We start from the raw sequence: 72,089 nt of genomic DNA, 5'->3' as shown, positions 1-72,089 counted from the left end.
TATCCGGAGGTAGAATTCCTGATCTCCTAGATTTAAGGGTTCAATTTGAGGCTTCGGCTGTGGAATTAAGTCGGCTCGTGATGATGCGCCGGTAATACCAGTAGCCACTGCGCTTGCGCCACGACTCCAGTGTTGCCAGATCACGAAAACTCCAGCGAATTGTGTAGAAATTATATTAAAATGTAAGCACATTCAAATAAAAAGTCTTGCTCATCTTATATTAATTCACTTTTCTATAAGAAATTCAATCGATTAACGTGAATACGATATTTTGGGTCTACCTACATTTGATTATGTAATCGGACAACACAATTTTAAAATCATAGCTCAAAAGCAACCCTTGCATAAAGAAAGGATAAACCAAAGTTGACACTGTTGAATCAAAACTCTATTATCCTGGAAATTCCTATCACTGCGCTTGCAACACAAATTGCAAAAAGGATTCAGCAGAATTACAAAGTTTGCACCCGCTTATTACTGCGCTATATTATTGAGCAGGAGCCGTGACGGAGCGTATGTATATGTGTGTTTTAGAATTATATCCATCGAGACACAACCGACACGAGCCTTGTTACATACCATGACTTTGCTTTATGTTTCTTGCATTTCTTGACGCATTAGGAAGAAACGCATTGAGGATAGTATTTATAGTGATAATCATGTCTAGGAGGAAATGCAGAAAATTATGATTGCTGTAGAATATTTACGTATATAATTCAGTATTTCAGTCTTTCTATCATGTAAGTTACCTTTAGATTTGGGCAGAGAGGACTCCGTCTAAACAGCAGAAATATAACAAACAAAAGAATCTCACATTGTTATCTTCATATCTTTTGAATTTCATCACTGGCGAATAATTGGCAAAGTTACACAAGTTAGCAATACAGGGGGCGTGATCGTAAGCTTAGCGAAGTACGAAGGAAGTCAGTCAATCATAGTAGTTGTCAGGAATGTCAGGCACTTTCGATAAACACAGACAACACTGGAACACTGGTAGCGGCGTGAGGAAATTCTACATCTAACAGACTGTTATTATCTGCAGATATTTCATCGTCAAGTGAACCGCATTAACATAAAAGTTCCATAAAATTAGAAAAAGTAGGCAGTAGCAGTATTTTTGCAATTATGTAATCTATATAAAAACATCGGTGAAGGTAAATAAAAGCTTGTACCTTGATCAATATGCCTAGAATTCTGATGTCAAATGTCATACCTGCAGAGATGATATTGATATTACATGCATTTTAAACTCAAGAAATTGTTAATAATTTAAATTATATGAAACATCGATGGCATGTATCGACAGGTGCATCGGTAGCACTATTCGGCATTTCATCGCATACAAATACGTCTTACATACAGTCAACTACCCACCGTCCGTAGAGGTGGTCCAATTTGCAACCCAGAATGGAAAGACGATTATTGTACTACGAATAAATAAATGAAAATATCCGCGAGTGCAACAAAGAGTCACCGGCTAGACCACCCACGTACAACTGCCAGTAAATGCCAACTGCCAATTAATTTCAATCCAATATCACTTACAAATGTTACAAAACATCATTTTGAAATACTAAGATTGCACACCCTATCTTAACATTTTAACGGATCCAGTAATATTCTTACTTACGATGCCACATAAAATGCTCAAGTGAGAGGGCACTCGGAATTATCAAGGATGCCAGATATTAATTTTAAGATACTATTCAAGGCATAAAATGTGAACTGTTTTACGTCCTTCTTGGCACAAACGCCATTATAATTTATCGATTTTAAAATTATTGGTTGTGTCTTTAACGTGGTCAATTAATTTGTCCAAGAGAAGTTTCGTTGATTTTATTATACCTACCTGAAACGCTTAAGTGATCGTATGCACGTGTTAGTACTTTGATAATCTTAACGTATCCACCCTAGCATCATAGCACCTACAAAGTCTTTGAAAGAAATAAGAAAGTAAAATCTGTTATTTTGTCCAAATAACAACGGTATGCTTATTTTAAATAGGTGAAAACGAGTTGAAAATATTCACGATAACTTCAGGTAACAATTATTGGGAGGCTTTCTCCGGTTTCTCCATTACATGCGCGGGTCATAAACTGCGCTTAATGGCGGTAGGTACCTATGTAGGTATGTGTATGTATGTACTTATATCAAGACGTGTCAGTGATGATGTCCGCGAAAAATGAAAGTGTAACCCAGTCGATTTAGTCCAAATATTTCTAGCTCTATTACATGTGGTTCGAAGCTTTACGCTCACGTAAATAGAATTCTACTAGTATTTACTCTGATCAAATCTTTTGAATTATCATTTTACCCTTTTTTTACTCCCAATTCCTCGATGTCGGATAGAGACTATTAACATTTAAGAAGAAGTTAAAAATAATACAGGGTGTCGTACTTTCACGTCGGGGTATAGCTTCAGTATTCACCTATTAAGATATTGCTACACTTAAAGGAAGCTAGTCTTTCAAAATTTTTGTGAACCACCAAACAAAACCAAAACAATTATATTTCCTCACACAACAAAACAACCCAAAAGATTTATAACAGTACTTATAACAACAGGTTATTGGTGCTTAAAGCGTTTCCCTGGACGATGGTTATCAGTTGTCTGATGTCTCAATTACTCCGTCTGCGAGGACAGACTACCCGCACTTTATGAACGAACGAGTTCCGCGTGTCATTCGTAAGTAATAGCTGTAAGGGATATCTTTGACGATGAATAACACAGAAAAAACCTTGAAGGTAAAGGTTTTTGCGCTTTTTTGTGAAATTATTTTGTCTGTGATCAAAGCTGGCGTATTTGAGATTTCCCCACTGTGTTTTGCTTAGAATGATTTGAGCCGTGTGCTCTCTCACAGACCTTGGAATTTCCGTTATAAGTACCTAATATACCTATTAAAAATTTGGTGATATGGTTAGGTGGTATTTTGAGATAGCAACAAAGAATAACAAAACATAAATTACAATCAAAATTACCTACAAGACGAAGTCTAGGTAGGTATTTCGCCTGTACCAAAACAAGAAACAAAACTTTAGCCTAGTGAAACGACAGCTGAAGAATGGAGGACTATTAAAAACATTGTACTTATTACTTACAAGTAAGAAACATGGTAAAAAATAACGCCATTACACGTAGTACCGAGCACGAACAATACATGATATATGTAACTTCCCTTGGGGTAACACAGTATCGATGAAAAAACGCTTACAAAAACATCGCGGTTCGTTTCTTGGACCTGTTATTCTATAATTCGTGTGGCCCTCGGGCCCGTAATAACAGTAATAAGACATGCCACGGCCACCATAAGTCACATCGACTCCGAGTAAAACGGAGCCCTCATTACTAAAAGAACTTAGTAACTGCACGTGAAATATTTTTTAATTCTCTCGTGAGATGTCAAACGTGGGTTTCAAAGTCGTTCCGTCCGTAAAAGATAACAAATTGTAGCCTATTAAGAGAAAATTGTGTAGAGCGGTTAACAGGTATTCATTAACGGAAAAAGTTGAACGCGCTTCAGCAAAATGCAGCCTTGTATGGTGAGCTTCTTAGATAAGATTGTATTATGAAAACGACATTAATAAAATATGAATCTTATTAATTTAGTACCCTTAATCCTTGCAAATGAAAGACCGCTATTGTGAAAAGACATACTTATATTACAGCAAGAGTTTTTGCGATGTTCTCATTAAATACCTGTCAAAATATCATAGGCTTAAGAGCTGAAAGCGACGTACATAATGAAGAAAGTAACAGCTTCATTATGTGGAAATAACGAGTGTGGTGTATTTAATAGGTTACCAGTGGCCCTCGGAGCGGCCAGCCGCATTGTGTGGGTAAAATAAAACACACTTATGACACAGTGCTGCAGTGAGAGCCGTCACGTTTCTCGTCGTCTTCCTTCGCCTCTCCCACAGTACTAGTCACGAACTTATACTTCACTTAATTAACGTAAATAAGACAGTTTTGCGAATGAAAAAACAAACGGGGCCGAGAGGTCGACGTTTCTGAAACCGGATTCGCGGATTTACCGAAGCACGGGCGGCGACGTCTTAGCCCACACTTTATGTCAGTTTTTATTTTTAATGAAAGTTTTTATCGTGACACTAATAATCGTCAGGGAAATTAATTTAACTATGCCGTAATTATTAGACAGCCGGCTAAGTGGCCGCAAGTGCTCCAGTACTCGGGGAAAATATTTTTGAAACATTAATTAAAGATTTACTTTGCGATACGATTTTATTCCTAAAGATTTCTTAAAACAGTGCAGGGGTCGCATACGGATATTTAATGGTTTATTTTCTATTGCTATATTAAAAGGAACCGTGCGAAAATGTTGTCTATTACAGCTGTATTGCTTATACTCCGTTTACGGTTTAAGAGTACACGACATAAAAATATTAATATCTACAAAATACCCCGGTACTATAAACGCCTTTGACATTGCTAATGATCACCTTATAATGCCGTAATAATAAAATCTGTCGGTAACACCGTTATAACCCTTCACTACTGCATCAAGGTACGAAGATGCAAGTCACTGGTCGAAAGCACCCCAAATTATGAACGCTCTCTACCGTGAAAGGATTTGCGAGACGGCGTTGAAAGACAACCCGACTGGTATATTTAAAATGCTTGTGCTGCAATTTATTATGTGAGTGCAGCTACATAATTGTGGCGAATATGTGGCGTGTATTTTAATGTGAACTACTTTTGTAATTTATGAGAAAAGAAATCTATTTTGTATTTGTACTTCGGAAAATCTTTGAAGTAGTTCCTCATTAGAGGTGGTGTGATTTAAATGAATGTGGTTAGAAAAGAGTAGGCAGATTTTTTTTTGTTTATATGATGTGACCTCATACGATAACATCATAAAAAAATACAATCTAGCTTTAATGCTAATAAGTAATTCAATTTTGTCTTAATTTGCTAGAAAATCCTAGCTAGGCAGATGATGAAATTAACACTGACTTCGATCATGTATTTACATATATCATGTATGTTTAAAAAAATATTGCTTGCTCACATTAAAAAGCAAACTTTATTTAAAAAAAAATACATATTTATTGCGCGAATTATTCTCACTTCGAGTAGTTAAATGCTGAAATATGTAAAATAATCAATTTTATATTTTTAAATGTTTTTGACATTTTATAAGACATATAATTTATATGTATATTAAATTAATAAAGATATACAATATGCTTAAGTGCAAATCAGTTTTTAACTTATCTCAAAACATTGGTTTCAGGTTTGAACTCGTCTATGAATTGAAAATTGTTTGTACAAAAAAAATATAAAAATATTCAGATACTTCATGTTTTATTAAAAATAAAAATTAAAAAAATTATTACGCATGCCAACACGTGCTACCTACACAAGATTAAAAAAAACACATTTTCACAAAAAAAAACTTTGTTTTGCGCAGTCGAGGATATAGCTTGTGATTCGATCGAACAAATCATCGCCGTACCATCAGCTAAATTCGTGTCAAACGCATGCCTGTCACAAAGATATAGTTATTGAATGTTTGAAAAATATTCAATAACTTCACTATTCGCCAGCCTGTAGTTAGTAAGTCTATAGTTCCGTATTCTGGTATTAGGTAATGGAGAGTTTTATGACAAGTTTTCAAGTTACCCCAAATATGTAAGTACCAACTCAAAAATGTCTATGAAACAATCAGGGTAAAAACATTACCCTCCTTCTTTGGCAGTCGGGTAAAAATAAAATGCAACTAGAAATTAACGAAAGTAAATACAGTAATAACTATAGGTATTACCTAATTAATATTGTAATTATTGTGGTAATTAGGATTATTAGGTAATCAATTGAATATTTTAAGGAGTAGTGTATTTGTTAAATACGTATTTGTCTAAAAAGTTCTATAGGTAAAGATTGTTTACCTACCCAAATGGAGTACATCTAACTCTTTCAAATACAATACCCAAATACGTGAAAAGCAGCGTTCGTCACAATGTTGAATGTGGCAAGTAACGCTAGCAGTAAGTGCGGTGTGCGGTATTGCGCAGAGTGGACCGGTCGGCGCACGCACCTGCCCCGGGCACACGCCACTAAACCAAGGCGCACACTGATGGGAGTATTGAGTCATTATCATTTGATAAATAGTGTACTAGCTTTGTAAATTATCCTTAGGTTTCAAAAATGTCTACTATCTCTCAGGCTCCTTTAAATACTAGAGGTATTTCTAAAAAGCAGCGTCCGTCACAATGTGTAATGTAGCACGTAACGCTAGCAGTAAGTGCGGCGTGCGGTATTGCGCAGAGTGGACCGGTCGACGCACGCACCTGCCCCGGGCACACGCCACTAAACCATGGCGCACACTGATGGGAGTATTGAGTCATTATCATTTGATAAACTATGTAAAATAATAGTTTTGTAAATTATCCTTAGGTTTCAAAAATGTCTACAATATCTCAGGCTACTTTAAATACAATACTGAAAAGCAGCGTTCGTCACAATGTGTAATGTGGCACGTAACGCTAGCAGTAAGTGCGGCGTGCGGTATTGCGCAGAGTGGACCGGTCGGCGCACGCACCTGCCCCGGGCACACGCCACTAAACCATGGCGCACACTGATGGGAGTATTGAGTAATTATCATTTGATACATTATGGTAGTATAATAGTTTTGTAAATTATAGTTAGGTTTCAAAAATGTCTACCATCTCTCAGGCTATACTAGAGGTATTTCTGAAAAGCAGCGTTCGTCACAATGTGTAATGTGGCACGTAACGCTAGCAGTAAGTGCGGCGTGCGGTATTGCGCAGAGTGGACCGGTCGGCGCACGCACCTGCCCCGGGCACACGCCACTAAACCAAGGCGCACACTGATGGGAGTATTGAGTCATTATCATTTTGCTTTTTGTTTGCATTTGGGAGTTAGGAGAAAATTTTGTTTTTTGAAAATATATGCAAATCTGGGAAACTCTTTGTGTCTAAACACACTATGCCGAGAATACGCGACGGAAGTTCGGCATGATTACGCCTGCAATGCTATTTGAATTACTGGCGACACTAATGTGTCGGCATAATTGCCGAAATTACGTTGCGTTATAGCGTACAGCCGAACTTCAGTCGGGCGTAAGTTCAGCGGAAATTCGGAGGCAACGTATTCTAAAGAACACACATTATACGCGACTGAAGTTCATACACACAAAATTGCGCAACTGAACTTCTGCCGCGTAAGTTCGGCACTTATGGTGTGTATCAGGTGATTACGTTGTAACGTAAAATCAGCCGCGGAACTTCGGTCGCGTACGTCCGGCATAGTGTGTTTAGACACTTACAGTTTCCCATGGGAATCATTCATACACTGTTTTAAAATATCATGCCTTTATGTAGAATTTATTAACATTTTCAATATTCGTTGCACATTCGTATACAGAATTGCTAACCTCTGCACTGTATATGGTTTTCCAGAATGAATGATGATAATTTTATAGAACTTTGGTCACAGTCAGGTGAAATGGATTGCGGACTATCATAAGAGACTCGTGCGGTCTGGCATTTGGTACTAAAAGTATCGATAGGCATCCTTACGATATTTTCCTTGACCATTACCGTAGTGGTAATGAAACAAATTGCCCATAATGAAGTACGCGCGATTTTCACCTCTACATGTCGCACTCGTATATCACATCGCACATTATCATTACGTACTACACGCATATAATTTCAGTTTTTAAACTCCTTTACGGGGGTACAATTACGGTGCACCTTCATTACAGATTCCGCTATGCTCAGTGCGCGCACTGCCTTGCCTGTCCTCGAGCTCGCTCAGATAAGCCGGGACGTGCGCATTTTATTTATTTTAACATTTTTAAGTCGGCGTGGGCGTTTATTTCTTATTGGCAGCGCACGCGGCGGGTAAGTCACGACCAGGCCGCCACCTTGAGGGCTAAATAGCACCTACGCGCGCAACCGAGACCTACACACCGCTTATTTAATGCACACTTAAATAGATCCCCGCTGGTACTAAAGATACCTATATCTGTGTCATCGGCTCGGTTTTGTGGCTGTGGACGCAGAAATGGGTGAAGGCTTATCTGCTCAAAAGATCAAGAGGATTTCCACCTTTAGTCGTTTTGTTTAATGGATTGGGAGATAGCCCAGAAAGAATGAATGTGGAGGGTTTCGGAAAATATGTTTAGGTACCTGTTATGAATATCAGTTAATACCTAAACAAATACATAGGCCCAATCATGAGTATTTTGCAAAGAAACAATTATTTTTTTATTTCAATCCAATTCACAAAATTATCCTACTATATTTCGCTCGGGTGCTAAATTTCTAAGTACACAATTAACTTCTTCTTGGCTTGAATAGAATATTTCTGGGCTAGGCGACCTTTTTCTTATCGAGTTAGCTGCAGGTTTAACTACCTAACAGGCCCTATTGTCAGAGTTTTCTCTAATCCGCTTGACGTGCTCTGATATGGAATTGTAACAACGACTGCTGTTGAGTAGCATTCGGGGTCACCGGATTTTCGAGATGAGGAAGTAGTTTCTTTCTTTTCGCTTTGAGTTTCTATACCTACTGCTACCTAATGATTAAAATGATAGACAAATGCCGAAAGAATACATTAGCTTACTAAACCAACGTTACATATCAACAAACGTTCCCACACTCCAACACATTATATATTTAAATATACAGTATACAGTACATACAGCGCACGACACTTCTCACGTACAGTCGCGTATAATTATAGGAGCCGCAGCTTCCACGACTCGTGACAAGACCGTCCTCCGGACAGTCGCGCACAACGCGAATTATTAAGGTCAATATTGCACATTGAGGTACAATGGTTATTGGCTGTGTGCTTATGATACCCTTGGTTATAAGGCGAAAAAATAGTAAGGTGTTTTTAAATTCAAGATTGAAGGTCCTCCATCCTTGAAAAAATTATGACTTTTGTTACTCTTTAAAAGACTTACTACACAATTTTTCTCAATGTTATACTTTACAATAGATAGATAGATATACTTTATTAGGTACACCAATTTTTCAATTTTTGATCTTAATCTAGTTACAAGTAGGTGACATAATGGGCGGTCTTATCGCTAAGAGCGATCTCTTCCAGACAACCTTAGGATACCTTAGGAACCTTAGGAATAGTTTTATCGAGTAGAGATTTATTTATCAAGTTCGACAAACATTAGTTCATTCGTAAAAAAGGCAAACTTCTGGCCATTCCGAAGTGAAATTCGTCACGCTACATAAACTTTCAGCATCTTACTTATGCTTACTAAATTACAATATTTTTTAATTTAATAATAATCTACGTAAAATAATGAAAGTAATTTCCAAGTAGGTTACGTTCAACAGTCGCTACACGTATTCTACGCTACGCCCACAGAAATGGGAACTTTGGCTACGCCCTCGTAGCAGCTACAATATCGTAGTTAAAATTCGGAGATTTTTTCGTAGCTAATGAAATAATATGTTATTGCTTTAGTTCTAGTCACATTTATGGATGCCCAACTTTGTTTAGAAAAATGTTTGTAAGTCCTCCACACACAATTTGTCATTTTATATTAATAATGTGAAAGTTGTCGTTTTGAATATTTGTTCCTCGGTTGAACGAAACGATCTGAAAGACACGTGTATGAATTGGAGTCTACTTAACTTAAAACATAAATGGGCATGGGAGGTAGGTACCGCGGGTCGTGGGTGAAACGTTATGTTAACGTATGTTCCCTACAAGCTACTTTATCTATAGCATAAATACATGATCTCACAGATATATGGTTTAGAAGCTTATTACCTTGCTGCAGCCAGATTACTCACGCCGACCGATTCTCCGAACAATACTTATCACCACAATATATTTAAATGTTTATGAAGCAATAAACTTTGCTATAAAAAACTATAATCCTTATTCTCCAGTCAAAGACCTTGATGATTCGACGTTTAATATATCGTCACTATTTTTATAACAATTATAGTTTTTACGATCACATATTCGCTCATTACTTTATAGTTACAAAGTATTTAAGTGCTTGCACAAAGCGTTTAATTGTCGATTATAATCGCGGTTGCTTTGCTAGTAAAAAATCTCACGTGATGCACACTGGGTTGGTTGAACGACTAGTAATGGTATAAAGAATCTGGTAGAGAATAGCTTCTTTATAAAGATAGGTGTGTTTTGTGATTAGTAAAATAAGTACTTATTACTAATTAGAAAATCGCAATAAAAAAATCTAAAATTACATTGGTTTGTATCTAAGCATTTGCTGCTTTGATGAAGTCAGCTCCAAACAACTCGCAAAACCCCATAATGTATCGTAAAAAGCATTTCGATTTTCTTAACTTAAAAAACCTGGAATAACTTAAAGATAAGTATCGGTTCCGCTTAAAACGGCCGCGTGTAAGACAATTAAAATGCGACAAAATTACTTTGAAGCACCAAGCAAACAGGGAGAGTGTAGTCTTTTGTTTTTCAAGAACCCATGAAGGCTGTTGTCGCCGGCTCGATAAAATTCCCGTCTCGTTTATTTTAAGTCTCGCATTAACAACGAAGGTAATTAAGCATCGAAATGTCCCCGTGGTTGAGGCGTCGTTCTAAATAATCGTCGCTCAGCAATTTGCCTCATTATCTTCACGGGTTAAATCATAAAATACCGCACTGACTTGTTACAGAGATGATTTAAGTAACTAGATCCTAGAGGATATAAAATGCGTGGCAGTTAATTGGACTAAGTATTAGGATAACTGCTGAAAACCTTAATTCCTCAATCCCAAAAAAAAAATAAGGAGTGACTTAGCTTTCAGTATTTGTGCTAGTTCATTTAGATTCCCAGTTCTTGTGAGACTAATTACGAACTAATGCCAGGACACGCTTCACATTCCCATACCATTGAAGAAAGACCACAAGCAACTAATTGCAGGCCACAAAAAAATTAAGTCAACCATGTAGAAATTACCAAACAATGCAAGTGTATCTAATTAAAGCACGATGTCAGTGTTCGACTAGAGCAATCCTTGGTATTCTACGGTTTGTAAACTCCTGTACGCGCGCACGACGCGCTCCGAACAAAAACTGAATTGCGCTTAATTCAATTGGTTAATCAATTCAATTAATTTGAAGGGATAGCTACCGAGCGATCGACGCAGCAGTAATTGGAACGATTAATGTTCGGTTCGAATGAGCCATTCTTTCGTTATATCGAGATCGGACATATTGAAGGCATGTTCGGAATGAATCCGCCTGAAAACTGACTACCTACGCTTTGTTGAGCTCAGATAACATCTACAGACCTCTAGGTTTTATTTAATTAGCTAGACTTATATTGTGTTATTTATTTTGCGCATGTAGGTATTTATGTATGCCTGATTAGCAATCTAATTTATCCAATTGTATTTTTAGCTGATTGTCGAGAAGGGATGTACATTTAATTTACTATGAATGTAATATGAGATATGTATAGGTATTCTTATTTTCATAGTATGTTCTAAAATCATCAATTTGTTAACGTCAAAACTACGGCTCTTCTTGATACTTCTCACGCCTTGGTGTAAATTGGGATATTTAAGACCTTAATTATAGATACAAACAATATTCATTGTTGTCCTTATTCATGAGACCCTATTAGAATTTTCCCGGAATATCAGCATAAAAATTCCTATGCAAAAATGATCAAAAAAACCTAATTCCGTAAATCTCAATCTTCTAATCAAACGCACTACACTTAAATTCATACCTTTTCTCTCATACAAAGTCCAGCCCATAAAAACCCCACACAAATCAGCATTAACTAAAAGAATGACAGCTTAATACATGACATGACGGTCGCTAGCCCGCGCTGTCAAAGTGACGTGACCACGTGTGCTCGCCGCGCCTCCGTGGGTGGTGGGACCCCGGCCTTGTTTTTTCGCATTTTTTATCTAATGACACGTGATGACCATATAGACAGCCTTAGGCAGACCACCGACATGTATGGTTTGGGTAGGAGACAATTTTTGGGTGGCATTAAAATTAAAAACAAACAAATTACTGTCCGAGCCAATTAAGTATGACAACTTAAGTATTTCTGAGATCCTACTTAGTTTATTTATTACTTATATGAAAAAATATCGAGAATTTTAATGTATTTACTGCTTATATATTTTCACCACAAAATAAAAGTCTTTTCTGAATACAAACTATAATTAGCTATTACTAACCATCGCTAATTTTTAAGCCATTATGTCCAAAATTACAAAAGAAGTAGTCGGTAACTGCCGACGAAAATTACTGACTTCCTAACTCTCTACACATTACATTATGCAAATATGATGAATAAATCAGAACTTATTAGCATGCTACCTTGTGGAGCACTTCTTAGTGTTTGCACAAATTCAGCGTCATACGAGGCTCTTTCCAATATTTACAGAAATTACAACTGTGCAGTCCGTACCCCGACCGGAGGTGCTCAATTTGGGCTCTCTTCAAATTGCCATTATTAAAAGAATAAAAGCCCACCAATCGGCCCACCCAGATAGCTCAAAACTGTATTTAAGGCAATTGCTTTATTAAAAAGAGTAAAAGTACAAAAAGTATTTATTAAAACAAAGCTGTCTAAACTCGTCATTATGTTCACAATTGAGATGCACCTGCGTTGCTACCAATATCTAATTACACGTAAAATTGCTTTCGAAGCGACTTTCATAATTTGGTAACCTTTTTACGAAAATATTGAAGCAAACGCAAATAACTTTATTGTCTTTTGCTATCAACATACACAACATACAACATACATGTACTATTCTGGGTACTTACACTAGTTCGTCATAAATAGAGGAGAATAAGTAGGTACTTAAATACCTACATACATACTTATTTTGAATTCAGGTAAGTATAATGAGACATGCGTGCCATACTAGAACAGAAACCATTTGCTAAATATCTTGAGCATGCCATTAAATTCAAATTAGTATAAAATAAAAAACAAACGACACCGAAATTGTTTTATTTATTCCATCAAACGCGCCTTTCGAATCTAAATGTCTTCAAAATTAAATCAAATTACTTTAGAATGACTTCAACATAATCTTAAGCCTGATCTGACATGGATTTCGCATATCCTTTTATAATCTTGCTTGTAAAAACCTTAACCGACTTCGACAAATACCTACGTAAATGCTACAGATATTTTTAACCCGGTGGGCCTAAGTTTGATCAAAATTCGATCAGGCTCCGACCACCTAGATTTCGTACTACAAAGGTTTATAAAAACCAAATTAACTGGACCACCGCTGCCTTAGTGTGGTAAAAAGTGAAATAAAGTGTATACAGACGTTATTGAAGATTAAGCTTTATTGTAATTATAACGTGTACCTATATGTGAAAGTTTCAAAATGTTAGACTCATTGAGACGTTTATTTTCAGCGATGTTTTTAAATATTGCGCAAAGTATGGTTATAGGTATGCGATTTTTATTCTGTACTTCATGTATTCATAAATCATTGTTAGAAAATTCCCTTTTTAGTAAAATAATGTCATACATAAATTAAAGTTACCAAGTATTTTACCCTAGTGCCTAGTGCCTAGTGAATAGATACAATAAACATTTCACTGAATGTCGTGTATGTTCTATTTCAATTTCAATCAGCACCATAGGAAACATAGTAATTATTGGTAATACGGCAATTTGCATGCGGCCGCCATCCTCCCTGCTCATTAGGTCGTGTCACGCGTCATAACACTGATTAATTGGCCTCCGACGCTCGATGCGAATACAAAGAGATGTAAAAAAACAATGACAAGCAAGCAACGACCTTTCGGTAACGAGGAGCCGTCACTCAGGCGGGCGCGCCAGCATACACTTGACAAGTTCAATTTATATGCAACTCGATGCCTACACTCGTTCCCACTTGAATGATAGGCAATAAAGTCACGGCATCGATACCTATCGAAATTATCGCCGAATATTTTTCCAAACATTATCATAAAATATCGTGTGTATCAACGAAGTTTCTTTTCGATGCGAATCTTAATGCGAATTTATATCTCGTGCTCATTAAACGGGTAATCGATGAGGCAGTTCAAATAATATATTCGAAATCGAACTTATTGGGAGAAAATTACACGGGTACGGCATTATGATAAGCAAGACAGTAGTTAGTAACAGCCCGGGGACCGCACCACTTGGGTGGCTCGGCAGATGTTGCTCCGATTGATAAAAAAATCACATTTCAATTACTTTCATCGTTAGTTCATATTACGGACATTACACGTAAACACATCATCTTATGAATTTTAATGAGCTGTGTAATGAACGTGGTCAGATGAGCCGGCTCTCGAGATGTGCACGGAAAATATTTACTGAGTGGGTATCGTGTTACCACTTTCTAAATTAATAATTACGTGCTCGGCGACAACGACTGCTTCCAGTATATTTATATTTACGTAATAAGACGACGTTTAATTAAATGATGATACTCGTTCTTGCCAGTTTTAATGGAAATTAATCATGTAGGTGTTACCTACGGCGGATTGGACACCTTTCGTGTTCGGCTTAAGATTGATACGCAAACATCGCGTGACATAGCTTAGCAAACTTTAACGTTTGTCATCTCATACTCTTATGCCCGTTTTCACCAACAACCTCTTACCGTTTCCCTATCTAAATGCTACTTTTAATAAGGACCCCTCCCAATTTGACACCTACCTAAATTCATTTTCACCACACTTGTACATGGATCCCTTAAGTAAGTGACAGATTACTAGTTCTACAAACGATAATGCAAAGTCGATATTTTATCGATAAAATGATTTTTCTGTACTTCTTAAGAAATAAACGTCTATCGAGTATATATTACTAAAGCCTGTGAGTTTTTTTTCTTGTGATGTTATTTTAATTTAACTTAAACTCCATTACGCTATGTTTTATGCAATAAAACAGTAAAGAGGTTTTCTATAGGTGAATTTTTACCTATGTCATTCGCGCGTTTGTCAAATTGACTGATGTGTATGTGTACATAGAGTGAGGTTAATTTTGGGTTTATTATTGTTGAATAGATAAGTTTATTTTGGCAGAGAAGAGAAAACGAGGATAAACCTTTCTTACAGAAGAAAAAGACAAGCTAGTGAAATTGCTGACGTCTCATAGAGACACAATATTAAACAAAAAACGGATGGGACCACGAACGAAGCCAAAAACAAAGCTTGGATCCAGTCACAAATAGTTTTAATGCGACAGGAACCCTTTACAGGTAAATGTGAATAATAATATAGTGTATTAAGATATTGCCGTACAACTGTGTTCCTTGTTTTACTGTCGGCTTCATTGTATTTTTGTTCTCCATAAGTTGATGGATTTAAGTATGGGGTTAAAATTATATATTTATTTAGTTTCAGGTGGTGCGAGAAATTGGAAAGACGTGTAAAAACATGCTGCGCCCAGCCCACCTCAAATTGAATTGGTGCAGGAGGATGATGATAATGTTTGGTACATCATATGAGGACTAATATTAAAATATTTGTTTACTATCTTTGTTTTAATTTACATAATTTATTATGTTCAATGTTAGCCTACTTCTTACCTCCAGAGGGTATCCCCTATCACCTAGGAGATAGGCTCCTCCATATTCACTATTTTCGATCATTGGTATCTACTGCAGTTTTGGTATTTAAGGCCTATTCAAACCTGAGCGATATTCGCTGCCGCTGTGGGTAGAGGTAGATACCGCGCCGGTTTCGCTCAGGTATTTAGTATCAAGTATAGTTACCGGCACGGATATTGAGCTCTCGGCGGAAGAGTGGGGATCGCTTTGCGCACTGTACACAAGGCAATAAACCAATAAATGGCTTCTGCGCAGGTGAAGGTCAGGGCTCAATATCCGTGCCGATAACTATACCGCGGCTAGAGCGACCTGAGCGATATCCACTGCTGCTGTGGGTAGAAGTACATACCGCGCGGCAGCAGCGGCATGCATCCCGAACATCAACAGTAATATTAACGCATACCCACTGGGTTTTCTCTGCCGTAGACGGTAGCGAATACCGCTTAGGTCTGAATAGGCCTATAGTTGTCCCGGCCACCGCGAAACTACATCAGTGATTACCAGATTTGCATCTGTTATGGTCTGTATATTTATGGACATGCAGGACTTCCTATTTTTGAATAATTCAGCGACATCACGACCTAGCAAGTGCATTCATAGCAAGTGATAATCTTATAAAAAAGTCATGATCATCGTACTTATTTCTCAGACATCTGCTCTTTCACGTAAGATAGGTACGTGGTCTTCTAATGATTATTATTTTACATATCCACAACCTCCACAGCTTCTAAACTTTCTAAAAGTTTACGTTTCATTTTTTTTTTGCTTTTTAAACATGGTATTTTTGGTGTTACATAACATATAAAGGTACATTTCACTATCCATCGCCAGAAACGGTTCAAAATATGTTTGTATTCTGTAATGATAATGATAGGAGTTGTTTAAGCAGGCATCATTCGGGCCCCCAAGTTTAAGTGAAATTTTTAGGTTAAAATTGACACCTAGGCTTTGGTGAAAATGAAATTCTTATTAAGTGTTCCGTAAATGCTCCCTAAATTTAGGTATTCGTTGGTGAAAACGGGCATTAGCATTCTAATTAAGACTGTCCAAGTGAATTAAATCATCGAAATTTAATGTACTTAAACCTAAAGGTTGATAGACACGTAAATGGTGGCCCGAAACATAAAAGATTTATTTTCTTCGTTTGCCAAAAATAAATTGAGTTCTTAGACATGAAAATTGTGTAAATAATTAGTGGACGCAGCGATTATGGCAAATTGCAGCCGCAGGTGCAATAATTCTTCAATACCCGTCATTAGTGTCGGGACAGCGCAAACAAACGGTTATAATTGAATGTTTGACGAATTAGTGCGACCACCAGAGACGACCACGCGGTGGTTCCATATGAATGGATATGTATTTGATTTGTTTGCATTTATGTGGGAGGAGTTACAGTTAAAACAAAAGCAACGCTGGGTCGTATAACCATGCTTTAAAATGCCATTTTATTCTACCATACTCTCATTGGTTGTGAAGCGAGACGTAAAAAGCCTAGGTAACCGATTTCTGTGAACTAGTAGAGGAATAGAACTATGTAATTTGTCAGCGAGATTACCTGAAACTGCTATTTCTATGCAAATTGATATTTCATGACACGCTCGGTTTAAGAAAGCTGTTGTAATTCTCAACCTGTTATTAGAAGAGGCTGATAATATCATTTCACAGTAGGAAAGCGTGACAACACAATGAGTTACTAGTGAGACAAGTAAGTAATCATGACGTACCTATGGGACGGATCAAATTATTTATTGACGATGTTGAATATATTCATGGCTTGTAATAGCTACCAGCTTTGTAATATCTTAAACATTTGTCTTTTGCGAATTATTTATTTACAGTTAATTATATTTTTTTTTTTGGAACCTTTGAATACTTGAGTAGCGATCACCGCAACTGGGGAAGCTTTTCCCAGGCCTGAAATGGATGCAGTTCTGTAGTTGAATGAGTGATATTTTGAAGATGTCACTGCTCTTATGGGTTTGGTTTCATGACATGGGATTTTTGTAATAAAACTTCTCATTATTATATTCATACTTTTATTTCTAGATTAATGGCATATTTCTTTTAGGTACATTTATTACTCATATTCTTAAATAATATCACGTTATTCTCTTAATAATTTACATTGAGACGGCAAATTGTTATAATTGTTTACAATTAAAATAAACTACAAAATTGTTCATACAACATTCGATTAATTACAATAATAAGATGCAAACATAAATACACATCATTTGACATTACTTAGGTATGTAGTACTACGAAAGGCTTAATATTTCTTCACTCATACAATTAAATTAACTACAAACTAAATGTATGTTAAAAATAAACTGTCCTCGATCGGTAACTGGTAAAGGAAGACCATAATGACTACTGGTTTATTCCGGTAACGTAACTAAATGAATATTGAGCGTAAATCAATCAACAATTATTTATCATTGCGATCAAGTAGGTATATATTACATGTTAAACATTAACATACGCCTATGTAATGGAAGACTATACGATTTTGCTGTATAAGGCACACAGAATTCTATCATATCAATTACATTCAAACATTGACCGTCAAGCGCTCAACATTTGCATAAACTCGTATTTACAAAAGCTTTAAGCAAACTAATTGTACAATGAAGAAAAATAATTAATGGCACTAGTTATGACCTAATCTACTTTAATGAATACAACGTAGTAATGCTACGTGACGCTACGTAAATGATACATGAAATACTGCCTCAGATGTCATCTGCGAATATACACGATAATATTCTATAAGTTACAACTAAAATAAACCTCTCGTTAAACAAAGGAATTATACACTCTCATCAAAATTATATCTATAAATTCTATCACACATTCTAAACTGTCCGATCAAGTAACTCAAGTAAAAGTCGCTCTCGTTGCCGAAAGCATTTAATCTGTACTATCTATCACTAGGAACTATATTCTGTCGTATTTGACATACTAATATATACAGCTAAAATATATCACAGAGTTATGCAAGGAATGGAGGGAGCGTCACCATGGTCTCCAAGGCTTTTCTTCTGGGGGTTGTTTCCTTGTGACGAGGGCAAGAGGGGCTGAGTCTTCGTTTGGTGGAGGAGTCCCCCAACCTGAGCTGGCGGGGGAATAGCATCGGGTTTCCGAAGACGTGGAGGACGCAGCATCACGCGGGGATAGAGGTACCAGCGTGGGGAGGGCACCCAAAGTGCTGGCATTCACCCCTGCTGGTAAAACGAGCGCGATGTCGCCATTCGATAACCTCGTCGGTACCAGTCGCACGCCCGAACCAGGACCCGCTGAAATAATAGAAAATAGTTAGCACACTGACAAATACAAATCAACTTATTTATTTAGTCTTTATTTATGTCGCAATTTGAATCCCCAAAATGTGTACACCTATGACTCAGTAATGACTAATGATATAAGGATGTAATATTGAGGACGCTTGATACTTACCAGATATAAAAATAGTTGAGTGTTGCGTTGGAGGCGCGTCTTCAACGTCGGACGGCGGCGTGGGTGCCCCGGCAGGCCTGGCTCCCGGCGCATTGACACACCCTTCCAAATGCCTGACAAGCCTCCTCCTTAGCGCAGGCTCTATGCCCTGGAACTTTGACACTTCGGTGACGCAGTGCCGGTACCCCGCACGGAACCGGTCCGGGGAACCCGCGCCTTCAGACCGAAGCCCTTCTAAATGCTTCACAGTCATTTCTAAGATGTCAGCCTTTTCTAGTTTGGAGTGTCTCGCCGGCTGTAACAAGGACGAAATAATTGTTAGGAACCTTGACGTTCTACATGATTTGCTCGTCTTTGGAGCAAGAGTAAATAAGTATTCAAACGTTTAAAGAGATATTAAACGTCTAGCCGTCAATGCAAATGTTTAAAGCCTATAAATACTCGCGCAAAGACCTAATATTTGATTTGAACTTACGTCTTTTTTCATAGCATCTAAAATTAGAGCCTTGAGTTCGTTTAGGCAGTTGTTGATGCGCGCCCGTCGCCTCTTCTCCATAATCGGCTTGTTGCTCTGTAACAACGCAAACGTTTCGTTAATAAACAGTCACAGTTAAAACATACACTTGATAATAGGCAGGTATCCTTGCGACTTGCGTCAACACGCCGCATTTGCATCCATTAGCAACACGTGTACGAGCTAAATGTTACACGCAAGGTTAAGGCTCACTCTAGCACAAAGAGGTACATAGGATAATACGTGAATTTTACATTTGTATTACACGGTCACGCGACGCATTGGTTACCAAGCGGACAGTTTTGACACCATGCTAAATATTTATTATCAGTCATACGAGTTCGTGGTAAGTTCGTGTATTGTAGTATTATTTATGCTGTGTATAAACAACATTGTTATCGCTTTATCGCCGGGTGACACCAAGTAAGGCGCGTGACAAAAAGAGCCATTAATCTCTGGTTACACGGCAGTGACGGCGCGTGCGACTGCCTCAAGGTGAAGGTCGTCCGTGTCGTGATTGGCTGCGCGCGCGCCGTGACGCTGAATCACGCGTGGCGGGACCACGTGATGATCAAACGACCGATATACCAACTAATGTGTAACACGGCGACGCCATCCCTTTGTTACATCCTGATAACTGCTTGCTTTTCAAACCTTATCAATGATCAGCGATGCCTGTCTCTCTGTTCTGGCGCGAATCCAAAGCAAGAAGATCAAATAATTTTTATATAAAATTTCTCGGAATTGGCACTATGTCCGATAAATAGTGGCCGTCTCGTCTATCACATTTGAACTTCTACGAATTCGTTTCGTTAGCACAGTGGTTCGAAGTACACAGACGTCACGGTTACGCGTTCAAAATTAGCTCTCGCTAACGTGTGACCGATACGCCAAAGTCAGACGGTGAGGCAGTTTATATTTTCGCACGAAATATAGAACGTGGTGGAGGGCAGAGGCGCGTACGATGGCGGGAAATGCCCGACGCCTTCCGCACGAGACTGCTTCCGCAGTCGAGGATAAAGAACCCCCATGTTTTATACGCTCGAGCTTGCAGGCGAAAATAATTAGCGTCCCGATAACGATACCTACTTACGTATTTGTACATTCAATATTTTCGACGTCTCTAAAAATAAGATCGCAAATTGAAAATCACGAGCGACTGTATTTATTTTTTAAATTCGTAGATAAGTACATAGTACCACGCCTACCATTTATCACATTTATAGCACCTACGTAACAAGCGGCGAGCCTTTATCCAACGTCTAAAGTCTAAACACAAAACCTCTGATGAAAAAAACCATATGGAAAAACTCTGTAACATTGAATGTATTTCATTTATGTTATGAAACAAATGCTTTAAACGAGTTAACAATAGATAAATGCATTACATCATGTAGATGTAGAAAGAAAATCCCGCCATAGATTTTCTAGTTTATATTTTCTGCGCGTGCGTTCGAAGCGTGGCTCACGTAGAGCACATTAACGTAATTACACTGGAGTGCAAATTGCCGGGGCCAGCGCGACATAACTCGCGCCTTCAGTTAGTGTTTATTGAGAGATGACACACAGATTGACATGCGCGTTATTTATTATCATCAGTGTTTATGATGATTTATGTAACTGCGTGTTCGAGTTTTATGGCGTGGAGTGTACGATTGGAAAAAAAATCAATAGTTGGAGATTAATTTTTATATTAAATACACACGTGCCAAGATGATAAATATCATGACAATGAAATATATTATTAATAATAAAAAAAACAAATAAAAAACATGAAAGGGAAAATTCACAGAGAAACTCGCGTGCCTAGTTTTCCGCAGATCGTAAAGACGCCGTGCCGCCGACGGCGCCCCAGCCGCGCGGAGGCGGCGGCACGTGGGACCGGGCGCCCTGCGGCGTCGCGGCGCCCCGATATAGCCAACTCACACATACACACCCACAGTCTACAGTCACCCACTATAGCCAACTCACACATACACACACCTCTACGAGTCTACAGTCCACAGCCACCCACTTTACACCCGCGGCAAGTGCAAACGCGCCATTTCAATTATCGCGTATATTTCTGTATGTATAAGCTGCTAACAAAATACCTGTCATGCGGCTCAAAGGAAACATGACGTTAGTTACACGCTTACATATTACAATTGCCTTTACAAAATGTCAATAATAGCCGCCTGTTTGAAGCCGCTGTTCTTCAAGCATCTTCTAAATATCAGCTAACGTGTGACGTTTATTTTGATAGCGAGCGAGAGGAGTCAATGTCCCATTGACCCAAAACAAAAAATGTTATCTGTCGCGACACGCTATCTGTCATGCATTCACGACCGCGGCTCGTTCCATGTGAGTGTCGGTGATAACGTCAGCTGATAGTCTCGGATAACAGGTGGGCGATAAGGGCAGCACGCAGCCTTTAATCGATAAGTACGTGAACCCACGAAGATATCATGTGGAAGACCACCTGTGACCCTTACAAACAAATTGCAAAAATATGATAAATTCTTGCCTAGCCTTCTTGTAAATTGAATTCAGTCTTCTTCGTTAAGTTACATTTTTGAAGTAGGTTGGGTTCCTGGGGCCCGATTCTCCTAAGTTAACAATGTCAAAATCTAATAGACATCGAATCGCAATATGATCGTAATAGCAGTTTTAACCATATCGGGCATTCTGCTACTAATAAAAGACCAATCGTATTCGATTGACATTTGATTGGTTTGCGATTGGTCTGCTATTTTGGTGATTTTGGCCTATACGGTAGTTTGCTCTACAATCATATTGCAATAGTTAATCATTTGCAGACAAAATGATTCATTATTGAATGACAGAAAAGGATAAAAACGTTTATTTCAAAGAAAAAATAGCGGAATGCCACTTACGTTTCAATCGTAATCGAGTCGGGATTGGATCGCAGTCGAACGTAAATCGAATGTTTTTAAGTAAAATTAGGAGAATCGTGCCCCTGGATTGACGATTTCTGTAGAAATTTCGCTATGATCCTCAGTTTCTCAAACTTTATGTGCCAGTCTATGCGTGCTTATTACAATTAACCTCTAATTACATCATTATCACGCATTGTCCAACGTCCAGTGGGACTTCTGTGCGGTTCGCACAACGGTTCGTTTACGTAACGCTTGGCCCGACATGCGGAATGGATTTAGTCTCGGGCGCCGCACACACGTGCCGTCAGGGTTATCAACTGTCTGCAGAGACGTAGTGGCTGTGGGTTATCACGCTAACGATTACTTTTCTATTGTTGTCCAAGCTCATAAGTCACCCGAAAGTGTGAAAATTCTAACATGAATTGTACCACGAACTTGTTCAGAGATACGCTGAAATGCTATTCCATTCTTAACTCTCCTATTAATAAGTCGATCGCTATTCGCTTCCCGCTCTATTCCCCATAAGTCTATCAAGTGCCACTTCATCACACTCTGTACAAAATTCCCAGTGACATTCCTAATAGATATTAACGTGGATCGAATGGGACGGGAGACATGATCAAGTCGTCAATTTCTGTTGGCTAGGAGCTGAGTCACGCGATGCACCGTGGTTACACAGAGTGCCGTGTCATGGGCGATGGCGCTCTTGAATACAGGGGAACACAACATTTGTAGTTGTTTTGCTGTAGCTTAAGGTTAACTAATTTTGAAAGTTTATTGTGTCCACATTGTAAAAGAAAAATAGTGTTTTTGTTTAATATATGCCTCTGGACAAAACATAGTTACTTTTGAACATTCCATTAGTATGATAACTTATAGGGGTATCATTCAGTGCTCCTACATAGATAGGGGCCAGACGCGGCGTCTATTTTACCTCGTATCCCTATTCATGAGTAACCACAGCAACGTTCGCACTTCGCAGGTTGAGTGCCTCTGTGTCAGACGGTTATTTTGTTCTGTCTGGCAGTCGCCCAGTGGTCAATACATTCGTATCGCCTAAATCTGCACGTTTGACAGGTCGGTGCTAATGCACGCGATTAATAGCGAAGCGACGCAGCGACGCAGGCAGGCGCCGACCTTCTGAAAGATAAGTCGTTTAATCGGCGCATGCGTCGGTGTTGCTCCTACCGCTTTGTTCGCGAACGGACATGTAGGTGATTCATGATAGTTTGATGTATTGCGCACTGAGAATTGTAATGAAACGTTCATAGATAATGCAAGTGAATAAGTTAAAACACCTACAATAAGTAAAATAGGTACTAGTGTACTTACATACATACATGTAGGAGATTATTATATCTCAATTTGAAGAGCCTTTTAAAATAGTGAACGTCAAGTTGTAAGTATGAGGAAGTAGGAATTGAACAAGTTATTACACCAACTTACAGCATCAATTACGCCGCCTCTATCATTAGTCGTAATGATGGCTCGGAAGATTAATTAACGTATCTTTGATGTGAAACGATTAATATTGAACGGTGTTATCTAAGAGGTTTATTTATACAGCGTTTAATTAAAAGACGTCAGTCATTCGGCGGATTCACAGAATCTTCGAAATATCAGCGAGCGGTGATCTTTGATGAATGTTAAATGTTTGAAATAAAAGGTCCGCTGGGGTTTAATACTTGATGGATCTTATAATACGTGTTCTTTGACGAGAGGCTATTTTCCAATTCAATATTAAATCTCATCATCTTCTTTTTGTAACTTAACTTAAATAACGTATCTAGTGAAAGTACTTTCAGTAGTTCGCTGTCCATCTCCAAGCTAGCTACAGCACTGAGTAAAGAGTTCGCCTTCTGCGCGTGCCAGTCAGTTGGCACTTGGCACTGGTTGCCAGTAGCAGCGGCTGGCATGCGCTTGGCAGCCACGCGCCGGCCGCGGCGTCGCGTGCCAACGCGTGGGAGCGGACGGCGAACTTCCGCCACTATAATAGTATGCCAGACGTCTAGATGTGATACAAGACGATGCTTTTTTGTTTAGAACAGCTAGACGTGTTATGACGATGTATTGCTATGAAATTAGTTTGAGCCAGCAATATTTATAAGTGTTGTAATCCTGTTTGCGTTTTGAGATTTCGTCGAAGAAAATACCGACATATTTGTGTTGAATCATATTTCTAACTAGCTTTCCGCCCGCGGCTTCGCCCGCGTGGAATTCGGTTATGTTGCGGTATAAATCACAACTATAAGAAAACTTCTCATTCCCACGGAAAAATCTAAGAAGCGCGATGTAACTCTGGATACGATTAGTTGTTAAACCAAAACTGAATGGTACACTATATTATACGTTTTCCCTTGTGGAGCAAAAACATGCAGATTTTGGGCACTGGAAACCCGGGAACACGCTACATAGAGCTGACCATGCGAAAAGCAATGTTTTTCTAAGTGTACTCCAGCAACCCTTAGAATTTGGCCTTGTGCTTTATTAATGGTCATTGTCATCCCTCGGGAATTCCTAATTTTCGGGGATTCATTATCGTATCATTTAGCTTCTAAAACATGTTTATATTCGTTTGCAATATATTACCTTGTTTTAAACGACACACAGCGCCATCTACAATCCATCCATCAACAATATTTTTGTTTTCCCTCGGGAACATCTATTTTTTTCGGGATAAAAAGTACCCTATTATTTAATCCGGACTTCTAACTTTACGTCTGCAAAATTTCAAAGCAATCGGTTCAGTAGTTACGGCGTGAAAGCGGAACAAACAAACAAACAAACAAACAAACTCACTTTCCGATTTATAATATTAGTAAGGATACTACTGTTAATTGTTAAAACAATATCTCTCCGCTAAAGAGACTTTAAAACAAGCCATAAAAGGCGTGCTCCGAGCCTACGACTTCCACGATACAATCACGAAGCCTTATCTAGCCGCGGTAGGTCACTGTAGGCAGTATCGGTCTGTGGTGTCGACGCGTGGGCGTTAGGCCGGTCACACGCGACGCGCCGACGGCTTATCTCACGGCAGCCATGATGTTTATCATCGCATGATGGATTGCCGGCCGCCTAATAGCTTCCTCCAGTCAGGAGACGAGACGCGTGTAATTACGCGTCAGCATCCATCTACTGTCTACGTGTCGTTTAGCGTGATTAATATGGAGACTGATAGATCAGACAGTTGATAGGACCGACAGCCTTTCAAATAGTATCATATTAACTGACGTCGCCTGAGCGAGTGCAGGGCGTGTCTGAAGAATGCATGGTTCTTTGATTGCTCATATTCACATATTCAATTCGAATGCATTGTTTCAGAATCCTTTTTCCAATATTCCTTAGCACCGAGATTTAATTTCGGCATTATACATACTTAATATCAAGCGACATTTTCAGATAGTCACCTCTACATCTAGCGACAGTCGTAAAAGCACATCGCTGACAGGTCTGGGGCTACTCATTCATTATGCTATCCTATGACGCATTCTAGCGTCCTGGTGTAGGCGACGGCCGGTGGGGGGGAAGGGGGGACGTTCCCACGACAATTAGCCCACGGCGTGTCACCCACGCGACGCCCACGCCTCCACTGACTCACGTTCCTACCGTCTGGACGGCTCCGAGGGCTGGCGACACCGTAATCATATAATTTATGGATTTTGGCAGCGAATTTTAGAACGTGTATCTTAACAGAAGTATGTAGGTAGGTATGTCGGTCTGATCGGAGGGGTGGGCCGACTTGACAAGTTATAGTGACGTTTTCCAATGTTACTGTTACAGCCTTTTTATCGTCCCACTGCTGGGCACAGGCCTCCTCTCGCACGGAGAAGGATTGAAGTATTCCAATGTTAAAAGCACAGAAATTATTATAGGTCGACAACGCGTGAAAGTTCACTTCCATTTACCATTTAAATGGCAGCACACTTGGCACGTATTTCAGGAAAGTTTTCATGTATGTATCATGTGATATGCATACAAACAAGGAAGCGTGCTCCCACGTGCGTTATCAATACGCACATTAGGTACTTGATATAATTACGATATGGTATATCTTTGAAGTGATATGAGCTCATAATATCTGACCACTGTGCTGCTGCATAAGTGATAATGGTATGTTGATGTTACTAGTGCGAGTTTTGCAAGGTAACTTTTTCGATGCGATTATATTATCATACCATTTAATCACGTAGCGCTGATCTTAGAATTGTTTATTTAAAAAAGACTGTCATCGGTACTTGGTAGTATTACGCTCGCGCTGACTTTTGCGAGTATAAACATTATTATAAGACAAAATAAATGAAGATTTAATATCTAAATCATGTGATGTAGCATCCACCCTCCGAGCCTTTTTCCCAACGATGTTGGGGTCGGCTTCCAGTCCAGTGTGATGTAGCATAGGACTCTTAATTTCAATAGGGTTATAATTAAGTATCGAGTGCGAAGGATCACAAACTCGGAATCAATACTTAGGTGATAACCCTGGGCTGCTAGTAAGTCGGCTCGAGTGGCTGGCAAGATAAGAGGGATGCGATGTGGGTGGCGCCGCGCCGTGTTGCATTATTTGCTGTTAACGCTCGCGTAGGATTAACCGCTCGAAGCCGAAGCGACGCTGCGTGGGAAAATGTTTGCGCCGTTTAAATGTTAATTAAACCCACAAGAACCAAAGTAAAAAAAAGCTTCCTACATTTCGCACAAAACGACCTTGTGGTTTTTGCAGCACGATTGGAAAAACAACAATTGCTGGTGTTAAACATCGAATATAAAATTGGAAAACTGTTGAACATTAATGTGATTTAAAACGCACTAGCATTTCAAATTCTAATGTGGTTGTTTTCATACAAGGAACCGTCTCCTACGCTTAGTTGTCGCGGCACACGTCACGGGTTTTCCTGCAACCGGCTGGGTGACAAACGAGACAAATTCGCCGATATGTGTAAGCTGTGGTGTAAGCCAACTATTTCAGACATGACCTTCAGACAGTTTACAGTCAACACATCGTCGCTAGGATTCCGCGGTGCAACTGCAGCTGTACCATTATCAACAGGCATATGTATTTCTCCTAGTTATATGTGTTCGTTGAAAAATACCTTAACTTTAAAAAACTATGCTACCAAATTATCCGCTTAAACTATGAACAACTTTTCAATCAGTCTACAGATTTGTCTGTAAAATTCCTGAAGTAGCTTATCTAGGTAACTGAAAATCGTAGGCCAAGATACCTAGGCATATAGGTACAAGTATTACATAGTGTATATAAAACGGTATAGCCCAGTTCGTGATTTGCACATCTTGGTGAAACCGTGACAACAGTCAGTTGGCGACGCCTCGCTAAAATATTAACTGACGTGATGCACCAACCAGCGGAGCTAAGTAGGAATATATTCCAGTCTAAGTTAAACAATAAATACACGATTATAACATGTGTTTCTATAGTTAAGGAAAGTATATTTTTCCGCTATTTTACTTAAGATGTATCTACTTGAGTGTAACTGAACAAAATATATATTTTTCAGTTACTACCTGGTAAGGAAGTTATAAAAATGGACACCCCAACATAATAAATCAGAATTGTTAGTAAGTAGACAAAACATATGTAACACCTAAAATGATAGTGGGTACAATAATTAATGAGACAGTAATTAAATATTTCAGGCGCTACAAATCCGCGACGTAGAGTCTACGCCGCGCTTCTAGATTTCAGGCTACAGCTATGACTACACTTTTGGACTGAATTTTCGCTGGAATAGTTGAATAATTATATCCTGTGTTATTTTATGAGTAAGTGTCATTATAGTAACGAAGTATAAAAAATGAAATTTTATATATAAAAAATTAAAAATATTACGCGTTGATGTCTTTCTTTAATAACATAAAATCCTCTAAATAAAAGATAACTCTAAAAAAAATCTTAATCCCAAATAGCTATGTGTACCATATCGACTTCTAACATAATCACATATTGTAAACAAATAAAAAGAGAGCTGAAACTCACCCTTCTATTATCACCACTCTTCTTCTGGTCAACCTGCGTCGCTGAAGGGCTCATATTCACCACCACAGGGTTAGAAGCCTGCTGGGGATTGCCGGCAATACCCGTCACCATAGTTACTACTTAACACTTCACTTAAAAAAACATCCAAATTCAAGTCCGTCGTACGTAAGTGCAATCACAGCATCGTTGGAGCGAGGAGCGTGGAGCGTGGGTACGTGCGCTCGGTGCCGCGGTTGACGCGCGACTGAGCGGTGTTCGTCGTGCCGTCGTGCGGCTCGCCGGGACGCGAGGCAGGCACGCGCGCCCTGCACGAGGCGCGGGGCCGCGGCGCGAGGCGTCTCGCGTGCCTCCGCGTTATTACACCGAGCTCCATTATCATACGTCACGTTTTGTTTTTTTTTTTGTGTGTGAGATTAGTGCGTTATGCTAATGACGTCATCTTTCTTTTTGATTGTTTATGTTAGGTTAATAAATTGTCTGAACTATTTTCTTTATATGATGCTAAGTTTAGTTACATGATACTTATCTTTCAGCAGTTAGGTATAGAACTAAAAAACTAAACAATATTGCGATCAGCTCTAATTACATGACGCAATTAGCAAGGGCATTGAATGTGAACCACCTTTGATAAAAGATACAGTCAATGACATTTGTATACCAAAACGGAATGAACCGTAACGTTCGGTAAACGTAGCCAAATTACGCATCAGTATTATCAGTAGACGGCGCAGGTCACGCTATAGTACAATGGAGCTGCGCACTTATTATTCAAACACGGCCGAGTCTGACATCAGTCGCGACGCCGCTCTCCTCTAATGTATTGACACTGAGCATAAATTTGTTCGCGTCTACCGACCGACATCAAAGAGGCCGCCCGTCGCTGATGCAGCCTCTGTTTTGCATATGCAAAGGTTCGGGCCAGCCCACCCGCTAGCATTGTCCTACATGCTTGAGATCTTTATTCAAATGATCTATTGTGTTACTGAACGCAGCTAATTAGGCCTTAAGAAATGTCAACTACATAGTGATGTAAGGACGGGAAAGCGCCTTGTGCACACCATGCTTGCTAATTAGCAAGTGTAGACGTATTCAGTCTTAAACCAGTGCTGTACTGGTACATGATTAAGTAGATGGACTATTCTTAGACGAAGATACGGATTTTCACGTGGTAAAATATTGAAGCATTTTCTTTTGCATATATTTGAAGATTCAATGTTAAGACGTGTTATAACTAACTACAGAGTTTGATATTTAGCATAGCTTAATCTGTGTATGATGCCTCTTAACATCTGTCCAGGGAGCCGCTTTCAGACTTTACCTCCAAATCCGGCATTGTGTTTGTAGAGAAGGCCTGTGGTTACTCAGAATTTGCACTATCATATGGAAGTGGTACACCTTACTGCATTTATTTAGGGACCACTGGATTCATGAATTTATAGATGGACTCAAGTGTCTTTTTAAAAGGTGACTGTTGAATCCGATATGCAGTCAGTGTGGTAATATAGGCGAGTAAATCCACATTCAACAGAACTTCCAGTTTTGACCTACCTGAAAGAGCTAGTTGCATGCTCACGTTGCTCTATTTGGGAACATTTCAAAACCGGTGGTGATCTGAAGCAGAGCATATTAGGTACACTAATTAAAATATTTGAAACGTTTCCCTGTATCTTTCTAGAAAGGTGGATTAGATATTTTAAGTTCACCTTTTTAGTTGAGTCGACATTCCCGAGATTTCATTTCAACACCTATTTAGTGGGACTACATAGTTGCATAGTTGGGCGCGGGAGACGTTTCATCGTAAATCGTGGACTTTCATAATGACTGCTGCAGCAAGTGCAAGCAATTGCGTCATTATTTACCACATAAAAATGCCATGTTTAAACCTCCTTTTTAAATTGCGTTAAAGAAAAAAGAATATAGATGTTTTAAAAAAGGAAACGTTCAATTTTCATTATACTATAAGATTTCTTAGAATATAACAGTGTCGATCCATTGCGGTATTTTCGGAAGGAAGAAAAACAACAAACTGTTACAATTAACGGGCCATATTTTTTACTACTGCGATCCTGTATACTTGTTTTGGTGCGCCGCCATAAAACCTTTTTAGACAAAAGTCCTGCTCTATTTAACTAATTTTTATAGGTTCAAAAATAGAGCAGTCTTTTGAATAGTTTGCTGTTACAATTTTTTCTTTTGTATTTTTTTACTTCCGTAATGCCGTTACCAAAACAGTTTTGTTTTCAATACCAATTCTACAAAACTTTTACGTAACATTTGTTTATGCAAAAAACTGGACTAAAATGCAAGAATTCTAAGAGTGAGTCTCGGTAGCATCTTAAGCGCTATCTCGACCTAGTTTCCAGTATGTTCAAACGCAAATTAACAGCCAAAAGCGATGCACGAGACGATTTTCCTTTACCGTAAACGGTATTTAAATAAAATGAGGTTTTCCTATAATGTTTGGTGCTTTTAGACATTTACATCAGAGACGAGGTAGGCAATCAGCAATCCGGCAAAGAAAAAGTACCTAATTACCTGAATGTGATTTGTGTACCCGCAACAAATGATATCCGAAATATTTAGATTTTCTTTTTGTTAGTCTGTAATTATGGAAACTAGCCCGCCCAAATGTAATCTTAAATATCCACAAATATCGTTCTTCAGTAAACCCTAATCTAAGTTTGTTTTCGTAAACAATTAGTGTGCCTACCGACACCCACACTAAAATACTTTCATGGGGTTATAATATGTGCAAACGTCTATTAACACTTCAATCAGTAGCAACACGTAACACAAACTCACTAACAACATACACTCGCCATAAACGAGCCTTTACTTCAAAACTCTTTTTATAAATACCATAAAACAGATTTAGTACGGTGCGACTTAGCACACAATACATAATGACGTACAACTTTCTGATGTAAATAAACCTATCTCGGTGACATTTCGAGTCCATTCTGTGCAGAACAAAGCTCGGTACGGGCTCATTATGAGCATCGCGTTTCTGTGTCCCGCCTATTATGTCACACGACACGTTATTAGCTCCGCTCGTCGGTAACCGCCGCGTACACCGTTTATTTGTTCGCTGGTTCCACTCCCGCTGTTCGAAGAAGGTCTGAAATGCCCAAAAACAAACCCTTTTGTCGCTGACAACGCAAGTTTTATTGCTACCGAAACCGAAACCGCTTTTTGGAACCGCGCTATAATTACTTTTCTGTAGAAAATCTTGTTTCGTACGCTTTAATTTACCATCGGAACGAATCGGACAATGCGTTTGTTTGTTGTGAATTTAGGTAGGTACTACAGAACGAACCCTGCTTTCTCCAGACTAAAATGAATTTGCCTAAATAAAGGTAGCGTCATACGAACGTTTGAATAAGAAGTCACGTCAATCTATCAATATCTATTAATTAATCGAATTTTGACGCTGTAAAAACGCAGAAATAGCTAATGTTTTTATATTCCGATCAGTAAATGCTAAGCTTGCTGAGCATTCAACCATTTCTAAAATACAGACAGTCTCGACTCGATAGACTCGTAAATAATTCAAATGATAGGTGGATACGTCTGACACACGTGTTGTTTCCTAAGTAAATAGGTACCTATCTATTATGCTATCAGTGTCACACCACTCACTAAACGAGGCCGTATGAAACATTATATCGTACTAAATTAATATTGATTTGTGTGCGCTCATAAATCTGTTCGAGGTGATGACTGAGAGCTGATGCAATCACTGCATCATCGTATCTATCAGGTACCTACTATAGTAGCAATCAAATAACTACATAATCATGATAAAACCGACTTGGACGAACAATTCTGAGAAAGATCAAAACCTACACGAAGGTTACGGGAGGTCAGAAAACTGCGGGAAAACCATAGGTACATCTAGGTGTAATCACATCAAGGGATTTGGTTGAAAGTTCGCGATGAAACATTCGCAAGGCCAACATCACGTTTTACACAAATTCTAGTCATTTGGCCAACCACAAACATAGAAATGTCGCGTAACGAATGGCTTACTGCAACACGAGTCGAATAAGCTAAAATATTGGAATGACAATAATTGAACATGTTTAATTTCAAGAACTGTGTTCAACTTTAGTAGTGGTGGCCTTAAAATTTCATACGTAGGTATTGAAAGAAATGGTAGACGAACTTCTGTATTTTTCACAATGCAGCCAATGAACCTGAAACCTGAAGGCCTAATCAATAGACAGACCTTACGGGCTATGCACTTAGGTATCTCCTACCCATCTATGTATGTAAGTATAGGATAAGTAACAGGATCCATTTGATAAAGATACCGACCGACAACACAGAGCAACATAAACTAGTAGAGACAAAATCAATAAAGCTATCGCCGACACGCGCTGCTCATCAAAGCGCGGCGCCTTTACAAACATTAACGACATAGGTGTCAACATAAAGCTGAAACAGACACTACCTACACAGACCATAACAACACCGTTATACAGTCACCCCTAACCAAGGAGACCCGAACGCAACTATTGTTTAACATCGACACAACAAAAAATATTGTTAAACAGCCCACCGACCGCCATAAACACATTGGCCGTTAAGCTTTGTTCCTTGTATTCGCGTTACTCGCCTTTGGCGGCTCGTAAAGTTTTTCTTTAACTTTATCGCAGATCGACCGACGACGTCCTTTCGCCCATTCGCACACTGAAATTGACGGGTTGAGGCGAAATTGACAAAAGAACAATACACCAAAATGTTGGCAAACACGCGCTTAACAATAATACTTTGTTAACAGTTAATTGCAAGGGTTTGCCAATAACCTCGTCTTTGTTGGCAACTCTTTTATTTACAAGTTAACGACGTCGCACAAGTAATGTTTTAAAGGTTCGTTTTTAACTGTTATTTTCGGCAATTACTTTAGGACAGTAAAAAACATACTAAAAAGTGCATAGATTTTTTTTCACTGCGGCGAACAAGGAACCTATAATTTTAAAAATAAAACCAACGTCGTTTAAATTCTAAGTTCGTGGACAGCTACAATCACGTGCAGAACAGAATGTGGCACCTGCCGTATTTGCAGCAATCACTCGGAAATTGACGGCTGTCATAATTATACGAGAGCCACACCTCGTTATAAGATAAACGCTCACATCCCGAGCGAGGCCTCACTTCGGGGCGTAAGCAAATATTAGTATTGACGCCCGGGCCTCCTGGCTCTGTAATTACGTGCGAAGGGCCACGGGCAGACGCCTCACTGATAGTGTCCAGATTACCCGTGAATTTCGCCCCAACCCAAAACTCCAAACAATCAAAAACTCTCATTCTATTTTACAATCCACTGCCGTTTTTCTTCCTCGACATTATAACACCGCTATACCCAAAAAGGTAATGGACTGGAAATAATAATAATCGTCGCTTTCTTTCGTGGTGGATTCTGCCCGCAAGTTATAATTTTCTCGCAGTTGATGTAAAGCAATTAGGATCGACAAAAAACTAACGCTACACTCGACATGGTTTCAATTCTGAATTTGTTATTTATTTTTATAATTTCATGCAAATTTTCAATATTGGGAGTGTATAATAAAAAAAGTTAAGTATTTTTTGTAAAATTTATTGGCCTTCGCTAAAAAAATAGGTACCTACGTCATCATATCATATACATTTTAGTTTTATATAGATTTAGCATTTATAATCACAGCAAATTAACTCAGTGTGTTTTATATTGAATTTTACTGATATGAAAAACATTACTGGGAATCAAACATGATGAGACAAGCTAGAGATTCATAAAAATAACAAAATTGGTTTATTATCTTAAGCTTAAAAATACATTAGGAATAAATGAATAAGTATAACACAAAATGTTAAGTATTATAGGATATCTAAATTAAAAATAAAATTAACATCGTAATAAAGTATTTGTTGTATGATTACATTTGTATTAAGGTCATCACATAATGAATACTGCTGATCGCTTACAGTTGAACTCTTTGAAACTTAAATTAATTGAGTAAATATATTTCATACTAGCTTCTGCCCGCGACTTCGTACGCGGATCCTGTCCCTTATGCCAGCGACTGCGGGGTCAGCAAAATTAAAGATCTGGATCGTCTGATGTTGAATTTAAAGGGCCCGTTGACGGGAAAACAACAGAATACGCAAAATCATTCGAAACATTCCATATATTTAACTTTTGTACGTCAACGGCAAAAGCACAGCCGACTAAACAAAACGCTAAGAACTAAAGCGCAATAGGCAATGACCATAGGGATAAAATTTTCTTAGTTCGTATGTACTTTCTAAGAATATTTGGACACCCATGACCGGTTTTTGGAGGAGCTGTCTTTTCTAGTGTGTCCCGGCTGTCATTGAACATCCTTGGCAGTCGTTATGGGCAGTCAGAAGCCAGTAAGTGTGACCAGTTTTACCAAGAGGTATTGGTTTGAGCGGGTAACCGGGTTGTGGAGGTCAGATAGGCAGTCGTTTCTTGTAAAACACTGGTACTCAGTTGCATCGAAGCCGACCTTAACGTATTTGGGGAACAGGCTCTTGAGGTAATAAAAATAATAACAATGAGATTTAACGCAAAAAAGTCGAAGAATGGGGGCTCGTGATGTCACGTCTATGTAAAATTTGTACTAAGAAGTGACTTAACACAAAATTCAAGCGTTTTGTATCTTCGTTGTTCTTTGTTTGTGAAAGAAAAGAAAAAATACTTGTCCATTATTTTAGGGTTATCTAAAAGACGGACTATTACTTTCTTTGATTCACCATGCTTATTTTGTATAATTTGTATCAGTGAACGTCTCCGACTCGCGAGACAATGAGTAGCATATTCTTTACTTGAGAAGTTCTCTAGAGATATGGATGTAGATGCGTAAATATGCCAATGACGGAAGCGCGCTTCGCGATCCGATGAGATTTCCTCGGAGCAAGTTGCAGACTGATGTGTTTTAGATCTTCATTTTTTATAAGTCAGCAGAGAGTGCTTATCAGATAGAACAACTTTTGCTTAAACGTCATACCCGTATATGCTACAGAGTAGCTGGGCTCTTGGGGTTCCACACCAGGTGTTTTAGATCTTCATTTTTTATAAGTCAACAGAGAGTGCTTATCAGATCGAACAACTTTTGCTAATACGTCATACCCGTATATGCTACAGTGTAGCTGGGCTCTTGGGGTTCCACATCAGGTGTTCCAGATCTTCAAATTTATTCTCTCAACCGAAAATGCTCATCACGTGGAACAATTTTTGCCATGGCACCATTTTTGTATCTCTTATAGTTTTGTTGATCTGTTGGTGTTCTGCACCAGGTCTTCAAGTTTCGAAGATAAATTATAGCCTATATGTTGCCCCGACTTTATACAGATACAACAAAGAAAAAATCATTGAAATCCGTCCAGTAGTTCCGAAGATTACCGTGTACAAACAAACAGACATACAGACATACAGACAAACAGACAAATTTTTTTTTTTGGATTTGTGCTCCATTATTGTTTCTAAACCCCACCCAATTATTATTTTTTTAATATATTCAATGTACAGACACAGTTTTTTTACAGATTTATTATATGTATAGATTTGTAAGCATGCTATGTTTGGAATGATTGTATATTTTAAAAATTAACGCATATGTTATTTTTGGTTGATTCAGAAGAAATTATTAAAAAGTAGGTATGGAAAGCCTATTCGTTTTAAATCGAGTAGAAGGATAAAGTGTAATTATTTTAATTTATTATGACATAACAGGAAAGAAATAATGCAGAAAGGCTATAATTTATAAAAATAAGACATTTATCGTCTTTGGCACGCACTACGCTACATCATGCCTATCTACATATAATTAAATGATAATAAATTGTGCGAACAAGTGTTTCGATTGACGATTTAATGGAAATGAGCGAAGATTGTGTTATGAATATATGAGGAATTTAACATTATTTTTTATATGGTATGATAATTTTGGCAAGTAAACGTGCCAGTGAGGTTATATCCTAAACCGTCTATTTACGCATAGAAAATATTTTTTATCTGCAAATTATTTCAATGACTACTTATACGGTTGGACATGATATATGTATTCTAATGAATGATGAAATAAAAACATTTTTAAAGAAAAATTGTCATAACAAGCATATAACGATGTCTAACACCATAGAACATTTATTTAAATAACCCGTTAGTTTCGGTGTTTAGTTTCCTCGGAATAAGTAAAACTACAAGAAAGCATGAGAGCATGAAAGTACGTATGTAAAAAGCCCCGATGATCACGTCCCAACTCGCATTGGCTATCTACAGCAAGTGACGTGTGAATTTGAAACCTAGAATATTATAGGACTGATTGCTACTGGATTCCAAGCTCTGCACAAAAAAAGCGCAATAAAAATTTGCGCCACAATGAGCGTCATATGAAAAATCGCATCTTAGTAAACTCTCACATTATGGAAACTGTTCAATGTTCCAGACCTTGTTCTCCATAACCAACCTTCTTGTTTGCGACCTAAAGTGACCACAAGCTCTTGCGAGTTGAAAAAAAATTCGAGAATCGTTTTTTTAATAGCAGTGGCCAGTAATAACCAAATATTTATTCCGAATTTAAATATATCTTATGTGGTGACTAATATTGAAGATCTCTAAGACTCATGATACCTTATGCAAGTCGGAACGTGTATGGAGGGATGCTAATTTTAAAATATTAATTTAATTTTTTGTATAGTTCGCGGCCGACATTTGAACTTTGTTCTACAGCCATGTTTTTATAAATAAATTGGCTAATTATTTGCTACAACTTCGACACGCAATATACGCTAAACTTAAATATACTCCCAAATATATCAAGTTATACAAAATTTACTTTATTTTTGAGCAAAAAAATGACGTTATCTTTTTGACTTTCCCAACCCAAATAATTGACAGTTTTTATTTATACCCCTTTAAAATTACTTCACTAATAAAAAAAACATTATTTCTCCGAATTCCATAAATAAATCATTTTTGGTTTTAAAAATACGCTACACGGATAAAACATTGAAATATATGTATAAATCTTTAAAATTCCGAATGATTTGGCCGGTAAACGAACGGTATGTATATTAAAGGCACCATTTAAGTTATTTAATATGCAAGTAAGTTAATATAAAATTGAAATATGTACCATTTACTATACATATCATATTGATAAAAACACTTCATTTACATTATTTCAAATTAAAACTTTCTTATGATATTTCCGAAAGCCCCGTTTTGGCTATTAGATACCCATAGTGGGTATTGAGCTACCCCTTTCTTTTTTTAATTTTAAGGAAGTAACAATTATAGACCACGGGCTTAAGAACAATACAAATAGTATTTTACCGGTTTCCAACATTCTTACCTATCACAGACTTTTATTACGAGTACATATCACACACATAATTTAAGAGTTAATCCGTGATATACACATTGAAACCTTAGAATAAACATAAAAAAGAACAACATTAATTTTATTGCTGTTCAAGTTATTTATAAAGCAGACATTATTTTTCAATAAAGTAATTACACTACAGTTAGTTACTGCATTGATATTCTTTAAATTAATATGAACCAGAAACAATACAAACGTGTATCCGTACTAAGGAGTTTGTGAAGCAAACGTTTTGGTTTATGCCTTCATCTGAATTTGTGACATTGTCTATGACTCGGGGAACAGAATGCTCTCGACGGGCGCCGGAGCCGTCATGTCGTCATTGTCGGGCCGCGACCAATCCTGATAAACAATATTACATATTATTATTAGTAATTATTATTTTCCAAAGCTAGACCACTTCACAAAAAAATTGCTAATGAGTAGATCGATAAATATCCATAAGAATAAGACTTGAAGACCAAAACTAAAAAGGGTTTTACTAAATGGTATAAAAATTCCAACTTTTGGTAAAAATCATCTTTATTTATAAAAAAACCTGCTAAAAATGATATTTAAAATAACTTTAAAAGCTATTTACCTGTTCCTCCGTGCTGGCGAAGAATAAATAGAAGAGATTTGTGCCGAGATCGATGGCTGCCGCCAAGTAGAACACCTCACGCCATTGGCCTAGAGTTTGCTGTTGAACGAAGTTGCATTTTAATGACTTACACTTAAGTGTTATTTATTGCAAGAAATGTTTAAGACAGCATCTAATAAATAAATGATGTCGAAAAGTTCCGAATCCTCACTGACGTGTATTATCCCATAATTGCTGATTACGGAAAAAAAAATACATCTGGGGTTCATTAAGCGATTATGTAAAATCGACATAGTTAGAAAGAATGTTACTTGTAAGATGACGGCACACGGAATAGTATCGAAGAAAAAACGTGCCGACTCCAAATAAAATTATAATATACATATAAGGGCATTTCATTTCATTATGAAAATACTAATTTTACCTGTAAAAAATTGAGATTAATTCAAAAATAACGTATTTACCTGTTCAGCCTTTATAATATGTCCCACAACATAGGGCGCCATGAAGCCACATATATTGCTCGCCGCGTTCGTAATACCGTACATAGTACCCGCGAACTGCGGCGACAGATCTATGTGGTTCATCTGATTACCTGAAACATGGTATATTGAACGTCAGTAACAAATGTTACTAAGACCTGAAATCAAATGACCCCTCCCGCTGTGGGTTAGCAGCGATGGGGGAGTGTCAGACTCTTACTGACTAAAAACCGTCGTGTTCCGTCGTAGGCCTTTTATGTACCAGGGAGGCTGTAAATCTTTCGATCAATCCTGCAGCCCCGGCAGGCGTAAGGCCTGAGTTTCACTGATCATTGATTAAGTGTCAGTTATTTAATATTATCTGCCAGATATTGCTATCCGAGACCAAAAGTTGTAGTTTATCTGTCAGATAAGTTCCTGATAGGTTGTACGACAGTTTATCAATTATCCACTGTACCCTTAGTAATTCAGATAGAGAGAGCCTGATAAAGAAACATAGACTACTTTTTGTCTGAGAGCGAGCACTAGTTCCCAAAGTATTAAAAAGTACCTACATGTACCTACATAAGATTTTCCATCAAAGTTAAATGACCTTTAGTAATTTCCTATCGTACTACCTAACTACTTACTTCCGTTACGCAGATCTGACTCAAGTAATAGATAGGAAAACAGCTGTCGAGATATCGAGGTCACGAGGGCACAAGCCGTAGTGACCTTACTTGTCTTTAAATGTGCAAGGCCTACCATAAATACTACATAGCCAATGTGTTTTAAAACTATGTATTTTTTTCGGGTCAGGTCGTCAAGGTGGACCTTTACAACCCAGTTATCGATACCCTTGGTAAGACTGGTTGTCAGACCAGTGGCGTAGCGTGGGTATCTGCCGCCCGGGGCAGTTGTCGATTTTGCCGCCCCTTCCCATGTATTTTTTTTTAACAAGTGTTACTGGCCGTTTGTCATTTTTAACCAACTTCAAAAAAAGGGATTTTTTTATTGTATCGACGTTACCAAATATTACGTAAAATTTAGCCCAAACATACTTAGCTTTTTGTTTGTTGACAGATGCAAAAATAAGGGCATATCGTTTTTGAATACGCGAGCGAAGCGAGCGCGAAATTTTTATCGGACTTAAAACAAAAATTACGTAAAATTTAGCACAAACGTACCTACTTAACTTTTTGTTTGTTGACAGATGCAAAAATAAGGGTATATCGTTTTTGAATACGCGAGCGAAGCGAGCGCGAAATTTTTATCGTACTTAAAACAAAAATTACGTAAAATTTAGCCCAAACGTACTTAACGTTTTGTTAATTGTTAAATGCAAAATTAAGCGCATACAGTTTCTGAATACCTACGCGAGCGAAACGAGCGCGAAATTTTAATAATTTTTTTTAAAGACTCAAAAACAAAATTACGTAAAATGTAGTGTCACGTGTGTTTTAAGTACCAAATTTTAACAATAATTAATTTTATGTTTAAAAAGTTTCAACTTTCTTGTTTAATGTTTTGTTATTGTTAGACAGTTTTATGTAGCGGCGCAGATACTAGTTGCGAACAATTATTTTTTTTTAATTGGGTAAATTTTGCCGCCCCCTAAAACCTGCCGCCCGGGGAATTTGCCCCCCTTGCCCCCCCCACGCTACGCCACTGTGTCAGACTTTCTGACTTTTGACTACCTGTAACGACTAAAGAAGTTCAAATGACAACCAGGATCCACCACTTCATCGCGCCTTCGTGCCATCGTGCCACACGGAACAACTCGTCATGACAAGCTCCATCCATGAACCGACCATGGCAAGCTTTGCCTAACCTCATAATCGGTCGATCCGCGCGGCTTTGACTTAGCCACGAGCTCTTCGAGATTTTTATAAATAGTTTTTCGTAAAATGAATAACTTACCAGCATAAGCAGCACCACCGAAGGCCGAGGCGAAGCACAGCAACAAGATAACTGCAATCCTGTCACATCCCGCCCAAGCTATGCCCAGCAGACCAAATGCTGGGATGAACGCCGCTGCAACATAACACAATACATTATCACGTTGAATGATATGGCACACATATAGGGTGGGAACTTAAAACCCAGTACAGAGAACGTTTCGCAGGGCAGTATTCCGATACTGCCCTATGAAACCATAGGATAAAATGGTCCGCCATTTTTTGGATTATAGAGTACTACCCAAGACCCCTATTATATAGTCGGGAATTTGTTACCAAAGAGCACCTTGTTTGTTATCTGGTTTGATTACGATTTGTAGTTCCATCAAATGAAATCGTGGAAGCAGCCATTGTTATGACTACGTGAATTGTTTCTAAGTGCCTTAGTAATATTGACACTGGATAGCCTATGAACTCAAAGTACTTGATCTAGCATTCTAGCTTTCGACTTTGGATGAACACTCCTTTATTGCATCACTTAAGCATACTGAACTTTTGGTCTGATAAACGTAGGTACGCAAGTAATCGATAAAAACTTAACTGCTATTTCCGATCAAAAAATAAGTGGTAACTACTTACACACAGTATTCCAAAGCTTCATACTGTTAAGCCTGGAAATCCACCCTTTGGCTAAGGTCCAGTCAGCAAATATACATAGCACGATACCGCCCAACCATGCTGTTAAGTACGGGAGTGCACTCAGTCTTGAATTCTGAAAAACAATGTTCATATAATACAGCATAGATTATAATAAAACTTCTTTGTAAGTAAAACGAAAAAATATTAGAAAAGAGGTTGGTTAAGAGTTGCTAGAGCTGATAAAATAGATTATGTTACTGGCCACTTTTATAACTCTCAAATATAATGGCAACTTCCAAGTTTGAATTCCCCAAAAAGTTAGCAAATGCGTTTGAACATCTCACCTTAGGGTGGTTCTTGTCTAAGTTAATTTAATTGTGTTGAATATTTTCTTCACTGTAATAGTAAATGTGTACTTACAGCTACAATATCGAAATGCAGAATATTGTTCATATACGATGGTAGTTCTGTGAACTGGGTGTAGAATACCCACGCCTGGCCACATTGGGCGATGAGGATGGCCCATAGCGGCACGCATGTTAAGAACTTCAGCCACGGGATTGACATCGCTGGCTTTTCTTCTTGCTAAAAAGAAATTATATTATTGAGTTAACGGGTGGATTTCTCAAGTCGTTGAACGTGATCTAGGTCGTCTTTTCAGATATTGTCGTATAATTGTAGGGATCATTAGCGAAGTAAAATTTATATTTTAGGGCCACTTAATCCATGGTTTCGTGATTACCTCACCGCGCGCTCCTACCGTGTTAAGGTGGAGGATACTCTTAGCGACAGAGTCGAGGTGCGGAGCGGGGTGGCGCAGGGCTCTGGATGTGGACCGATTTGTTACCTTATGCACGTGAACAGCCTGTGCCGAGTGCTGCAGCATTGTTCTGCATATATGTTCGCAGATGACCTGTGCATACTTCGCTCTGGAGCTAACATAGACGATATCTGTCAGTTAGTTCAACAAGATATAGACGCTGTTGTTAAATGGTCGCATGACAATGGCATTATATTAAATGCCAGTAAAACTAAACTAATGTTAATTCATTCACCATACTTGCAATCTAATAGTGTGACTCCACCCTTATTTACCCATGATTATACATGTCACCATAATAACTTACTGGACTGTAAATGTAAACCTATTGAAAGAGTTAATTGTGTTACTTACCTGGGCGTGAGAATAGATGATAAATTTTCCTGGTCACAACATGTAGACTACATTTCTAATAAGCTAAGAATATTATTGAGTAAAATGTACCACCTAAGCTTTAAAGTGCCTATTAATATTTTAAGATGTATTTATATGTCATTAGTCGATTCCATTATGAGCTATGCTCTTGACAGCTATGGTTTAACATTCAAAACTAACTTAGATAAATTGGAAGCCCTTCAAATTAGATTTTTAAAACTACTTGTTACTAAAAAAACTAAAAGCAGCTGTAAAGGAGACTATAGAAAATTATTTAAAATATGCAAAATTTTACCAATTACTCTTAAACATAGATATCTTTTATTAGTTAACCACCACTGTATCCAAGAGCATAACTTAACTTATGTAAAGAACAACCATAATACACGATCTATGGCTGCTGGTAGATTTAATGTACCCAGAGTCACCAACTACTTTGGTGACAGAACATTAAAAAAGAGAATACCTTATCTATTAAATAGTCTGCCGGCAGACATAAGGAGTGAAACTAATATAAAAAGATTCAAGCGTAAATTAAAATTATATTATTTAGAAATTATTTAAGATTTATATGTATATGTAATTGCAAGTGAAATTATCTATATAGTATTTAGTTATAAGTAAAAATTGTTATCAAGGATACTCACTGACCCCACAGTCAAACCATTACAACGGTTTTGTGGGGCTTAGCACATAAGATAAGGCTACATTTGTGATATATAATAAATAAATAAATAAATAAAAAAAATAAATCAAAATCGTTTGTATTAGAACGATACCTATGCAAGTAATATAAACTTGTTGTTGGTTGGCCTGATTTAAATAATATAACAGATATGGCCAACCTAAAGGCAAACCAGGGGTTGTCTATTGTGACATAATGATAATTATAATAGATATAATAGATCCTTCATCCTTCATTAATAATTTTACTAATCTCATTGCCATCGATTGGGCCTTATCAAGTTGACACCTACAATTAGCTACTCATTATTGAGCAAATAGCCGATATTGAAAAGAAGTTCAATGACATTGCTCCATGCAATATAACGGCATGAATGGACAATAAATTAGTTTCGTTCGCATTGCAGCAAAAATAAATGAAGTTCGTGCTATTTAACTGATTTTCCTTGAAAGATTCAAGTTAGACAAACAATGATTTTTCTAATAACAGCCTTAGTACGACATAACGTAGCTTACAATACATACCTATATGCAAGTAAATGCGATCATTAAGTATAGTATCACATAGTAATTGAGTGTTTACCAAAAACGTAATGTTTACCAAAGCGTGTCAAATACATAGATAGTTACAAAAACAGACAACTGTTTAAAATACTAGCAAAATATGTATAATGAAAACACACCTGTGTTTGCCTTATCTAATACATAGTAGCAATGTCTACGTAAATACCACTGCTCGAAGAGAAAACTAGCGCATTATAAGCAGTACGGTATGTGCCCGGAGCTATGGTATTTGGCATACTTTAATTAAAATATTTAACGCAGTTAATATACACTGACAACAGAAAACTATTCGTGTTAATTAATGAAAGATTTCTACTATTATGCAACCCTTATTAGACTGCTTTTACATTATTTTGAATGCACCCAAAAACGAATAAGTCTGACTTCTGTGATGGCGATTACATGGATGGGATGGGTATAATTATGCACATACAAATAAAACCTGCGTTAGCGCAGCTTTTGTATATATTTACTGTGTTTACTGGGTAAAAAGATATATCATACAATTTTCACGTAATAACACAATGCGTTATTTAATATCATAGGTAGGTATATATTATGTGTAAACTGTATCTGAAACGCATCAAAACATCTGTGAGGTCGAGCCGTGACTCACGCTTGTCCCACATTATGATAACTGTGCGCGAATCGGTACACTAATTCGTAATTCATTTTTATTGAACACTCATTTATTTACAGTTTGGTAATTAATGTTTTTAATTTAATAATATTTAAGACTTAATAAAAAATATTAAGTGCATATAATCTGAATGTCTCTTTAAAACAGTATTCAAATTATCATCTGGTCTGATAACATATCCTTGAACCCAATTTTGAATGTTTATATTAAGATTATTCCTGGAAGTACTTGTTCTTAATTAGTCATCTAAGAAATTGTTCCATAAATTATTCTTTAATATTGAAACTGAAAAATTCTCACCTGAGGGCCGATACTCCGTACAATATATTCAATCTCTTTGGGGCAGATTCTAGGGTGTCTTTGAGGCGTGTCAAAGACTAGCAAGAGCCAGAAAATGAACCATACAACGCCAATACCGCCAAATATGTAGAAACAGAGTGGCCAGCCGCCACCAAATTCTAGAGTACATAGCCATCCTGATATAGGTAGGGTGATTACTGTACCTATATTGGAACCTGAAAATAAAAGCGACATATTTCTGTTTAGATAAATAATAGCTGAGGTCAGTTAAGAAGTTACTGAGATCATAAATAATCATGCAGCAGCATTGTATCATATGGTGAACTTAGGTAAAAAGTATTCTGACCATTTAATTTATTATCCTCAATTAGATGAAAACGCCTTATTTGTTCAGTACAGAATTGAAGATGTCATATCACTTGAATGAAGCTACACTAATGGCGCTGTTTTGTTGAAAAGTTAATGACATTGATACTAATCAGAGTAAACAAATTATCATGCACTAATTCGTAAATAGAACACGAAAGTACTTTTACAATTAACACTACCAGGAAACTAATTGGTGCTACATACCAGCATAAACATAAGCTGCAAACTTTGATCTCTCTAGCGGTGGGATCCATCTAGCTAACATGGCATGCATGGCTGGGTAGGTTACACCTTCTGCCAAACCAGCCAGTGCTCGCACAGCAATGAAGAATTTAATATCTGTGTATGCCGCAATTGGACTAAGAATTGTAAATACTGCTGTGAAAAATATTCCTAAACCATAAACAAGTTTCCCTCCATACATTTCTGCTATTCTGCCTCCTGGTACCTAAAAATTAAATACTCATTAGTGCTTTTAAATAAAACTACTTTTACGGATTTTATCGCGGTTATATTATATTATTTAATCCCGACGTTTCGGATTAAATAATATAATCCCTGCAATCTGCACCCGTAACACCCAAATTCTACAAGCGGTACGTAGATGATACTTTCACAATACTACCATCTGACAAAGTCACAGCATTTTTAAATCATCTTAACTCCATAAACCCCAAAATTCAATTCACTATGGAGTCAGAGGCAAACAACTCCTTAGCTTTCTTAGATGTTTTGGTTATCCGTAACCCTAATAACACCTTGAGTCACACTGTGTATCGGAAGAAAACCCATACAGACAAATACCTTCATGGTGAGTCCCACCACCACCCAACACAGTTATCTACCGTTGGTAAATCATTGTTTCAGAGAGCACGTGGGATCTGCGATGAACAACACCTGGGTGCTGAGCTTCAACATGTTAAGCAAGTACTGCACGACAACAAGCTCCGAGTACCGCGCCCTCGTCGCAGAACCCGCGTGAAACCAGCCACAGTTGAGCGTCTACCTGCTGTTCTTCCATACATAAGAGGAGTCACAGACAAGATTGGCTACATCTTGAAGCGAGCTTCAATCAAAACCTACTTCAAGCCGCTGAAGAAGATTAGTCAATTCTTACCACCTGTCAAGTGTCACATACCTCTACAAGATGCGGGTGTATACAAGCTTGAATGTGATTGTGGTCTCTTACATAGGCCAAACTAAAAGAAGCATAGGGACCCGCGTAAAGAACACATCGCCGATGTCAAACACCGCCGTTCCAGACAGTCAGCAGTTTGTGAACACACACTAGACAAGGCCCAGCATTACATCAGATTTGATAAACCACAAGTCCTTGCAAAAGAAAACCGATTCCTACCTAGGATGATTCGCGAGGCTATTGAAATTAAAAAACATCCAAATTTCAATAGAGAAGATGGCTGGGTCATACCACCTGCTTGGAATCCCATCATAGAAACTATTAAATCAAAATCCAAGCCTACAACTGCTCGACCTAAGGATACAGTTAGCTCGTTTTGCGTGAATCGGATTGTCAATAATAATTAACAAAATGTAGGGTAGCTGTTTGTAACTAATATATCAAGACGACCAACACCTTAGTCTGCCCGTGACCATGGATGCTGTAAAGGATCCGAAACGTCGGGATTAAATAATATAATATAACCGCGATAAAATCCGTAAAAGTAGTTTTATTTAAATGTCTAATATTCGCGTAAGTGTCAGAAATCAATACTCATTAGTGCTCTGTTTGGATCAAAATTGTTTGAAAGTTTTCCATTCCAAACATTTTTTATCTAATCTCATAATACTTATACACATCTGTCTGGTATTTTATTAAATTACTTATACATTGTGTAGGTACTAGGTAAATACTATTAGATGTTCGTTAGTACACTTAGTTACCATTCATTATCATCAGAAATTGATTTTGAAGATTCCTATCTTTGTAATGAGTGTTATAATCAAATTACAAATTATGTGTATCATTTAGATACATTTATACATACAAATAAAAGTATTCCTTTACCTGTGTTAGTACATATCCATAGAAAAATGAGCCTAAAACTATACTCTGTTGCTCAACAGTCCAATTGAAGTCTCCGGGCCTCTAAAACAAAAAAGAAAACATAGATATGTCTAGACTATATTAACATAAACTCAGTATTATACAATACATGGCTCAGTCTTTAACTGCTTGAATGCCGCTATTTAGAGAACAATAGAAAATCAATTGTGTTAAAGGCTTGTATTAACAAAAGATGTACTATTCCAAAGTTGGTAAGTACCAGAAAAGTAACTAGTTTTCAATTAAAATACTGGTATCATTTCAATCAATGTTTTGAATCACATACCTATATTGAGATCAAAAACAGCTTCATATCAATGATATGTTATTGCTAAGATTTGTTTATAAATGTAGTTCAAAACAAAACTAGACCCATCCAACACAATATATATTAAATAGTGTGTTTTATTACACATGCTTAGTAATAATAGTGTGGAATATGTATTCCTATGTATTATAACTTCAAAGTAAAATAATTAAACCTCCACTACTATGTTTAAGTACTTTTTACTTACTTAAATCTATGGTTAAGCATCCAAAAAGTTTTTTATAAGTTTACCTGTGGCACAGAACTATTGCTGACTGGACTAGCAGGGCAAACATCCACATCTGTTGAAGAGTTTGTGGGCGTAGGTGTTGTTGAATTAACCATAGCCACTATGGCCACAGAGAGGTTTACTCTCATGGCATACACACTGGCAAAGCCCAGGAACCCCATAATGCCAAGGACAGTCCGACATTTGATCCATCCTGTTGTTTCTTCCACTAAAAGTAATTTATTACATTGTTAATACTTCTACAATAATTTTTATTTACAACACTATCAATAAAACACACAGCAGTCAATCACATCTTGCATTGAGTTATAAACTGCATCTAAACTCAACGTAGACATCAAAGTGCGTATTTGCGCGTGTTGTTTAATAGAACTTTGTTAGAATTGACCTTTATAATTTCTGCTTTTGTTTTCAGCTGATCCAAAACTCATGACAAAACTTTACCTTGTTCTGCCTGCACCAAGTTCCGACGACTACTTGTAACATCATTTTCAATATCCGAGTTTATTATCGGACTTTCTTCTGCTGACGATGACATTCTAATATTCAGATTACAATAACAACACCATTCCGTATTAAAATGATCACATAGATTGAACCTTTGTCATTGAACTCGATATCAACAAACAATAGAATAAGTTAGGAAGTAACGTTTAAAATCTATAACACTGCACTCAAAGTATGACTCACAAGGATAGGATTTTTTTTATTAGAGAATTATTTAATTTGTTCGTAAACAAAGAACAGAGGCTCGTTTCCTGACTGATCGACGCATTCAGTCGTAACTGACAGTGACAGCTGGCTAACTGACACTCACTTGTTGTCACTGTCACTAACGATGTGCCTTGCCCATACCTTGCCAGACCGTAAATATTATTAGCATTACAAAAAAATACTAAAACAAAATAGTAAATTATTTATTATTATTTCAATTACTTAACTTTCTAGTTTTGTGTGGACATAATTATATGAACAGGTTATTCTTGTAGGTGATGGTATTTTTAATTTGTTCTTGAAGAAATAAAACAGCTGCTTCTAGTAAAATATATAAACCAAATAACATTTAATATTAACAAGACAATGTATAGGTACAATTTCAAACACAATTTAAATTATTTCCTATTCATTCAACGCCAGTAAGTACATGAAGTGACTGCCTAAATAACCCACTAACACAATAAAACTCTCTATAGTTCATATTCATACATATTTTGAAACAAAGACAATATATTTTGCTTATTATGTTAATAAGCTGCTGTACCTAAATATAAAAAACATTCATATAAAATTAATTGACATTTTAAACTTCACAAAGTATATAAAATTCCCATTCAATCTACGATTTACACCCCTATCAAAATTACATCAATCACTTATCAGTTAAAAAGCTATACATAAAAGATTAGTTAGAAGAGAGGCCATAAGCTCTTGCATAGTGTTGGCATCAGAAGCCCCATGATCACTGTTGATATGAGATTAACACTATGGTTGTCCAAGATATTTCTGCCACTGATATGTTTCACTGTGAGACTAGAGTGTGATACAATTTTTCCATCTTTGTCTAAACCTGGAATAAAAAAAGGAAGCATAAATTAACTTCATCTTTAAGTTAAGATCATAAGAAACATACATAAAATACAAAATATGGTACCTGAGTATTGCAAAGTTGCTCCCATCAATGAATCTATTAAACTTCCCAAAAATCCTGCAAAAGCTCCAAAGACAATGATAGGCCACTGGGGAGGGGCATAGGTCCATAAAGACCTTTCAGAGAAGTAGTAGATAGTTAAATATTGGGACAACCCTATTACAAGACCTCCAACAGTACTGAAGAGTGTCCCCATAACACTGATTCCTCCATTTGTTCCTTTTGGCACCTTTTTAAAAGTAGTGACTAGATAGGGATCTGAGTCTGAGAATACAGTTCCAAGCTCAGATGCCCAAGTGTCACCATTGCAACATGAGAATACACCTGAAATAAATTATAATATTAAAGACTTTTTATTCTTGTTTTATTTATTCAATGTCATTTTGAAAATAGAATGGAATCTTACCAAGAACTCCTATAGAAAGCCAGGAGGCTCTGTAATCACTAACAAAGTCAATAGGCAGCTCACATGCTCCTACATCCAATAAGTATAGTAGAGCCAGTTGAGTAGCCATGCCTGCATTACAAAGTACTTGCACCCAATTCCTCTGACCACCTGTTAAGTACAAGATGACATATTTGAAAAGAGAATAATATAAATAGAGAATAGTTCCACCAGACAGTTACATATAAAAGAAAAAAAAATCAACTGAAACATACCTTCTTTGAAATCCTCCTCAAACTTCCTTTTGATATGTGGCCGGACTTTGGTGGCCTTTGATGAAGATATGAAGAAGGTCATCAAGCAGACCAGAAAGGAATAGTTGCTTAATGTTAATACAAAAGCAAACGCACAGCCAAGCACTGCTCCGTTTAATGTTATACTTTTCTTTCTGTATCCATGGACAGCTATTATAAGTGGTATAAGACAAGACGCCAGCCATCTCGCAGGGGAAATCACTACCGGTTCTGAAACATTGTAACATAATTCTGTAAATAAAATGTCAAGATTATTTTTTACATATGAACTATTTTTCTTAACTGCAGTTAAATCTACCTATTTTCAACAAATTACCTCATGCAATTAAGATTATGATGAATATTGTTAATCACTAAGCGACTAAAGTTCAGAGTTCGCAGACAAAGATAAGTAAATATAAAATAAATACCTTACCATCAAAACCTTCATTCTTTGTAAGGAATTTAGAATAAACTAAATTGGTAATCCACATTGACATCGACAAAGGTATTGCAAGGGCACACAACATTACAGTTATTAAATGTTCGTCCTTTAAAAGTTTATTCTTTAGAGCCATTTTTACACTTTGATAACTTTCCACGAATTTATTTTTATACAGTAGAATAATGACAGAAACTTGTCAGTTATTGAACTAGAAGTATAGCATACTACTTATTTATATTCTGTCGTTAAATTAGAAACACAAAATATACACGAATTTATAAAATAATATCGGTGAAAGTTTTAACTACGGCGTTAATTTCCACATCCACAACCTATTTACTTTTTTTACTGACAAACTGACAGCTGACGGCTGGCTGGTAAAACTTCAAATAATGACGACCTAGTGTTGGTCCATTGGTCCTTGAAAATGCTGCTTTGGCTCAAAACTCTTGTGTAGTAACACGACCTTGTCGAAATATTCATATATTCAAAACCTATTTTCATACTGTTGTAAGTTTCACCTTTGTGTTTTAAATAAGTATAAATCACAATTCTCGTTTTATATTTCTGCGGTACAGGCTTATTCAAAAAAGTAGAGACATAATACATTACCTACACAAACAAATTACATACAAGTTTATAAAATAACAAAAATGTTGAGTTTGAAATAGGAGGCACATTTACATCCTACTTATAATATTATAAATGCGAAAGTCCGTTTGTTTGCTACGCTTTCACGCAAAAACTACTTAACCGATCATCATGAAACTTTCTACACATATTCTTGGTGATACTAGAATGACCATGGGATAGGATACTTTTTATCAGCACACTAGGAAGGTAGGAAGCTAGTTGATTATAGTTCAAATATTTGAGTTTTATAGACCGAAAAAGAGACAAGCTACCATAAATGTAGTATTTCCTATAGTTTACAACCAAATCAAACCAAACAAAGGTTGCTAAATCTCTACATTATTATTTTTTGCCCTATCAGCAGTAAATCCAATGAAATAGTTGATTTTTATTAGGACTTGGTACAGTTACTAAAACGATTGACGTTCTGGGGGTATTTCACATCATTAGCTATTCAAATGCCTGTCAGTGTAATGTCAAATTAGAAGGAAAGAAGTGAGTGAAGTTTCGTGTGTACTGTGTTCTGTGTGGAAATGAATTAAAATATTCGCGTAAACGTACTAGTGTAAAACAAAGGTTTTAGCAAATATGAAGCCACTAATAGATTTTGATGAATGTCTCAGAGATTCGCCTAAGTTTAGGTATTATGAAATTTATAATCAATGAAAGTTATACATACATAGAAAGTGAAATGTTGTACGTGTTGTGCGTGTTAATTGTTGTATAAGCCATCCTGTTTGTTATTGTAGGGAGCAGCTGGAAACTGAAGAAGCCAGCATTGATTCGTTGGAGCAAAAACTTGATAAAGTTTTAAAAGCATGCGCTGTAATGATCGACTCTGGTAAAATCTACATGAGTCATAGAGGGTAAGGATTGTACTCCTTTCTTTTTTGTTTGTATAGTTTTTCTCTCACGCCGCAGTACATCTGTACGCATTGATCAATATAGGTATCATTTCCATAAGTAAACTGACCTCATTCTTGTTCTTCAAAAAAGTATGTCCTAGATTCTTATAGAAAAAACTCCTTGTTCTTAATATGTACTTAGGTTTAGTAATTTGATAATGTGTATTGAGTACTTAATGTTATCAGATTAAGTCATTGTAAATTGAATTTAGCTTTTTACTTGTCAAATGATAAAATCAGACATTTAAATTTAACACAATTCTAAACATTATCTTTTGTCAGAACTTATATTTTTTAACTAAGTAGGTCAATTTCTGATGCTGCTCACAATATATCAAAAAATTATCCAAGCTGTCCGGAATGGCCTCTCATTTAATTATGAGCAAAAAGTACCCATAAACAATTGGCTTGATCTCTATTAATTGATGAAAACAACAAAAGAATTAAATAACAGGGTACCAAAAATATCTGTCAGTAGGAAACTACAATAATAAAAATACAAAATTTTTAAACAGCAGGTACTCAAAGAGGTTTTATTTTGTTGGTTTTCTATAGCACATTTACAAATGCACTATGGGATTTAACGGGAAGCTTCTCAGAAGACCCTCCAGTGATGGCAACACTGAACAGAATGATCCATTCTCTGCAAGAGATGAGTAAATTTCACTCCATCCTGCTGGACCAAGTTTCTCGCACTGTGCTCAAGAATCTCACTGCTTTTATTAAAGTGTAAGTACATCTACAATGTTTTTCTTATTCATTTTTAAATATGATCCCCTTACAAATAGGACCCCAGAGACAGAAACCTCCTTACAATATACATAGTTTTAAGGAGAACTATCTTCTGTCACAGTCCCTTGACCTATCTGTCTCTAAAGGCATCTACACTATCACTATCATAAAGAAAGATTTGCAAGTTCCCTATAAACCCTTACTCTATCTTTAACATTTATTGTGTGTACAACGTGTTAAGCTGACTGGTTTTTCAGACTGTGGTAGAACTTATTACACAGAACCATTATACAGATTGAATATCAGAATTCCTTTGTCACTATGAAAATATGTTTAAGTTCTTAAAAATAGTCATTGTCAAAGTACAATTTTTCATACAAAAAACATACCATATATGTCCATATTTTCAATTTTACTATACTGAGAGCATCCTGGTTATGTAACGAAAAGCTTCAAGTATTAACCAAGAGTATTGTATGAAAATAAACAATTCTATTTTTAGTTTTAATGGCTTTAAGCTGAGTTACTGAATAATATTTACCTTACAGTTCATTGATTTATATCCGTAACTTTGTAAGACCATTAAATGTGATGATAGTCATAAAATTATTTTAGGAATTATGTTTATTCTAATTTTTTGTTAGGTACATTAACAAGTCAATATTACTTTATCATTAAACTTGATTTGTATTAATTAGCCTTTGAAAATCAGCGATAAGGATGTGACGTCTAGCTTTCCTTGGCAATAAGCTCCTCTAGCTACCAGACTAAATTCTTAATTGATGGTTCTGTCACATACTAAACTTAATAACTTTCTAGTTTTCTACATACATTGATAATGAAACAGTGCCAGAGGTGTAGTATAGTCTTTATCTCATAATTATTGCTGTGCCATATCCACATTTAAAGAAAATCTTGTACTAAATAATTATAGTGATTTTTAAAAGAACTTACATAAACCTGGGGATTTTGATGATACTACGAGGAAATTCAGCAGTAATTCTATAAAATACCTACAATGGTAGTATACAAAGCTGAGTCACAATTGATTGATAGCAATGCCGACACCCCACTTCCTTTATTCATGAATATTATTTCATTTATCACTTTGAACAGCTTTTGTTTTTGTCGCAGGGACATAAAAGGTGTCAAAGAAAGCAAAAATCACTTTGAAAAAATCTCAAATGATCTGGATACTGCTTTAAATAGGAATTCACAGGTAAGTTTATTAGAAACCTTTTAATTTTATACCTGCAATTAGCTAGACCAAAACAAGAAAAACACGCGGTTGCGAAACGCAAATTGCTACAAAGTCATATTAAGTCGTTACCAAAACAAAGATGCATAGAAAAAATAACCTTAGATGTTACAACGCTACCCATCGCATTCTTAACAAACCACTGCTTTAATATTTGAGTGCTTCTTATATAACTGCTACAATTCTTGTCAATCAACATTGCCGGCATTGCCGGTCCGAATTTAGCTATTTTACGTCTCACGCATGCGCAAATAGTGTTTTGTTGACTAGTAGCAAGCTTCAGAGCCGCAAAGATTTTTGAAATTATTTGAACAAAACAATATAACCGCTTTCAACCGGTTCTTTCCAAAACCAATATTCAACAGTCCTACAACTGAAATGGTAATGATGATTTATAACCCTGAATGTCATTGTTCAGGTGTCCCGTCACAAATGTGCCGAAGTGGAGGAGGTGATGAATCTCTTGCTGGCCACTCGGTCATGCTTCCGTCACACTGCCCTCGATCATGTACAGAAGATCACCATGCTTCAGGCCAGGAAGCGCCACGAAATACTGGCCACTGTAAGTTTTTTTTATTGTCTTTAAAAGAGGTTGTAATGCTGAGTATTTAAGTACTTATTCTTATTTCAAAATCGAGTGTTACTCTTATGATGTATGAACAACTACTATAAATTCAAACACTAACAACCCACCTGTCATCTAAATAATGATATGTGTTGTAGTATGTATGAGCACGTATGAGCATAATGACTGCAAACTTCCATAATTATAGAATAAAAAAACAAAAACGCAAGGAATGTCCGCGAGGGTCGTGCGACGCACAATGTGTTTCTCATCGACATGTGTGTTCTCAGCTATTCGATATCAACGTATTCGTCCTCGTTGGTCTAGTTGTCGCAAGTGCGGCTGCTGAGCACGAGGTCCCGGGTTCGATTCCCGAGTCGGGCCGAAATCGCTTTGTGGGTTTTAGAAGACTTTCACAAAGCAGCCCGGAGCCTGGAAGTTGGTGAATGATTCACCCGTGCATCGGAGAGCACGTAAATGTCGGTCCTGCGCCTGATCTCTCTCCGGTCGTGTCGGATTGCCGTCCCATCGGGTTATGAGAGTGAAGGAATAGGGAGTGCACTTGTGTCCGCGCAAATGCTTCTGCACTATAATATGTCCTGCGCAGTTGGCTGATCTCCTTACATGAGAACAGCCGCCGTAGTCGATAATCGGCTAGGAGGACATCATTCGACTACCATTTTATAACTGAAAATAATATTTTTGAATATAGTATTATCTAATCTACGTTAGCGACCCATCCCGGCTTTGTAATATATCTAGAACTTCCTCATGAATCTTCCCCTAGGTATGTTACAGCGAACATAAAGACAGATGCAGTATAAGACTTCTTATAAAACGTAATATACGTAAACCAAGCAATACGTGATAAATAAAAAAGGTTATCAGTAAAACAATACAGCATATTTACCGCGACTGCGAGCACCCGCGTGGTCATTGTTCATTTCAAAATGCATGTTTATATCAAACTCTTTCACGGTATTGTTCACAGTGTTTATTTAATCGCAATATTGTTATCATGCAATTAAGAAAATCGTGACCAAGTTTATATTTTTTTATTGACTTTAGTTAGGTATATTATAAAGCGCTGGTAAAAAACACAAATGTAATTCCGATAAGAGGGAATTAATTGGAGTTTTGTTTAGGTATATGTGTGAAGATAGCAAAAAAATCCGTTGCATTAACAATCAAATGGGCGGATACTTTGCATGAATGTAGATATGAGAGGAAATATTTCAAAATAATTGAGTCTGATAAAAATAAGTCTCAGCCTGAGCTTTGTTGTCTGTATTTATGGTGTTTATTTCCGTTCATTAATTCAAAATTATTCCTCCCTCTTGTCGATTCTGTGTAAATATGTTGTGAGCTGAGCGATTGGTTCTCTGGAATAACAATTGCCGCCAATCAAACCAACTGAAATGTGATTTGACAACAAATTAAATTAAATAGGCCAAGAGACTCGATTCTTGAGTCGGCAGGATGTTGAAAATTGAGCTTGGCTCGTGACTTTTGCACCGTGTTTTTACTTTTTTTTTGAGATAAGTATGGATACCAAATGTATCTAAGTATTGACAAATATAGAAGAGGCACATGGACTTTTGACCTACAGCTTTTTTTATTAGAAAAATGAAAATGGCACCCGGATGAAGCTAGCAATTGAATTTTCTAAAGCGCAGTAGAAACTCTAAGTAATTATAATAATATTTATAGTGCCACGCAACGCGGAGCATACTGGTTCCGGTTGAGTTGCATACTAAACCTACATAGACCATCGTTTTTATACTGCAATACAATGAAATAAGCATAAACATCACTCAGATCATGACACGAAAACAACATACACGCCGGCTCCAGTTTTCCTCATTCTTTAATCAAAATGCGTTTAATAATAGCTTGAGTAAAAACTGGTTAAATCAACGTGCAAAATACGATATATATGCAATAAAAACTGTGTGTGTAAAGATGGTTCATGTTTACTTTTTTTGGTCGCGGTACCTACGCAAAAATATGTAGGTAAATGAACACAGACGTACAAGAGATATCCTCATCTCCGGAGTCCAGCATAGACAAAAAGCAATTGTTACCAAACAATGATATTTGCCTGCCACACCGGTCAGTGTCAAATAACAATAGGAAGACAATAATCACGCTCCACTCCGGGACAATGGGTTAATAACCGTAAGTAGCGTATTTTGCGAGGCTATTCATAGCAGCTGCCCCCGATGCCTAATTCTGCTAGCATCGTCACGGCCGGCCGCGGCCGATGCGCTGTCCTTAGACTGTCTACGTAAACACAACATTTTAGGTGCACCTACTTTCACTGTCACTTAAATACTGGTCTGAGTGAAATTTTTGCGGTTGTCACTTGAATTACTATTATGTTGGTCTAGTGTCTATAAAGGAGTTTTTAATATTTCATTTGAGTTTCTTGTGTTATTTTACTGCTTACCTGCTTCTAAAACTAAATTTTATATGCATCAGGCATTTTACCTTACCAATCTAAGCATTTTCTTTAAAAGTATGACGTCAGACGTCCTTCCAAGAAATGTTCGAGAATCTCTTCTTGTCTAGTACTTTGTAAGCCTGTTGATAAGTTCACCCAAATAAGACAAAGGTCGTGAGTTCAGATTTTACCCATCTGAACTCATGACCTCTCCTGACCTTTCTTTTTATCACTCAATGGCTGATCATTTTGGGTAGCTGCGCCTTAATGGAGACAAGCTTAGGGGTTCACTCGATATTCAACCATGTGGAATTATTTATGAGACGTTGACTGTCCTAGATTTCTCATTTCACCTGCTCAGTAATAATCCGCTTACGAGTTTCTAACTCGTTTTGACTAATAGCCGATGCTCATGTTATATTTCCCTTGCAGTGTCGATGCAAATTATGCATCAACATTAAGTATACGATCAAGGACAAACCACTGAGGTGAAGCGGGCATGCACCGTAAAATAATACTTCGTTTTGAAGATAGATGCGTATAGCTAGATTATAAAATATACGTCTAATTACTGCCTCAAGGTAATTCATACTAGGTAACATTGTGTTGAAATGATCACTTCGTGGGAACAACTGAGACCGTGCGTTGTTTATCGCGCATATAAATTAAAAAAAAAAACTACATGAGTCATACATACGTTTTGTTTACAACACTTAACGTGACGCTATTGTATAAGGTAGCCTTTTAGAAAATGAAATTGCGATGTCGAATTTCATGTAACTGTCTTATGCAACGTGTTTGCATTGTTGTATGAATATGCTGCCGATATGACCCCATATTTGTTTAATTTAATGGCCCGTTGAGAATTTTAATGAATGACAAAGAAGGCAAGGTTGTCAATTGCGGGGATTGCCGTGAGCTCATATCTAATCGTACAGAATTTGCTATGCTTGATTTGCATTTGTGTATTAGTCATTTAGGTGAGCAGATCATAAGTTAAATCAATACATACCGGTCGCCTTATTGTGTAGATGGATACCTATATTTTAAATTAGTTGATTTCTCTAATTCAGTTCTTAGTTGATTTGAGTTAATTAATGTTTAGTACAGTGCAGTGGTGTATTGTCGCTTTAATCTTAAACCCGTTACACAAATATATTTTCTGCTGTGTGTAACTTAGGTCTTGGTGCAGCAAACACTAAAAAATAAAGATTACTTTCACAATTAAGACCTAACAAATATTATTGCAGAACTCAGCTCTTAAAGATGGTATATTTTGATTAATTTGTTTATCAAGCGGACTTCCGTGATAACGATAGCGTATCTAGAACATAGTTGTTACTCATTAGCGCGGTATTGTCAGGTATTATTTTGTTCAGTTTTGCAACGCACCTCTAGTCAGCTTTGGTCGCGAGTGCACATCTAATCTGACGGTGGCGTCTTCAGACGACAGTTATGAATCGTGTTGCTAAACTTAGCCGTGTTTTTTGTTGGGACAAAGTAACAGTGTTTATACTTGACTAGTTCTGTGACAAATCTCCGAATAAGTTGACGCTGTTTTGGATTTTGCACCTGTCAGGTAATTTTATATCGAATATTTTTTGGTGATTATGTTCCCATTTTTTTTCTCAATATCATTGTCACCTTACCAATGTACAAAAATCACAGAAATATTTTCCTAAGTATTTTTTTTAATATACTGACGTGTTTTTTTTTTCAATTACATTTAATACGTGCGTATTGAACACTAGGGACGTACACCTGTCGATAAATCCTTTCAAGCCGATTATGGGACAAGTGCGCAGCGAATCGAATTAGAGCCTATGAAGTAAAAATAGCTTCAGTCATATTAGAACTCTATACACATGTATTTAAGCCATAAACAGAGACTGAAACTACTATCTTTTTAACACTCGGTAAATAAATGGCATAGATAATATAATTAGTACAACATTTTGAATCACCGGTTCTAAGAAGGTTACTTACACAGTACTAAATGACTCATGGGCATTGTGTTTAAAACCTAGAAAAGGAAACTAACAAACGACCCGATTCCGTAATATTGATTGTCATTGAAATTCATTATCAGGACATTTTTTTGGAATAACTGTATGTATAAAACATTGTTTATTTGTGATCGAGCAAAAACTTTTAACACATAAAAACAGATCTTTACCGTTATGATTTGGTATTCAGTATTTAAATTATCATTTCATCTAGTATCACGTTGGCAAATACTGACTTTCAAACATTTTACCTCATCAGATGTCGTGTTAACACACCCTGTACCTATTCAGGGCAAATAAACTTTTACACGTCGACCTATTAAAAAAAAAATAGTACCCATCAAAGGACACAAAAGAAGGCTTTATTTATAATTTTCACATGGCACCGATATAATTCATATTGTTTATATATCTCAGAAGCAATCTCGTTATATCAATCAGTAAGAGGAAATCAATAGTGTTTGTGGTGTATTTATTGCGTAACAGATAATTGATTTACTGCGATTAGGTCACCCCATATGGTCATGTTTATCCGTGTCACGACTGACATCAGGTTACACATCTTTTATAATAGAGATTTACCTTTATATATAGGTATTATGTATATCAGCCTGTCATAAATACTCATGAAGTGATCATCGTCATAACAAACCTATTCATTGACCCTAAGATATTTTCTCACCCAATTAAGTTTGAAGTGCGAATGTTAATCTATATTTTAGATTCAAATTCTTGAACCATGAACCATAGAACTATCTCTAAAGTAAACCTACGAAGAAAGTCTAATTCGTATTAATAGGTTTCGATTTCGTTCTGAAATAGGTACTAGAGTAACTTGCTTATCAAGGTTGTTTTCGCTTGTAATGGTCATGAATATATTCCTAAATGAATATTATATTATAGTTAATCACTTCTATTTTGTTACCTGATTCCTGTATGAATCAGTGATTACGTGTGGTTGAGGGCGTAACCTATATTTGTTTGACGTCATTCAGGTGTTTCATATTCATAACTGACTGATTATATTCATACTTAATCTTGTTACACTATAGTCTGATTTTTAATTCGAGTCAGTAAAATCACATTTCCAGTGTTGCACCGTTTTAAAAAAATAGGGTCCCAAATAAATAGTCATGTGGAAAATCGAGATTTTTAAATCGAGAATTAAAAGTTAGTCTAGATTACATTCATTTATTTATTTGTACATACATTACATTTTTTTATTAATATCAAATTGGCTTTATATTAACATAAATATGTAATTTACGGAAATTAAACTGAAAACATGTAATTAAATATTACATAAAATACTGTTGTTATATTTTTTTTTGTTATTGGCAGGACTAAAATCATGACTAAAGTTCTAAGTCGATCGATTGTGGAAAATCACTATTGTAGTGGGTCACCCTTTTTTGTGAAAGTGACAGTTGCCCCTGTCATTTTACTGACTCGAATTAAAAATCAGACTATAGGCTTTTCGCTCCTCTGTCCGTCCGACCGTCTGTCTGTCACCAGGCTGTATCTCATGAACCGTGATAATTACAGAGCTGACATTTTCACAGATGATGTATTATTGTAGTTGCCGCTTTAACAACTGAAAACTAGAATTAAATAAATATTTTAGGGGGCTCCCATACAACAAACGTGATTTTTTGTCGTTTTATAAATCGGTACGGAACTCTTCATGCGCGAGTCCGACTCGCACTTGCGTAAAAAAACGCCAGTTTTTTTAGTGGTAAAATTGTTCTTCCACCATTTACAAAAAAAAAGTATTGTATTTACATCCCACGTGCCTGCTCCATTTGCTCATCATAAATCCGTTCCGAAAAACATCATTAGAACTCATCACGATAAAGTCAGGTACCTACGTGAACGTATAAGGATAGCAAAAAACTGCGCTGTAGCATCTTTTGATAGACAGATACAAGTTTGTAATTAGAATTACAAAATAGCTTCGTCTCATCAGATGTTATGCTGATATTACATATACATATACAAAATGTTTTCAACGCATTATCTTTATGATATAATAAATATTTATTGTTGTAATGTCTATCTCACATGCAAGCACACGCCGCGCCGACGCGTACACAAAATTGTTAGGTATCGATAACGCTATCGTGACATGACATCACTAGTTTTATTTAATTGGACGTATTGTCTCATTTTATACAATTGTTTTTTCTGGTAACATGTAAGGTAATTACTCTTAATAACATGATTAACTTATTGTATCTGGCTAAAATATTACCCCTAATGATGGCTTATTATTGGATAGTAAGTCACAGCCTATGCTATAAACTGGCATCAGTGAATAATTAATATTATATACTTTTTAAATGATTTTTGTACTCCCTTATATCTAAACGCGTGAATTTATGTATAATTATGGTCACACTAAAGTGGAGTATACCGTAAAGAAAGCTCGCTTACCAATATCAGATCGATTTGTTCGTGACTTTCACCAATGTGTTGTATAAATAAAAACTAAAGCAACAGGTCACGACTCACGACACTTGCTTCAGCTTTCTATACTTTATATTTTTTGACTAAAACATGAACGTCCAGTACATTTAGGTTAATAAACACGAGAGGGTGTGGCTTAGGTAGGGTAGTGCAAAAATAGAGTGAATATGAAAAGTGATAACATAACTCAAATTGCGTGCGAACCTGCCTTTTTTGTTTAGTGCTGATAGCTATTTTTAATTAAATAAAAAATGTAGGTCACTAACAGCTAAAGATTATTTTAAAATGTCTAAGTAAATTCATTAATGTATGCTGCTATCTATTAAATATGTTTGGCCACTCCTCCAAGGCTAAAATTGCAAAATACGTAAACTTTGGCTTTGCAATCTTAATCCAATATTAACTGATAATGATAACACTACTTAATTGAGCAAATAGCGACTCGGAAATGATATCGTCTACATAGTCTAATAGATAATTTAAAATTTCTAGTGAATGTAATGTCTAAGTACACATTCAGTTAAAGAAGTTGATATCATCTCCCGAGCCTTTTCCCAACTATGTTGGGGTCGGCTTCCAGTTGATGGTGGTCCAAAATGTCGAGCGTATAAAGAAATGCCCAAAAATAATCGAATATGAAACAATTCTAATCAGAACAAAAACTTCCCTTTTTAGCCTAGATATAACTACCAAATACCAATAAAACTGAAAATAAGTTCACTATTCTTATCTCTCGAGGAGGCTCTTTGAAATACTTTCTACTATAATCTGATTTTACTTTCATCGTGTGAAATATATCGAGTGGCTCATTTATAACTACAAACTACGTTCATTTATCTATTGCAGTTCCTGTCGTACTTGCAAGCGTGTTGCACTTATTACCATCAGGGTGCCGACCTGTCAGAGGATTTGGAGCCATTCCTCAAGACAACCGCTGAAGATGTAAGTCTTATTTCATTCTAGAATAGTTGAGGCCTCGATGAGCCTCGGTCCTAATTGAGCTATTCTATAAGTACAATAAAAATTGCACTTTACGCCGCACAATCAACTTTATTTACGGTTAACGATGTACTTAAAATTGACAACATAACAACGCCAATTGACCGTGGTACACAAAGCGCTTACAGCAGCACGTCATGTTCGTTACGAGAAATATTCAATCAAACGAGTATTCACCGCTAATGATGCACATTTTCAGATCGCAGCTATGCGTAACGACACAAAAATACTCGACAAAGAGATGGAAAACCGCCATACGATAGTTAACAGTAAGGATACAGTGCTGCCTAGCTGTAAAGCCAGTGAAGCCGACGGGGACTGTAAAGATGGAATGTTGAGCACGCCATGCCTTAAAAACTTACCTCGGATGCAAGGATACCTGTTCAAAAGGACTTCGAACGCCTTCAAGACTTGGAACAGGAGATGGTTCTACTTATACGACAATCGTCTGGTGTATAGGTGAGCTCTTGCGGTTTCCGATCACAGGCTAGTTATGTAGCCCAGTGACATCATACTCTGCTAATCGGTCTACTTCTTTATCCGTATTATTTATTTGTTCGATTAGATCCGTTAGATAAGATTCGACGAAACAATTTGCTCAATTGTTTTGGTTTTGATCGGATTGGAAATAAAGTTGGTAACGGATCATTAAGTAACTATTATTTTGTTTTATCGAGCGTAATGTAATACTTACGTAAAGTTGGGTGTTTGATTGTTCAGGAAAAGAACGGGAGAGCTCAATGTAACTGTGATGGAGGAAGACTTGAGACTGTGTACTGTGAAGCCGGTGCTTGACGGCGAAAGGCGGTATTGCTTCGAAGTATTGTCACCATCTAAGTAAGTAATGAAGAACCATTTTTGGGAATATAACACCTGGAAAATCATTAAAAATTATTAATTGGTGTAGCTTCTGCAAAATATCAAAATATAAATAATATTCTGCAAATACCCAGTGTAGACAATAGAAATTTTATTTGTTCGAAGACATTTTTTTGGCCTTTAATTTTTTTGAAGTATACCCCAATACACAACATGTTATTGTTAAAATATGAGTGGTTTTACTTTACCAGGAGTCACATGCTCCAAGCGGATTCGGAAGAGATGCTCAACAGTTGGATTACAGCACTTCAGAACGGGATTCGCTCCGCCATACAACAAGGACAGAGTCGGGAACATCCTGACACACAACTCATATTGGTACCAGATGACAGACCTTCAGAGAGTCGACACAGTGTTACCAATGTTAGAGGCATGAGGAAGATCAGGTAAAAACTTTTTGGATAACCACATCGATGTTCAATTGTTTTTTTTTTGTTTAATATTGCTCTCAAAGAATTAATGCATACAATAATTCTGGTCTGTGTTTTCGGTTTGAGTCTTAATGTATTAATGGATTCAGTGGACTTTTTTCTCAGTTTGATTTGGTTTTCAAAGTTAGGAATATAAAATGGCGTCGTCAGATGTGCCCCTATTTGCATTTTGTTTACACCAAAATTTCACTATGAAACATCTGTTGAAATTTATTTATATATTCTTCTTTTTCGAGATAACTATAAATTAGTATCTTTTCTTATTATCTACATTGTTATAAATAATTGCAGGATATGGGAGCAACTTTTGAGCATACCTGGCAACAACTACTGCTGTGACTGTGGCAGCCCGAATCCTCGCTGGGCCAGCATCAATCTTGGCATTACTCTCTGTATTGGTAAGTTTGTTGGCCAAACATTTACTTTTCCAATATCATATAATTCCACTAGACAAAAATTTGGCTTAGTCCTCTGTTCTTTTCAACATAGTTCCATACATTTTACCAAACTTCCAAAAAGGAAAATTTTCTCTCATATGCCTTTTTAGAAGGTCATTGATATACATCGATTATGTTCCATTGTAATGTTCTGCTTCTAGAATGTTCCGGCATACATCGATCGCTAGGCGTGCATGTCAGTAAAGTGAGATCACTCACCTTAGATGACTGGGAACCAGACATAATAAAGGTATGCATGGAAATCTCCGCACTATTATTATTTTATAATATGTATAATATACCTACAAGTGTATGATATTTTCTTTATCGTTTTATTATTCAGGTAATGGCAGAATTGGGCAACAAAATTGTGAATATGATCTATGAAGCCAAAACTGAAGGGACGACCATTCCGAGGGCAACTCCGGATTGCGACACGTAAGACTGTTTAACTATTACTTATGATTTATTTCCTTTCCCATTTTATATTTTTGATTACCCAAATACTCATGGGCTATATTTCAAAAGAAGATTTTTTACGAAAAATATGCAATACTTTTGTACAGAAATACGACTGAACATTTTCTGCTGACGCCGCGGTCGACTCGAGTTACGCCGTTCGGTACCATCATTTTAGCTTGCTATAAATATTTAACTTAATTAATTCAATATTTAGTGTAGGTTCAACAGTAACTATGTAAACTGCATAAGTGGATGGAATTACTAAACATTGTTTCTGTACTATCTGGCGCATTAAACATCACCAATATCATAATTGTTGGGAGTTACGTCCCCAACCATTTTTTATCACATAAAATCTAATTCAAAATGTTGTTTCGGGTTCGGTTCATAGAGGTGTCCGTGAAACATGGATCCGCTCCAAATACGTGTCGCTGCTATTCGTAAAGGATTTGGTCGGCAGTAGTGGGGCTTTATCTTCAACTACAGACAGTCCGCTAAGGACTGGCCGACGTTGGTCCGTGAGGCGAGCTAGACGCAGGTAACTTGTATATAATTTGGTTTTAAGATTATCAATTTTCAACCTTACAGTACTCATAATAAAGTCGACTTCTTTTTCATAAGTTGATGTATGGGAGTCGTTTTTGGGGGGTGCTGTCCAACTAACGTAAAAGTAAAGTCCAATTGCAATAAACATATTTGACTGTTGCCTGTATAAAAAAACAGTTTTTCAAAGACCTCAACGTAGTTGGAAAAACTCTAGGCGATTATGATCATTTGACTTTTGACTTCGGATTTCTTGTATTTCTGTTACATGGTAGTTTATTTCAGGGTCCGGACTACACCTTCAGTGCCAGAAACAATTACAGACGAAAAAAGTGATGCCAACAGTAATACAAGTGGTAAATAATCGCAAAACATAACTAAATATTTTATTACGTATTATTAATGTTCCTATGGTTTATATTATAAATAATTGCGAACCTTCTCGAATCATTTATTGCTTATTATGTATTTATCTTCCTTTAGTTTATATAACCTAAAATATTTCTTGTTCCAGTGTCAGAAAGTTCAAGCAAATCGGATGGCAGTCCGGTGTTGCTGATCGGCAGTGAGTTGGCAAGCGATCGGGCCGTTGATCTCAGTTTACCTTCTGACCACGATTCTACGGAAGGAGAGGACAGTGATGAGCTAGGTAAGTTGACAGTTTTGTTTGAACTTATTCTTTTGTAAATGGGAAATTCCTCAGGTGATTTGAGTGCCGCTATTACTGATACTTCTGGATCTCTGTTACTTCTGGAACCCTTTAAGTACTAAGATAACACTTTCGAACGCTCATGTAGCCTTAGCTTTGGTTTCCATCATGACAACCTTGTGTTCCCTAACTGCTCATTAAAGACCACCGTCCATAAACCACAGACTGTCCGTGTATTCCGTACTCGCGTGTTCCGTATTCGTGTTGCGTACGGTTGCTTTGTCCAAGACATGCACTCTCGCAGGGTCTATGAACAGTGGTGGTACGAGCAGCTTGCCGACTTTGCGAGCAAACTTGAGAAATAAGGCTTGAAACAGTGCAAGGCCGACGATCAGTGCTGACCGTACGTCCATACCAAATCACGCGCGTACCGTCAGCGTAGCAGTGTGCGCGTTCACAGACTTGCACAGGCACAAATATAGCTACGTCAGCGGTCAGCGCTGACCGTCGGTCGAGCACTGTTTCCAGCCTAAGATTCAATAACTGCTTGCGTGTGACCGCGCTTTTATGTAAAGTGTAATATTGTGATTTAACTATACGGATGATGGTTTGGTTATCATTATAGTCGAATGGAGCAACTTAACCTTGATGTCGTTGATTTTGACGTGGAGTATGAATATGTATGTGTTGTTTCTCAGCGGCCGAAGACATGTCTCGTCTATCTCCGGACGCAGTGTTGTACCTCGCGGCGCGTGCACACAACGTGGGCGTGATGCGCGGCGCCCTCGCGGCCGGCGCCGACGTGTGCGCGACACTGCGGGACGCGCGCACGCCGCTACACGCCGCCGTGCTCAGTGTTAGTATATGTCCCGTCTATCTCCGGACGCGGTGCTGTACCTCGCGGCGGCCGGCGCCGACGTGTGCGCGACACTGCGGGACGCGCGCACGCCGCTACACGCCGCCGTGCTCAGTGTTAGTATATGTCCCGTCTATCTCCGGACGCGGTGTTGTACCTCGCGGCGGCCGGCGCCGACGTGTGCGCGACACTGCGGGACGCGCGCACGCCGCTACACGCCGCCGTGCTCAGTGTTAGTATATGTCCCGTCTATCTCCGGACGCGGTGCTGTACCTCGCGGCGGCCGGCGCCGACGTGTGCGCGACACTGCGGGACGCGCGCACGCCGCTACACGCCGCCGTGCTCAGTGTTAGTATATGTCCCGTCTATCTCCGGACGCGGTGCTGTACCTCGCGGCGGCCGGCGCCGACGTGTGCGCGACACTGCGGGACGCGCGCACGCCGCTACACGCCGCCGTGCTCAGTGTTAGTATATGTCCCGTCTATCTCCGGACGCGGTGCTGTACCTCGCGGCGGCCGGCGCCGACGTGCGCGACACTGCGGGACGCGCGCACGCCGCTACACGCCGCCGTGCTCAGTGTTAGTATATGTCCCGTCTATCTCCGGACGCGGTGCTGTACCTCGCGGCGGCCGGCGCCGACGTGTGCGCGACACTGCGGGACGCGCGCACGCCGCTACACGCCGCCGTGCTCAGTGTTAGTATATGTCCCGTCTATCTCCGGACGCGGTGCTGTACCTCGCGGCGGCCGGCGGCTCGAGACGTCATCGCAATTGTACTGCCATCTATTTGAACTCGTGCCGCGTTTCGTTTAGCGTCCTTGATAATGACCATTCTCTGACATATTAATAATATCTATATCGATATCCTCACAGAGGTAAAAGACCTTGTAATATTGTTCCAGGGTTCAGTAATGGCGTGCTCGTTCCTACTACTGAACGGTAGCAAGATGAACGTGCAAGACGACCAGGGAAAAACGCCTCTACACCTCGCCACAGAAGCGGGACACACTGGCCAGGTAACTTATAAAACCTAGTCAAAAAAGTTATCATAATTTCGTAAAACCTAAATAAATATTATTTGACATAACTATTGTAGCTAAACAACGAGCGTGCTATTTTCCGTCAGCAGTTTCACCCATGATCAGTTTTAATATAGAATCGTTCTTTTTAAATTCGTATATGATACCTGAAATTCAGCTTCAAGCAAAACAAGTTCTTTGCATTGATTGCGTAAGTTGAATTCAAGTTTATTGTCAATAATTATTTTGTTCATTTGTTTTTGATCTTTTCACTGTTAGAAATCTACATTATGTGCGAGTTACATAGGCTAACTTACCCGGTACGACTAATAGTTCTCACGGAATGCGGGTAAAACGGCTAGTATGTAATACATATAACAAATGCAATATTTCCCAGGTGTGCTTGCTACTCCGATACCGCGCGGACCAGTCGATAGTCGACAACGACGGTCAGACGCCGCTTGACATCGCCGTCAATAATGCCAATGCTGATATTGTTACTCTGTAAGTCATTATTTATTTTGAGAACTATTTTTCAAGAAAAAAATACTTTTTCTAACAAAAAAGAATATTAAATCGGTTGGACTGAGATATAGACGACCACATATAAAAAAAATTAAAACAAACATCTGTATTGATAACCTCCTCCTTTTTATAAAGTAGGTAAAAATAACTTTTGCCTATCGACCAGACTAATTCAAATGGTTGGACTGACGAAATACGAACTTCAAACAAAATTTAATCATATGGGTTTGTTGATACGGTCCTTTGCATGTTACAAAATTGTGCGAAATTCAAAATATATAAAGCCACGTATTCACTGGGAAACAATGTTTCAGATACACAGTTTCTGAAACATCACGTAGATGTTTACAGCAACAATGTTTCGGAAATTCTGCCGTCCGCATCGTCCACAGAAACAAAATTATATGTTTCTGAAACAAAATTATTTGTTTCAGAAACACGTATATATTGTTTCTGAAACAGTGTTTATAAACAATTGTTTCTCAGTGAATACATGGCTTTACTCACAAACTCGAACCGATTTTCGTACTATAACTAGTTAAGTACTATACCTACCTTAGTGCTGCATCCATACTATAATTATTAATACATATGTATGTCTGATTTATGTAATTGTCTTTTGAAGTCTTGTAAATCAAATAAAATAATTAAAAATATTCTATACCTAATATAAAATTACCTGTTTTTATCAACAGATTAAGGCTGACTAAACTGAACGAGGAGATGCGTGAAAGCGAGATGTCGTCCAACGATGACACGTACAACGAAGTGTTCCGCGACTACACGCAGCTCGCTCACTCGCACCCCGAGCGACTCGTGCGAGCCAAGCATAACAACAACGAAGGTAAGCCGGCCTATTGGACCATTTTTTTTTGTTATATCTATACATATAATAAAATGATAGGAAAGTCAAAACTGTACATTGAATATTTTTTTTTAACAATACTTGGGGGCGATCCATAATCGATTCTGAACCCAAATATGTAGTTTTAAGAATTTTTGTCTGTATGTCTGTTTATCTGTTTGTCTGTATGTTTGTCCCGGATAAAGTCAAAAAGTACTGCATGGATTTAAATCAAATTTTGCATGACTATTACCTGGGGACCGATTCAACACATAGGCTATATATTATCACGCTATCACCTACGGGGGTTGAGCAATGAACGATTAAATAAACGAAATTGGAAAATTGGATATATTGCCCACGCAGACGAAGTCGCGGGCAACAGCTAGTACTTCATATATGTACTTAGACCGTTTTTGAGTTACTACATAGTTATCCATAAAATATACCTATGTTTATATCGAGCTTTTTTGTTCTAGGAGAACAGTCGAGCGAATGACGTAGCGTACCAAGCAGTCGACGCCGGTGGCTGTGGTAGCACCGAGTGCCCCCGACTGCGCCCGACTGCGCCCGATCGCCAAATCTAAGCAAGCCTACTATCGTTCGCGTACTATGACGTCACTGGGAAGACAACGACGCACCATTGCAGGTGGCAGCACTTTCGACTCGAAACAGGTATCGGTAGTAAGAATTTACTATGAAAGAGATTGGACTTGGATTTGTTTTGAATAATGGATGGATACTTAAAACATGGTGAATGACTGCTAGCTGTTGTTTGTTGTACTAGTTCTTTAAGCAATTGTCTTCTCCAGTAACGTGTGTTTTAATCGTCCGCTACGGAAATGTGCTAAGTACACCCAAAGGCTGTAAGGACTTGTCCAAGCGACGTGTTACGAATCTTTTTATACACATACGTTATTTCCTGTACTTTTACATTGATATTGACAAATCATAGTGATATACTAATCGCGATTATCAAATAAAATTGTTCCAAAAATCGGGTAGTTTAATTTCGACTTAATGTTTTTGTAATAAGGTTATTAATTATATTATACTAAGTGCTTATGTGGCCAGAGGTCGGCAATATGATCTCCATTAAAATTTTAACGAGGCTTTGAAAAAAACTTGCTGCCAAACAGACATAATCATTTTATAATAATTTAGAGAGATTTTGGTAGTTGTTCAAATATGAATAGATCAGAGATTTTGGTATTTACGCAAAAATATTATATGAAGTTAAACAAATTCAAGTCTTTCGCAGCGGAAGACAATTATAACTTCATAGTATTGACTCCCGGTTGTCAGAATGAAATAACAATATAATTGATTCTGTCCAACAACAAATTAATATCATAAAATAAGGATTATCTATAGAAAAATTAACCTTTCATTTTGATATTTACTCTCTTTTCTACCCCGGTTAGATTTTTCGCGCAATAGAATCAGGGTGTTACATTATGAAATGTTAAACAAATACGCTTACAAGCGATTTCTTCCATACCTGTTGACACTTTAGTGCTGTGTACATAAATATCGATATTATTATTATGATAATAGGGTAGTGTCCAGGGTCGAAATAATGAAATAATATTTAGTCCGCTTTTTAGATAATCAAAAAATATTGGATACGTATTTTTTCTTTTTTTAATTAAACATAAAATGACAAAGATAATACACTTCAAAAATTAGGAGTGGGGCCTTTTACGTCACAGTGTCCTGAAAATTGTAGCAACTTGTGACGTCACACTCAACTTTAACACGCTATATCTTAACAAGTTCTGATCCAATTTAAAAAAGAAAAAATACGTATCGCTTAATTTTGGACAATCTACAAGACGGACTAATTATTATTTTTTAGGAAACTAGCCTATTAATGTTACTATTGTAATGAAATCAATGTCGGAAGGTGGCGAGTAACGTGTGACGTGTAAGCTTTAAATGTTAAGTTTTAAGTATATAACTAAATAAATAAGATGCTGAAAACTGTAATCCAAAATTTATGTAAGCCAAGTGACATCACTATTTGTGTACTCGAATTTCTATACAGCTTTTTGTGCGTTATGAAGACGAATGGTGATAAGATTATAGAGGACATCTTGCTTGGTTGAAATTAAATTCTGTTAAAAAAATCTTCTACCTATAACTTAGATTCAACATAATATATACCATGCTGGGTAGGAGTACATAAAACACTGTGAAGGTTCTGGTTAGTCTTTCCCAGGATTAATGCTTTAGTTTCGGTTTCTGAACACCTGTATCGATTTCTTCAAATGTTTGTAGTTCCCTATTCAAGTACCCTAGAAATTAACGCGATGAATTAATTTAACAACAGTTAATATTTTATCTTGGAGTCTATAAAACTTGTCCTAAAGGGTCCTAGTACAATTAAGTATGTTTTATTGTTAAAACAATAGTATCCGACCTGTCACTACAAAGTCTTCAAGTAGGTAGGTATACGTGGGCCATAATTCTAAAAGTGGTGTGATTAATCTTATAAACCAAAGATTTAAGTATTGGTTTTATATTGTTAGACAAAATATCTAGAGTAGTTGAAAATAATCAATTTGTTAAACTTTCTGGCCTATAAATTCTCAAGGGATTTAAGTTTTTTTTATGGTGTTAGTATGAGTGGAAAATAATAACTAACATTCCTGTGAAAAGCCATTCCTATAATATTGGCATTTAATGTATTTTTTTCTATATTGGGCTCAGTTGTGAATCTCAATCAAAACCCTATTTTCTAGGTTATTTTTGTATTTTTTTTAAAATAAATGTAATGTAGTTTTATAGAATACGACTTGCCAAATTATTGCAATATTCTCAACTTGCCATTGCAATGAAATATAGCAATTCATCCAGTATTTTGTTTTGTTATTTAGCGTAAGCTCATCATTTTCACACTAAAATCATACTAA

The 72,089-nt window shown here is 37.3% G+C and overlaps 4 protein-coding genes, 1 long non-coding RNA gene and 1 pseudogene across 6 annotated transcripts; 3 read left to right on the top strand and 3 right to left on the bottom strand.

Annotated features, from left to right (window-relative positions):
* Nucleotides 1-14,580: 14,580 nt before the first annotated feature.
* On the top strand, nucleotides 14,581-15,491 carry LOC135117254 (uncharacterized). 2 transcript variants are annotated; one of them, XR_010276745.1, is made up of 3 exons: nucleotides 14,584-14,831; nucleotides 15,074-15,216; nucleotides 15,356-15,491. It is a non-coding gene; the product is annotated as an uncharacterized LOC135117254 (long non-coding RNA). The 2 variants fall into 2 exon arrangements; XR_010276744.1 differs by having other exon boundaries at nucleotides 14,581-15,216.
* Nucleotides 15,492-17,589: 2,098 nt separating this feature from the next.
* LOC110374736 (protein hairy) lies at nucleotides 17,590-28,702 on the bottom strand. Its single transcript, XM_021332582.3, has 4 exons — nucleotides 28,409-28,702; nucleotides 19,499-19,594; nucleotides 19,024-19,318; nucleotides 17,590-18,863 (listed from the first exon to the last, which is right to left on the bottom strand). Exons 1-4 carry the CDS (start codon nucleotides 28,517-28,519, stop codon nucleotides 18,583-18,585), a joined length of 783 nt encoding a protein of 260 aa, XP_021188257.3. The 5' UTR covers nucleotides 28,520-28,702; the 3' UTR covers nucleotides 17,590-18,582.
* Nucleotides 28,703-36,063: 7,361 nt separating this feature from the next.
* Nucleotides 36,064-48,559, bottom strand: LOC110374723 (sialin). Its single transcript, XM_064035770.1, has 11 exons — nucleotides 48,197-48,559; nucleotides 47,755-47,960; nucleotides 47,157-47,237; nucleotides 45,335-45,578; nucleotides 44,762-44,976; nucleotides 41,799-41,963; nucleotides 41,379-41,511; nucleotides 40,762-40,875; nucleotides 38,845-38,975; nucleotides 38,381-38,479; nucleotides 36,064-38,142 (listed from the first exon to the last, which is right to left on the bottom strand). The coding sequence occupies exons 1-11, from the start codon at nucleotides 48,288-48,290 to the stop codon at nucleotides 38,068-38,070; spliced, it is 1,557 nt and encodes a 518-aa protein (XP_063891840.1). The 5' UTR covers nucleotides 48,291-48,559; the 3' UTR covers nucleotides 36,064-38,067.
* On the top strand, nucleotides 45,686-46,812 carry LOC135117199 (uncharacterized; annotated as a pseudogene).
* Nucleotides 48,560-48,785: 226 nt separating the features above from the next.
* On the bottom strand, nucleotides 48,786-50,897 carry LOC110374737 (transmembrane protein 19). The gene is made up of 5 exons (XM_021332585.3): nucleotides 50,515-50,897; nucleotides 50,061-50,309; nucleotides 49,807-49,956; nucleotides 49,404-49,724; nucleotides 48,786-49,319 (listed from the first exon to the last, which is right to left on the bottom strand). The coding sequence occupies exons 1-5, from the start codon at nucleotides 50,654-50,656 to the stop codon at nucleotides 49,159-49,161; spliced, it is 1,023 nt and encodes a 340-aa protein (XP_021188260.3). The 5' UTR covers nucleotides 50,657-50,897; the 3' UTR covers nucleotides 48,786-49,158.
* Nucleotides 50,898-51,604: 707 nt separating this feature from the next.
* Nucleotides 51,605-71,871, top strand: LOC110374695 (arf-GAP with coiled-coil, ANK repeat and PH domain-containing protein 2). Its single transcript, XM_049837932.2, has 20 exons — nucleotides 51,605-51,797; nucleotides 51,906-52,022; nucleotides 52,617-52,790; nucleotides 53,928-54,012; nucleotides 54,470-54,613; nucleotides 62,378-62,473; nucleotides 62,730-62,989; nucleotides 63,251-63,367; nucleotides 63,601-63,795; nucleotides 64,132-64,238; nucleotides 64,439-64,527; nucleotides 64,621-64,715; nucleotides 65,131-65,277; nucleotides 65,568-65,638; nucleotides 65,797-65,931; nucleotides 66,630-66,787; nucleotides 67,689-67,802; nucleotides 68,203-68,309; nucleotides 69,026-69,174; nucleotides 69,654-71,871. The coding sequence occupies exons 1-20, from the start codon at nucleotides 51,745-51,747 to the stop codon at nucleotides 69,671-69,673; spliced, it is 2,433 nt and encodes an 810-aa protein (XP_049693889.2). The 5' UTR covers nucleotides 51,605-51,744; the 3' UTR covers nucleotides 69,674-71,871.
* Nucleotides 71,872-72,089: the final 218 nt, after the last annotated feature.

Source organism: Helicoverpa armigera, chromosome 8 (assembly GCF_030705265.1).
Source record: "Helicoverpa armigera isolate CAAS_96S chromosome 8, ASM3070526v1, whole genome shotgun sequence".
NCBI classification, from domain to species: Eukaryota; Metazoa; Arthropoda; class Insecta; order Lepidoptera; family Noctuidae; genus Helicoverpa; species Helicoverpa armigera.
Note: the sequence above shows the minus strand (reverse complement) of the source record. Positions and strands in the feature narration are given on the sequence as shown.

What these genes read in the sequence shown, in the direction of transcription:
- LOC110374723 (XM_064035770.1), bottom strand. Translation starts at nt 48,290, where the DNA reads ATGTCATCGTCAGCAGAAGAAAGTCCGATAATAAACTCGGATATTGAA. An exon ending in CTTGGTGCAGGCAGAACAAG is followed by an intron (nt 47,961 to 48,196) that starts GTAAAGTTTTGT and finishes AATTACTTTTAG; the next exon opens with TGGAAGAAACAACAGGATGG. An exon ending in ATATTATAAAGGCTGAACAG is followed by an intron (nt 38,480 to 38,844) that starts GTAAATACGTTA and finishes TTCGTTCAACAG; the next exon opens with CAAACTCTAGGCCAATGGCG.
- LOC110374737 (XM_021332585.3), bottom strand. Translation starts at nt 50,656, where the DNA reads ATGGCTCTAAAGAATAAACTTTTAAAGGACGAACATTTAATAACTGTA. An exon ending in GCTTTCTATAGGAGTTCTTG is followed by an intron (nt 49,725 to 49,806) that starts GTAAGATTCCAT and finishes AATTTATTTCAG; the next exon opens with GTGTATTCTCATGTTGCAAT. An exon ending in AGCAACTTTGCAATACTCAG is followed by an intron (nt 49,320 to 49,403) that starts GTACCATATTTT and finishes TTTTTATTCCAG; the next exon opens with GTTTAGACAAAGATGGAAAA.
- LOC110374695 (XM_049837932.2), top strand. Translation starts at nt 51,745, where the DNA reads ATGAAGCCACTAATAGATTTTGATGAATGTCTCAGAGATTCGCCTAAG. An exon ending in AATGCTGATATTGTTACTCT is followed by an intron (nt 68,310 to 69,025) that starts GTAAGTCATTAT and finishes TTTTATCAACAG; the next exon opens with ATTAAGGCTGACTAAACTGA. An exon ending in CAAGCATAACAACAACGAAG is followed by an intron (nt 69,175 to 69,653) that starts GTAAGCCGGCCT and finishes TTTTTGTTCTAG; the next exon opens with GAGAACAGTCGAGCGAATGA.
- LOC110374736 (XM_021332582.3), bottom strand. Translation starts at nt 28,519, where the DNA reads ATGGTGACGGGTATTGCCGGCAATCCCCAGCAGGCTTCTAACCCTGTG. An exon ending in AGAGTGGTGATAATAGAAGG is followed by an intron (nt 19,595 to 28,408) that starts GTGAGTTTCAGC and finishes GCGTTGTTACAG; the next exon opens with AGCAACAAGCCGATTATGGA. An exon ending in TAGATGCTATGAAAAAAGAC is followed by an intron (nt 19,319 to 19,498) that starts GTAAGTTCAAAT and finishes TCCTTGTTACAG; the next exon opens with CCGGCGAGACACTCCAAACT.